General features: G+C 37.8%; 1 protein-coding gene across 1 annotated transcript; it reads left to right on the forward strand.

Annotated features, from left to right (window-relative positions):
• The first annotated feature begins 14,982 nt into the window (after positions 1 to 14,982).
• CACUL1 (CDK2 associated cullin domain 1) lies at positions 14,983 to 57,558 on the forward strand. The gene is made up of 9 exons (XM_062580573.1): positions 14,983 to 15,436; positions 22,290 to 22,416; positions 26,905 to 27,007; positions 35,172 to 35,267; positions 39,164 to 39,266; positions 47,701 to 47,790; positions 51,170 to 51,308; positions 52,285 to 52,328; positions 53,967 to 57,558. Exons 1-9 carry the CDS (start codon positions 15,118 to 15,120, stop codon positions 54,005 to 54,007), a joined length of 1,062 nt encoding a protein of 353 aa, XP_062436557.1. The 5' UTR covers positions 14,983 to 15,117; the 3' UTR covers positions 54,008 to 57,558.
• Positions 57,559 to 72,089: the final 14,531 nt, after the last annotated feature.

Raw genomic sequence — 72,089 nt, forward strand, 5'->3', positions numbered from 1 at the left:
GGCTAGGTGCTGGGGATATCCAAGTTCTGTTTCTCTCTTTCACTGACCCATGGTGTGACCTTGAATCTCTACTTCCCCAGTGCAATAACCTCTTTACTCACAAATTACTCCCACATTCATATCAACAAAGTACCAAGCACTCTATTTTCTCATGAAAAAATGGAGTGTGTGATCTTTTCTCCCCAACCCCATCATCAAAAGAAATGATGCATTGTGCCCAATTCCTGTTTCATTTCCCTCATGCACAGCACACATATCACTGTAGTCGCAGGTGTGCCGTTATGGACTACTGAAGAACTGCCTCCAATATGTCACCTGGGTGAGATGGTGAGACTATAATACGATGATCCCCCTGGTTATTTGTCAGACCCCATTTTTGAATTGGGTTGATGTTAAAGCCCGCTGCTGATGGTTATATGTGCCACACTGTGTAACTCAGCGTCCTTCTCCTCAACATTTACTGCTTGATGTCATGCATTTAGGGAAAAGGAATGATACAACAAGAATATATTTAACCTTAACTGTCATTAAATGATTGTTTTCACTGTTTCAACTGTCACTGGCCAGATAGATATGTGCTAATGACTTCTGCTTCTAAAGCACCTGTTGAAACTCTTGAAATTCATCTGTTATTCATGCAATCACATTGACATTTCTATGGCAGTAAAAACAGATCACCTAGTAGAATAGCATGCACTTTCTAGAAAGCTTACTCCTTTTCTCTGCCAGAACTGTGCTATGGGCCATGAACCCTAAAGCTTAAGGAGGAGTTTAAGTCTTTGCCTCTCCCTAGAGCAGGAAGGGCTGTCTTCTCCCAGGATCAATGTCAGCTAGGACAGCAAGTCCAATGGGCTGATGTTAGAGGATAAGAGTAGCTCCATAGAGTTACTTTAGTTTATAGAGAGAGTTTTTTTTTTTTTTTTTTTTTTTTTTTTTTTTTTTTATGTTTTCATAAAACAGTCATAGGACCTAAGAAGTAGATAGACCTAAATTTGCAGCAAATGTGAGGTAAAAAGTGCAAAACTGTTGAGCAATATTTTGTAACTTGGCCTTAAGGGTACTGAATCAGCAATGTCCCTTTGCTGTTTGAATTCTGAAGATGAACTGTCTTGTCTAGGGGACAGGCTAGACTTGAACTGGCAGCCCTGTTCTGCACCAAGAGGACAGGGTTTAGGTATGCTGAAGGACAGTAGCCCAGTTCCCATTTTCTCAAATACCTAATCTAAATTAGGTTTTAGATACTGTTTCTGTGAAGAGGTGACCTCAATGACATTGATAAAATCCTGTCTGTCTGCAAAGACCATAGAGTTGTGCTTCCCTGGACACAGCTATGATGGATGCAGGAGGGCAGGAGAAGCAACTTTTGCTTATAGCTCATAATCCCCTGTGGCTGACACATTCACCACAAGGTTTCTCAGGCTCACTGTCCTAAGATTCTGCCTCTGCGTCATTGCCTCCTCTTTCTTCCATTCACAAAAAACAGCAGTCAGCAAAACTCTTTTCTGCATCTCTTGCATGTTTTTATTCTACAAAAATGTACTTAAGGGGTTTATACCAAAAATGAGCTTGATTATTTTTACAAATGTTTTGAATGAATTATGCCAAACTTGCCACTTCGTGTTGTCCTCTGCTAAAACTGACAGTAATTGTGTTTTTAATGGGGCTGTCTGTCAAATGGAAACCCAGTGAAGACACCTCTCTCCTCATCTCTCCCATACTACAGAAGACTAACTTTCACTTTTGATTTAGGTGGATTTGAATAGGTGACCTATCTGAATGGGAAGGACTTTTCCCATTGCTTCAATTGCTCACTTCTATAGTGGTTTTGATCTTGTTTCCTTTGATGCACTTCTCCTGCTAATCTTCTTGTTAATGACATTGATTGAATATTTTGCTCAGCTTTCTTGCCTTTACTGAGAAGCACCTTGATACAAGTCAGCCACTGTTGTATTAGGGAGAAGATCAAAACACCTGATATAGCAGGGCAAGATAGTGGTTCAGAAGCAGAATCACTAAAAAATCACTCTCTTTCTTTTTTTTCTCTCTACTTAGAAAATCATACAAAATGTATCCTCAGTAGTCAAGAATGCAGAAAGGGGAGGAGATATTTATCACAGCAGCTTGAGTGCTGGAACAGGACTGCTTGAAAAGGATAGAGGATAAAATGCCATGAATCAATATTACTATGTGCCTTCCGCTACTGTTTATTTGAATCCATTTGTTTTGCTGACATATTTCCCATGTGGCTGGAAATGTTATTTCCTTTGATAGTATCAGCAATTGATGCGTTGCATTTGTTGTACAGCTAGGTGCATCCTCGGCAATGGCATATCACTGACTCTGTAAGTGTTTGGTGCTTAAAAAAAAAGGTGCATGTTCACTTTCATCTCCCAGCTGTGCACCCCTGTGTGCTACGCCCTGGGTTCTGCTGTTGGGTGATGCCTTTCCTGCAGAGAAGGACCTGGTAGATAATGAGTGGCTGTTGACCAAGGGTATACCATTACATTTGTTGCATGAGAACTCTGGGATTTCGCATGATACAAAGTCTCTTTTAATGAATGCCCTTGAGGTCTAGCAGGTCTATTGCTGATGCTGTATGCCAGGCAGCAGCAGAGAGGTGACAGCATCAGTGGAGAGCACTTCTAGAAGCTTTTAAAACTGTAAAGGACCATTGCATCATCACGTCACAGATAAGCCATAATGCATCATGCATGAACTGATTTATTGAGTGAGGATACTTGTAACACAGAATCTACCGCTTTCCTTACCAGCCACTACTCATAATTACATACTTTGACTGTTAAAATGTATCCCTTAAGCCTAATCTAGCTTTCCATTTAATTGCAGTGGTGTAACAAATAGTATACATGTACTCCAATACTGTTTAAATCTATACATTTGAAAAGCAAACAATGATAGAAGATGAAATATTTCATTAGGAACTGTTTTGGTCACAATTGTAATAATGGAGAATTTAATTAAAAATACGTTACATATATTACTGTATTGGTAATACTGGCACTACACTGTATTTTAACAGAATTGTAACTACTAAAGGAAAGACAGGTTTTGTTTTAGATGTGTTGCTGAAAAGTAAGAGGAGACAATTTCTGTTTATCTAATTCCCTTTCAGTATGTTCTAAGAAAATGCTATTTCTCCTAGAAACTCCCCAACTCGTGCAGTAATAATTTTAATGAATAGCATGTTGCTTTATGTAAAAATATATCTTGGTTTCTCTCATTATTATTGGTACATGGAGACAACAATTATAGATCTTTTTCAAGATTCAACAACAATAAAAAAAATCCAATAAATCACAGTATAGAACTACTTATGTTTTGGGAGGAGTAGAAAGGGGAAGAGAATGAAGTAGAAATAGAAAACATTTTCCTGTGTTTTGCTTGCTTTTAGTGACCTAGAAAAATGTGGAGGTTTTTTTTAGCCTCTCCATAGTTACCAGAATATCCATTTTCCTTGTTTTGTTTTGTTCTCAAACCCTGGCACCTGCAGGAGGTGATTTCTGTGCTCTTTGAGCATTGGATCAGTAAATGGAGAAGAGCACATTCTTTCTTTGTAAAAATGTGCAGTCTCCTATAGTTTTTCCTGTTCAGGAACTGCTCAAAAGAACATACCTTTTCAAACATAATTCTTGCTATTCAGGAGGTGTCGCTGAACAAAGCTAAAGCTGAACACTAACCTTTTAAAGAGAATTTTTATCTTTTCAACATGAAACTGGTTGGATTCTAGTTTGGACTGGCTACTGTTCCTACATTTTAAAGATGAAGAGGCAGATACTAAGATAAAGGGATTCAAGCTGCCGTGTGCCAGATGCCATTTCCTTGAATCTTACTGCACATATTCTTAGAGGAATGGTGAATGTGATGATTCAGAACAGTAAGGGTATAGAAAATGATAAGCAGCTTGTTATGGTTTGGTTCTGCTTCAGGAGAATTCTGCCACTGAAGTTGTTCTTTTAATCCTATCTGACATTCGCTTAGTAAACAGTGGAGGGAAGAGATTTGTTGCTAAATTACTTTCTTGTCTTTTGCCTGGTACGGTAGCTGCCTGGGCCTGGGTATATAGGTATGCTTCTAGAAAAGGTAATAAATAGCAAGAACATTGTGGTCCCTTCCACCACTGTTATTCTGATTACACTAGCCTAAATTTCATTTAGCTAATGTGAAAAGCCTGAGACTTTCTGGGAAAACTGCAGAGAAGGAAGAACTTGTGCATAACAGCCAGGGTACAGTGGTATTAGGTAATAAGCTTTTATAAAGGGAAGGGTGCTTTATCTTTGCAGAGTAGCAGGTACAAGTTATGGTGCAGTCATATCCTGGATTGCTTAGAACGGGGACCTGTCAAAATATGCTCTCTTTGGACCTCCCAAAGTATCCACCCAAGTTTTGTTCCTGTGCAAAGCAGAAAATCAGTGTTAATATGGAGAAGGGCAAGCACTTCTCATGTCTAGGCCTCAGCTTGGAGGAGCTAGAATGCAGAGGGGATCTGCACTCTGACGTAGGACCTGGGAAGGGCTCTTGAGACTCATACCACATACGGCTTGCTAGGTCAGTGACAATATAGGAAAGCTGGAAAAAGAATATAGATAGTTTTCACTACTTCTTTTTGGCAGAAATGTGGAAAGTTTGAGGTCAAAGGAACTGCCAATTTTGAAACTTAAAAATGATCAGTTAACTGGTCTCTGGTATCAACTCTCAAATATAAATTAGCAGTATTAGTTCCCTGCAATGTGTTGCAGTGTGATGAAGTTCTGTAAGCTTTTCAAAGCAGTTCACAAACACATCAAATTACAAGCACAAGAGTAGTCTTGTTTATGTAGCTTTTCTTAGCATTGTCTGAAGCATGTTTCCTTAAACCATATTTGACAGGTGAAAGTGATACAGAAAATACGGTTCTAGTGTGTATATTGAAAGCAGATGCAGTAAACAGAGTTCAGTGGCTCAGAAAGGGGCAGCTATTGCAAACTTGACATAGAGGATAAATTATGAGATGCTATTTCTGGCACCTGGCCAAAAAAAGGTGAATGATGGAAGACTGACTTGAAAACAATCACTTTAAATGATTTTTGAATTGAATGAGCTAGAGATGGACTGCATTTACACTGATGGATGAATCCAGAAGCTGACTTAGTTCCCCTAATTTTTGCATGGACTTCTCTTTACCTATTTTGCTCAAAGTAGAAAAATTTAAAGAACTTAGAGTCATTTCCTGTCTCTGAAGCTAACCTATTTGGCTGGTTGCTTGCTACCTTTTTAAAAGTAAATTGGTTCCTGCATATTTATTTGCTTCCAAATGCTTCCAATTCAACCAAATCCTCCATTGTGATTTAATTATTTATTTTTGCATAGAAGCTAACTTCTTTTAAAAAGCAGCACATAAAAGTTCACCTACAGCATAATAATTCTCATCATACCTCAACAGAGAACACTTAAAGAAAACCATGTGAGAGATAAGTAGATTCAGCTGATATATATATGCATTTTTTTGTTCTTGTATCATTTCCTATTCACTTTGTTGTCTTGTAGTATCTTCATTATCACAGTGACCCTGGGCCACATCCTCAGCTGGTATAAATCAAAGAAACTGTATCAATGGCTTAACCAATTTAAAAGCCTAGTCCCTCAGTTCTAGGCTTACGCATATGCAAAACTTGTGGAGTTTGCAATGTAAAACACTACATACGTTATGGTAGTTCTGCTGCCACTATAATTCTGCCAGCAAAAGTCACCCTGGAAAAGAATTATGACTTAGAAAGTGTTGATTAACAGAAATCACAAATTTTTGACCACATTAGTATGAAAGAATGTTTTCTTTGAATTCTGCTTTGACTTCAGGGGAGATCTCTACAAAGCTGAAAAGATAGGACTCTGACTTAGAAATAAAATCTGTCTTGGTGAACTATTTTTTGATTAGGGAAGCAGCATCTGCAAGAAAGAGTGACAAGAGCAGAGAAACCAGTTGTGCTGAGGCGTAATCTGTTACTGGCATTTATTACCACAGAACAACCGGGATGGGATTTGATATTTTTTGCAATAAGGTGTACCAGTGATTAGATAGAAATGCTTGGCAGAAATAAAGATGCAAATTTTAAATATTTTACATATTCAGCTCCCAGGATTGCTTTTGCATGTTTTCATCACTTCTCTGTTTGCATGCTATCAGGAAATTCTATATTTATTTTTTATTTCATTCTGATATGAACTCAGAATTGCTCTTCAATAATGTTCATCTATGCTTTTGCCGATTCATTGCTTCCTTTTATTATGTTATATGTACTATATGCCCATATATTCCTATAGTCCATGGTGAACTCGGGACAACTGTACTATTAATTAGAAAGCATCTTGAAGCATAATTTTGATGGAATGAGATTACAGATTAATTACTCCCTTACTGCTGCAATATAACAGCTGGTCATGCATCAAGACCCCATTGTGGTGGATGCTGTTAAACAGAAAGGCCATGTACATCCTTCAAAGCCTGAAATCTCACTATTAAACAAGAACTAATGAATGGATTACAGGCAGACAGGCAGGCAAAAAGAAATATGAGACATTTAGTCAGATGGTTTCAGCACACCAACAGCCTAACACTTAAGGGTTTTATTGACATAATGTCAAAGGAGAAATTTAAGGAGATATTGGATAATGAGGATCGCTTTGCAGATGCAATATGGGAAAAAAGCACAAAGGTGCCTGACTGAACATCTTAACAAGTGGGAGATAATAGCATTTAAAATGAATTGATTGGAAGAGGGAGTTGGCTTCTTGATACTTAATGAAAGACAATAACTAGATCATACAGAAACTTGCAAGTGAAGCTTTTCTTTGATGTAATAGAAAAAAAGATCCAGAAAGAAACTCAAGTGGGATCTGACACGGATTAAAACTTGGTTTGTTTGAGTGGGTAAGAGTGGTACCTGACTGCATTTGTTGAGGGTAAAGGAGGAAAAAATGTTGCCGTAATCAAGGAAAGAATCTGGTTAGGAGATTTACATCTTTGGATAGGTAAGAGAGGCTGTATGCCAAAATGTTACTTACATAGAATTTCCAAGAATGTTAGAATATGGGACATAGGTGCCTAAGCCAAGACAGCACCCAGGCAAGATAATGCTACTGCACTCAGGAAAAAAAGAGATAAGGGAAGTTAATGAATAGGGAGAGAAACTAAAAGCTCTCTTTCGGTCATGTTGAGGTTGAGCTTATATTTTTATATGATGAGATTGTATTACTGCCAGAAAGAAGGAGATAAGGAAAAAAGTAACCAATGGACTGCAAACAGAACCTGGATGGGGAAAAGAGAGATGAGATAAGAAATAATTGAAGTAGGAAGAAAATCAGAGGACTGAGCAAAGAAACCAGGTAGGACAAGATTTTAAGTACTGAATGGTGCCAAAGCCCTGAGCAAATTGAGGAGAATGTGGCTGATTGTGCAGTTTGTGAAGCACTGATTGTGAAGTTTGATTAAGAAAAGGTCACTTGCAGCCTGGTGAGAGCAGTTTCAGTTAATCATAAGGTCCAGAGTCTTTGTTGCTGACTAAGAACATTTAAAAATCTCTTTATCACTTCTTATTTCTGTGTTTTAAGTTTGGTTGTAAAACACTTTGCACTTGTATAATTCCTTTCACCCTAAAAGATTTTACAGATGGGATGTTAATTTGGCCAGCTGAGATTTTGGAACAGGTCAGGGTAGACGTCAACTTCTGGACCTGAACAATGTAGAATGGAAAGCAGGAAACAGCACAGATCCCACAGAATATGTGAGTGGAACTTTTTAATTACAAAACTGAGAACAGACCAAGAAATCACATGTGATAGGTATGATAAGAATAAAAAGACTATCATTAAAACCTTACCCAGCATGAGAACTTACTGAAAAAGAAAAAAGTTTTAAGGAATCAGTATTTCCTCTCTTTTTATGCTTAAAGATAAGGCTTTTCCAATTTTAAAACCTAAACAGGACAAATTCACGCATTGTCTTCCAGCAGGAGGAACACTAGACAAAATCAAGAATGAGGAAGTCGATATCCAGTATCTAATCCAAAACAAAGACTAGGCGTCAGTTCTTCTGTTGCATGCTGATGTTTTATGCCAGCTGGATATGTGATGCACAAATTATTTTTCAGTGTCCTATATGTGAAAGCAAATGAAAGGCGTGATGGGGAAAGCTTTCCTACTCTCCGATTAAACTGTCCTAGGAAGACCTGCTTTCCAAACAGCAAGAGAAGTGCTGCCTAACACTTAAAAGCATTGTGCAACACAAAAAACATTAGTAGGGCTCTATATGGTAAGGCAGCAAGACATCATAATGGTGGTCATACTTGTTCTCTTTGCATTTATATATGGTTTTTGCCTGTGTAATTACTTTTTGCCCTCCACCCCCAATCTCCCCTTCCATATTTTCCTTTGAGAAATTCTGTTGTGCCTGTCACATAATTTGTATTCTAAAACTTACAGTGATCACTACTGGTTAGGATGTATCTCATATACATAGCTATTATTCAAGCAAATACACAAGCTAAAATTTTTCATTTTCCTGCATTATTGCTCAGAAAATGTCATTTCTCTGTGTTCCAGCCCTACAGATGACTGCCTTCACCTCTAGGTGAATGACAGTTGGCCTTACAGGGTGATCAGTCCATCACTGTTCATGCTACTTTTTTATTCTGTTCATTCTGAAAAAACAAACCAGACAGTTTAGTTACGGTGATGATTCTCACTAATTGGCACAATGCTGCTGTTTCATATATCTGGAGAAAGTCTATGGAGGATTGAAAGTTTTCACGGGCAAAATAATATATTGAGTCTTCACAAAAAAAAACCTCCCAAACATTTCCTAAATTTTATGCTTAAATGTATTGGTAATGTCCCTTTTAAATAAATTACTACTGAGAAAATCCTATTGTCATTGGTTAACATCAAAATTCTTTCCATACTTTTCTTTTGGGAGACTTAAATTATTGTGCTTTTATATCTACAGGGTATAAAAAAGGTATCAAAGATAAAAGCCCAACCAAATTATAGCAAAAAAGCTTTGGTAGATTCTTAGAAAATGTTATATACTCTATTGTTTAGATTTATTTTAATGCTACTAAAGTTTTCACGGACTCATGCATAGTCTCTGAATTCATTTTGAGAAAGAAACAACAAATATAATCATAGAACAAACAAAATCTGTTCTGAGAGGTCTAGAGTTTCTTTTTTGCTTTTAGTCAGGAAGCACTTGTTTGATAAATGGTGTGCTTTTAGAGAGCTTACAATGGACTGCACATACAAGTGGAGGCATAGGAGTGGCAGAAGATTAGCAAGAGATAGTGGAGCAAGTTAAATAACCACAATGAAACAGCAGAAAATTTACATACTGTTTTGCTTCTTCCGTTTGCATTAATAAAACTGGAGTCATCGGGTTTATTGCCAAATGATACACTATAAGCATGTGTCACTGTATGAACTTATGTGGCTAATGACCTGCACAGCCCTAGCCAGCTCTGTGATACTCATGGGGGACACCCCATGAAAAACAGTGTCAGTGAAATGGTGAAATATCTTCAGTAGCCTTTTACCACATAAAATTCACCAGGTCTCTCATGAAGAACTTCAATCCATTAGGGGATCCAAAATGATATATATACTTTGGTCTCTACAGAAACAAACTCGTGCTAATTCAGCTCCCCCCGAACACAGGTGGTGGATGTTACACAGGGAAATGGAGCCAGCTCATTCTGATGGGGCAGGCCAGAGCCTACACCAGCTTCTAACAGGCAGCTAGCCTTTGAGGGAGGAAATCTTAATGAAAAACCCACAGCACACTGACTTGGAAGCCATAGATTTCAATACGACCTACATACAAGTTGCATAATGTTACCTTTGCAAATTGTATTTCATGACATCCCTTTCAGCTGTGAGACATAAAGGCCCCCTGCTGGAAATGGCAGATAGAAAGAGAGACAGATTTGTTTGGTGCTTAGCTAGTCCAGCCTTACTGTCGGAACATTTTAATTCAGAAATGTCATGAAATAGCTAGACAAGTTTAAATTTCCAGCATGTTATTACCTGGAGGCAGGCAGCTGGTTTTGTAAAGTGCTAAACACACTTATTTTCAGAGAATCCGTTCTATTGCTTGCAGTGGCCCTAGGCCACTAGTCCGGGCATACTAGATCTGACTAAAGGTCCAAGAAACAACAAAAATGAGGTTACTGATGAATAATAGACAAAGCATTTTGCTATTTAAGTGTGAGTTCCTTTTGATATTGGCTTATGGGACAGAATAGTCAGGTCACATTCATAGTTAGAAGGGCTTTAACCTGTATCATACACCACAAAAATGCTTTTAGTGTAATTATGCTGAAAGAGTTGTGCTTTTTACTGGTGCTGTAAAACTAAATCTGTATGAGCAAAATATGTGTGCTGTAAAATTACAGCATACATTTGTCATCCATCCTTCTGTCATCATGGCTCTGGATAAGCCATTGCTTTATATGTTAACTGAGATAAAGTTTACAGTGCATATTAAACGTAGGCCCCCAACCCAGGGATGTGACTGGGTAGTCGTTCTTGTTCTGCTTGTTCTTATGGGCAAGTAACTGGTATCAGCCGAGCTGTGGGAGGTAACAGCATCACTCTTCTGTTGATCCCACTCTGGAGAAGAAGCAATAACCCACTTACGTTGCAGTTAGACTTGAGGGAGAACTTGACTCAAGGTTTTGGGGATGTGACTGTGGGACTTCAACAGTATATGTCAGAGTTAGAGCTCAAAGCCATGAGTGGGCTTAATGAGCAATGTAAAAATGTGTTACTTTCACACACATTTTTATTTACCTTACCCAAACTGGCATACTCAATACTGGCCCCAAATCATTAGTATTTAGGTGACACAGGCCTGACTGTATTACTCAAGGACTTAAAATTAAGTTTTATGTAGCGGCAGAGGGATTGCCCTTTCATTTCACCATTTGGGGCACTGAGATCATGCCAGTTTCCCAGGACAGTGTGGTCAAGCCCTGTCTGAGTCTGTATCTCTCTCTCTTTTTTTTTTTTTTTTTTCCCTCCAGTTCTGTACCCACGTGCGCAGAGACAAGACTGTGCCATTGGCTCTGGGTGCCAGATGGTTAGCTTCCAACCTCTTCCCAGATGCTGGGATGCCTCTTGCAGTGGCACGGCTTCTTCTCCCAGGAATAGATAAGGGAAGGACAGAGTGGTGGCATGAGAAAAGACAAATCTGAACCAGAGTAAAACCATGGCTATCTTTTAATGGAGTTGGGCAACTTTTTGCCTTGGTGCCCTGCTCCGTGAGGAGCAGCAAGGCTGGAGAAGATGCTCTGCTACTGAACCAATGCAGATGAGGGGCAGCTGTGATTTTTCCACCAACCATCAAGGTACTTCCCTAAACAAATGCGTGGTCTTGGAGCCACCCTTGACTTGAAAATAAAACTGAAGTGTTTCTGGTAGATATGAAAGTTGCAAAATAGCTAGATTCAGCTAGAAGGAGATGGCAATTACTAGGTACAATTCACCTGGCCCAAAGACTAAATTATCCTCATATCCAGGAACTGAGTGATACAGACCTTGAAATAATTCTGTCAAGTAATTCATGAAGTAGAGAGAGTAACATGCAGAAACAAGCCAGCAAGAGGTAACAGGACATTTGCCCCACAGCTTAGGCAAGAACTAAACCTCTAGTCTTGAGCTTAAATGGAGCTCCTGGGTAAAGGGGCAGAAGATTTGTGGGAGCCCCAGGTGAAGCCAGTGAGGGTAATTAAGGTCTATTAGTACATTCAGGGTGCTAACACCATAGATAAATAATTCAAGGAAGAGGATCACTAGTGGGAAAAAATAGGAAATTTTCAGATGTTACTCTACTGTAGTCATTATGCTCTGTGTGTGTATTTTGCTGCTGTCAGTGTTCGGGCGGAGAAAAGGGAGCTGGTGTGAAAGCATATTTATACTACAAACAGCTTCATACAAACCCAGGTTATGGTTTCTATTTAAGGCTGGAGAGGAGGAATAGTCTTATTTGCCAAATGCAAAAAAAGTCCTTATGTTCAGATGGAACTTCCTGTGATTCAGTTTGCATGCTTCCCTTCTCTATCAAAGGTGCTATGCTGGCATGAGCACACCCCCAGTGTACTAGTGGTGGGCAGCTGAGATTTTCTTGCATTCAAAACATATCATTCTTTTGCTTTCCTTCTGCCTGTGCAAGATGGCAAGGATCATCTCTTCAGGCAGTTAATTCCGCCTTGTTCTGTGCTTCCTTCTTCTGAACTCTCAGAAAGTAGTATCACTGATGTCAAATAGCCTTTAGTTCTGAAGGGCATATTTCATAAGCTGTTTTTTGCCTGTTCAGTAACAGACTGAAAGATTGCAACAGAACAAGACAGATGATGTTTGCAGACTGTTGCACTTAGTCAAGAAATATAAAGGGTTGTCCATCCATAGCTAACCTTGCAGTACTGAACCATCACACTTGCATGAAAACAATCAGCTAGACCAAAGTGCTAGTTCCTGTTGGAAGGGGTATGTCACAGATTACCAGTCTGCAGAAGAACTATTGGTTCTTTGAGCTTAAGTAGTCACCTCTCAGGGACTGTAAGGGCTCAAAAATAACAAGCACTAGAACCTCCTTTTCTACCTGCTCTCCATCAGGATTCTGCAAGAGGAGGTCTTATTTGCCATTGCAAGAGCAATGTTCCATTCTTCCCCCAATAAAGTGCCATTTAAGGCTCTGCTTAGCGGTCATACTTTTTTCTTGTCAGAATTATTTTCTTTCTTCACTGCTGTTTAGAACCAGGGCTATAAATCTGGGAAGTGTTTTATATGTGTTAGGGTTTGACTGAAATCCCATTTAAATCAATGAAAACTTACCTATTGACTTCAGTAGACAGGACACTTAGGAAATAAGGCAAAATGGTCACTTTAAAATGAGGAGGACTGTATCCATATCATGTTTATTATCAATAGCAAGAAATAAACCAGTACATGTATCTTTTTTAAAGATACGCTTCATGTCTCATTTACTTGCTTCCCAAATGCACCCAGTTCTGAGATGTAGGGCAGCTGTTATAGGGTACCTATTAATGCTGCTTTACACAAATATGAGGGTGAAGTAAACACCTATGTCTGACTGATTTCATATAAAACTGAAATTACACAAAAGATAATGATGCAGCAGAAGTAAGTACCATAGCCTGCTTCTGAGAGCCTATAAAGGAAAAAGCTCCTTTGAGCCTTATTTCTAGAAATTTAAGTGTAGAAAATACTTAACAATTCACTTTCCATGGGTGCCTGTTAGGCAACCTTGATCATTCTTAATCAAGCTTGAAGAAAAAAAAATGGATCACTGACTGAAATTGTATCACTGATTGAACTGGGATCCTGACCTGTTCTTTTCTCTTATTATGAAAACTTACTACAAGTCTGCTTTCTGCCCAGAAAACAACAAAGACAAACTCCTCAGGTCACCACATCCGAGACTAAATATGTTTCTGGAACAGGTCCGTCCCTGTAGTTTATGGAATCGTTATGCTTTCCTTCTTTTATTCTAACTGTAGAAATCCATGAACTATTTTGATTATTTACAAACACACAGTCAATAGGGAACCACCAGCAATTAAAAGATCTCAGTTTTTAAGGGTAAAGATAAGGCCTCAGCTCCTGCTAACTGGCCATGGATTTGCTTGCAATTAAAAGCAAAACAAAGAAAAAATCCTAGGGACAGATCTAACCCCCTTACGCATGTTGTACTTTATACCATCATCAGAAGTCAGCGAGGGTATTTCTGGATAAAGCCGTGTGTAATGGCCACAGGTGACTCCTCCTGTGTGGGAGGAGGCTGCCAACAGCTGTGGGCCAGTAGGAGCCGGTTCCAGCCAGCTCAAACCAGTGTGCGCAAGAGTGGGGGCGAAAAAAATCCCTCCCTTCCCCGGGGGGATTTTCACGGACTGAATGAAACTCCCAGTGAAAAAAGGAAAAAAGCAGGAGTGTAAAGACTCTGAACTCATTATCTGAAGTCTAATGACTCACTGGCATTTAATAAGATGGAAAATGGAAAGTACTAAATTTTGGGTTGACCAAACCGCTAGTGACTCACAATTTGTTGCTGTTGTTTTTTTTTTCATATATGAGAAAAATATTGTTAGTTCAAATATACAATAAAAATGCAATAGGGACAAATTATTGTCATCATTTGGCTTTATCTAAGCAATTCAAGATGGACCTGTTTCAAAGAACAGCAAAATTCTATTCTTACAAATTCTATTTGTCATTTGACATATTTGGCATATTCTGTTCTTACAAAATAGGGCAGTTTTGTCACATATTAAAATAGAAACCAGTGCTTCTATTTGCAGCATCCTATACACGTTCCTTACTTGTCTTAAGAAATTCTGCAAAGAAGGCAGATTATTATTTGTGCAGGCTTTTCCTCAATAATAGCACAGAAAACCACTGTAAAATAGTAAGATTTTGCAAGTGTGTTAAAGATAGCAAGTTAGTAAGAGCTGGAAAGATGATATTGTATCTACAGTAACATTAAAATAACTAAAAATAAGGGGAATTTTTTAGTTGGAAGTGTCTTTTGACTGTTCTATCCAAACACTATCTGTAAAAGCAATTTCCCACTAGAGGGAGATGTATGCAAAAGACCTTTATATGAAGACCAGATAAGCACTTCCAGAATAATTAAGTTCATCAGGTCATGCATTAGTGACCTGCTAGTCAAGTGCTAGTACAAGTGAGAAATGGTAAGAGAAATTCTGAAATTCCTTTTTCTCTCCTGTTCTCCATCTCTAATCTGAGATTCTGCATTCTGCGGCTGCCACCCCCCCCCGGCCGTGGCCGCTCCGTCCCGCTGAACTACACCCCCCAGAACGCCTCGCGGCCGGGCTCCTCACTTTCCCGCCTCCCTCTCCCGCCTGCCGTAAAGTGTCGTGGCGCGGGCGCGGCGCTTTACGCCGGGAGCCTGCGCTCGCTGCCGTGCCGCGGCCCTGCCGGAGCCGTGCCCCGCCGGGCGGTGTGCGGGCGGCCATGGGCGGCAGGCGGTGATTCCTGCCCTGCCCTGCCCTCCGCGCCGGCACGCAGCGGGGGCTGCCCTGCGCGGGCGGCATGGAGGAGGAGAGCATGGAGGAAGAGGGCGGCGGCGGCTGTGAGGCCATGATGGACGACCAGAACCACAACAACTGGGGGGCCGGCGGCTACGGGCGGCACCTGCTGGGCCCCGCCGCGCCGCCGCTCGGCGACAGCCTCCTGCGCGGCGGCGCCGGCGGGCTGGGCCCCGCCGGGCCCCCGGCCGCGCCGCAGCTCCCCGTGACGCCCGAGGCCAACGGCGTGCTGAGAAGCTGCGACCCCGGGGGTGCCGCGGGGAAGGGGGGTGCCGGCGCCATCGCCGCCGCCATCAACATCAACGCCTCGACCTCCAAGTTCCGTGAGTGACCGACCGCCTGCCGGGCCGCCCCTGCCCTCCGCGGGCGCCGCCCGCCCCCGCCGTGCCTGCGGAGCCGTGCCGGCCCCGCCCGGCCCGGCAGGGCTTGGCTTGCGCGGAGGCTTCTCTCCCGGGGCGGCTCTGCGGCACTGTCACCCTCGCCCGGCTTAGCTAGGGGTCCGCTGCTGCTCCCTCCCTTCTGCCCTGCTTCCCTGCGGCTGCCCTTTGTGTTCTGCTATGCTTGTAGCTGGTCTCAGGCCTGTCCTGGGACAGGCCTGTGAGGAACAGAGCATTCAGTGGTCTGAAAGTCTTCTTGAGTTAAAATCAAATGTGCTAGCACATATTGCTTCCTTGGGAGGAGAAAATATAATCTCTCTTGCATGCTTCTTAGCCTCTACTGCTGCTTTTCTGTCTTGGCAAGGAGACTTACTAGGTCTGAATGTTGGGCATTAGAACTGGAAGAGCGAGTGTATTCTGGGTTTTCAGAGCTATGGAGATTCTGTGTCTTTTTCCTGAACCTTACTTAGGGTTTTCCTAAACACTTTTTGTTTTGGACTTAAGAACTAATTCTAGGCTTTGATTGACACTAGTAGAGAAAAATGCCCTGAAAGGTGGCAGTGAAGGTTGGTCCTGATTCTTGAAACTGTGGAATGGTGATATATGCAGAGTGTCTACTCTCCTGGATGGGATATACATGTCTGTGAAAGCTTGATTAGAATAAAAGGCATATTTACCCAAAAAAATGGTTCTGAAATGTTCTGAAATCTTTTGGATGTAGCTTTTTACAGTAAAGGCAAACAAAGAACGTTCTATGTTTTTGCTGAGCAAAGATCTAAGGAAGATCTTTCTGCTGTTCATTTCAGTTCTGTTTTTATTTCCAAAACTTGCTTCTGGGTGAAATACATCATTATCTCTAATGGCTGTCAAAAAATTTGAATTTGGCTAATTAAAAATATGTGTGGAAATGTAACTGCCATGCTGAAGTTCTGATGGGAAACACACTTTTCCTTTTTTTTCCTTTTTTTTTTCTTTTTTTTTTTTCCCCCTTGTGCCAGCTCACCTGTACAGCTTTTCAGCAGCTTGGCTTCTGAGTGGATCAGAAACTAGAAGTTCAGGCTTCTAGATTCCTGGTTCTTTGGTAGCCTAGGTTCTGGCTGTAGGCAGGTTGCCAAGGCCAGCTGCTTTGAAGTTAACTTTCCCAGACACCTTGAGCTTTCTGGCTGTTTGCCTGCCTGGCTGTCAGGGCTCCAGGTACCTAGGGGTGGCTTGTAAACTTTTGAGAAGATTGAAATGAAAATAAGCTGTTGAATTCCCAGTCCAGAAGTTTAGAGAGTTCAGAGTTTTTGTTTTCATTTCAGAATGAAAAGAGCTTTTAAACTTTGGGAGTTCCCCAAAATGGGAAGGTTGCTTTCCAGCTAGCTTTACAGTATAAGTCTGAGTGGGAGAAGAAAGAGCTGTGCACGATTTTGCTTATTGTGTGGTTTTTGAGTTCTTGTTTTCAATTCTTAAGCCTCAGGATCCCAACACAACATCTGCTGCTAAGTGTGTGTGTGTATATATATTTTTTTATATATATATATTTGTACACACCCACATGTATATATTTATTATAAAGAAATTTAGAATTCATATAAAACATGAAATTCTCTGAGATATTGCATTCATTAGAACTTTTCTGTTCCTTTTGCCTGATGTACCTTTGAAGTTATGTGTATATGAGAAAAACAATTCCAGTATTTGTGAAGCCGCGCAGACTGAAAATGAGTAGTAGCTGAGTTTGGATCCCGTGAATTCTAATCCTGATCCTGACAGAGGCTGCATCAATCTCCTCAGTTTAATTTTCATATATGGAAATTGGGAGAGTGGTGATTTCACACTTGGTTCACGTTGAGGATCCTCTGAAGAGGTAAATATACAGCAAAAGGGGAGAAAGAATGTACTAGTTTGCCTTCTGTCTACTGTATCTTAACAGTGGCAAACGATGTATTTAGAAGTTGCTTGTCAGTGGTAGGAAAGTTGCATATTGTGTATAATTGATGCTGATGACAAATACGGCTGAAAATAGAGCTGAAAGTTGTTTAGTTGCAAAGGGTACTTGAAGAAAGAAAAAAAACTCCTCTTTCACTGAAGTGTAAGTTGTCTTAGGTAAGATTTAGTATCAGGAATAAAAAAAGTTGAATGTTTGAATGCTCTTGACTGTGTAGACCTGAACTGCTCAGCATCCATTACTTAGATTTTCTGGGGGATCAGAAAGCTTTTCATTCAGCAAAGAAGGTCTCATTTCTTGCTTGTGTCATGCAGAGGCTTAGTCTTGGTCATGTTTCTCCTACAGGTGACTTTCAAAAATGTGGGTCACTTATCATTTCCTACAGTCCCATGGTAAATTAGAACTCCAGTGACCTTAGACAGATCTCTCCCTTCTAATTCTTTCCTCCAAAACAAAAAATTATGGCCGTGTTCTACTATGTAATTACTTGTGGTATAATGGTTTTGTTCCTGTTTTTAGTTGCAGACTGATGCAGTCAGCCCTTTTTTGGGCCCTTTTTTGGTCTAATTCAGCTTACAGAGTAATGGAGGAAGAAGATTAGATGGAAACCCTTTAAAATCTTTCTAAGAGGCCAAATACAGTTCTTTCTTGAAATTTTGGTAAGACTGGTAACTAAAATCAGATAAAATAATGCATAGTTCATTTAGTGTTTTTTATTCTATTTTTATTCTCATTAAAAATAACCTAAGAGAATTTTCCATGTTATATTAAACCTATAACTAAATGTTAGTTTATAGGTGATTAGTTTCAATTGCAGTCACAGATCTATAAATATAATGTTATGTAAAATATTTTTAAAGGCTGTTAAGGGAGAAGAGATGAGTAAGAGCTTTTAATGTTTTAAAGGAAACATCATCTATGCTATTTGGTGAAGCATATCCTAGTTGGGAAAATGTAGAGTTTTCCATTTTGTTTTTTGTATTCCTTTTAAGCAAGATTGATATAAATGTGTTTAGTCCAAGGTTCCAGTTAGGGTGGGCACACGTGACTGTTGAATGTTGGTGTATCCATTAATTTTTGACAACTCAGTGAAATAATATAGTTTAACATAGTGTATATGCTTTGTTGCATAGACAAATTGTCTATGAATAAAAAGGGATTAAACTTTATTTTAATAACCATTCTTAGTAGAGACTGAGTAGGCACATAAGAGAAAGTCATTACAGAACACATTCATAAACTTGCTAACATACACTAGAATGTGTTGGGCGTATAAATTCTTACTCTCCTAATGTGTACGACTAGTGAGAAAAAGAAAACAGCAGATCCGTAATGATAGTTGTAATCTGTAGATTTTTACTGTAAAACTCAGAAGCTTCTACTTGAAAAATTCTGAGACTTCACAAAATACTTTGGCATTGTAGTGAACATTGCTGCTTAAGCAGTAAAGTGTCATGTATCTCACTTTCTGAAATGAATTATTCGAAGCTTCTTAGAATTGTTGCCTCACCTTTTTATTGTTTGAATAAATGACGGATAACTATCAGACTAACTCTGCTTCGTTGCCAGTATTTTTACCCGGTCACTTTTTTCCCCACTCCCTTTTTTTAGCCATATAATAAATAAAAGGATGGACAGGTTTTATATGTGAATATAGTAAACTATTTGAATAGCTTTTCAGATTAAGTTGCTTTCTGTAACTAACAGAAGCAACACTACCATTAGTATTTTTTGTCATTCTTCTGATTAAAGTTAATATCAAAGAATTTTGTAGCCTAGAACAAGATATATTTCAATTATAGGTGTTGAAATATCTTGGTTATAAGATGAAGCTCATAGGTATTCCTTTTCACTTAAATAGTTTTAGGGCTGCAACAGTTTTTCTTTGAAACTTTCCTATGTAAAGGAAAGCAGCAGTTGCTTCTCTGACTTTACTTGTGATACCTTAATTTTATAATTTGTCAGAGAATATTGGCTTTTTCTTTTCTGTTTGATAAGACTGATTTCTCTCCTGCATCCCCATCTCCTTGCTGTAGTTGGATAAAAACATGCATTCTAGCATGCTTTGTTATTAAATATCTGTATTGCTTACTAGAAATTTGTAAATCAAAAGAAAATAAAATTCGTTTTTCAGAACTGCCCCCATTTCCAATTTGCAAGAAACAAGCTGTTGGACAAATACTCTTTTAAATCTTGAATACCTAATATAAGACTAAACACTTAGGAAAGACATTCTAAAAAGATAGGTAAAAAAGCTTAAAAATATTTCTAAAGGGATGATCTGTTTTTCTTTTTTCTTCTTCTTTATTTTTTTTTTTTAATTTATGTATAATTCCTTTTCTTCCCAGTCTTGATGTGGTTCTTGCAGAGTTCAGAATTAGAGGAAACTTTGTTAAATCATCCTTTACTTTGTGTATATGGAAGCACTGCTAGTGAAGAAAGGATATTACTGATGCGTAATTCAGAATAATTTGTTTTTTAGATTAGAGGAATAAAAATAGTAGTGTCTGATATGCAGTCCTTGGACTCTTTGATATATAAACATTATAGTTGGCTCATATTCAGAGCTCAGCTATGGAAATCAAATGGAATGAGTAATACTTAAAAGAGTTTTTTGAACAAAACAGAAACTTTTACAGAATGTTAGTTTTGAACTCATCTGTTTCCCATGCTGTCTGTGAAAGCACTTTATCCTTTACCTTTGCAATAATTCTAGTGGGCAGGCCTTCCTATCTGCTGATACTTTCTTTTCTCTATATCATAAAAAAACCCTGACTCTTCAGCAGCCCGTTTAAAAGTTTATTTTGCAGGGTTCAGTTTGTACCTGACTCATTTTCTTTCAAATGAGTAGAACTTAGTTAATATGCTAAACCAAATGTGGGTGTAATTATATGGTAAAATCTGAACCCCAAATTTGGACTAATATTTATGCTGACTTGATCTTAGTATTTTCTGTGAAGCAGAGCACTTCCATGGAGACCTATGTTTTTCTGGTGGCTAAGCAAAATACAAGTGCTTCAGTTTTGCTGTTGGGTGTAAACATGAATCTCCAAAGCTGCTGTGTGGAAGCTGTTGCTGCAGAGAATACCTGTGCAGAGCCTGGGCTTTGTAAGGGAAGAGAATTCAGGTCATTATGAGAGGAATGAGGAGGTAAATTTACTGTCAAGTAGCTGCTGTGCTGCTCTTGATAACATGGATGCTTTTACATCACGGAGCTGACGTGCAGCTTATGTCTTAGTAATTGTTTGTGTAGTTGGAGCTTTTAATGAACTTTGACATTTATGAACTTGACAGCAAATGGTAGTGTGCTTTCAGATTGCAGACTTGTGTTGGGAAAGCATCCTATACTACCTGGTAATGGTGACCTTCACTGTATTGGTTTCTATATGAGATACTAAGCAAGAGCGAGTAGTATGAAGGGGGACTGGAAATACTGCATGAAATTCTTCACTTAGCAGATTTCTGTCTAAATTGCCCCTCAAAAGACACACAATGGGAATCTTTGTAATACTTTTGTATACCTTAAGTATAGCATTCAAATATTTTTCTTGTCTCATACATCTCTTTAGACCACATTCTTTTTATACCCCTCTTTTGTTGTGATGCTGTTAACTGTCTGTCTTTATTTTCCTGAAACACTTTTTCTGAATACCAGCAAGACAAAGTGACAGACCAAACTGTCTTCAAGCCTTAGTGAAATTGAGTTCAGAAATCTTAGTCCTCAAAAACAGTAGTGAATGTACATTTGGATATGCATTTAAAATGCATCCTTATTCAAGGTATTCCTTTTCAGTGTAGTGTTTAAATTGCACTGTTTGGGGTGAGAACTATCTTCTTTCTCTGTTCCATGCAGTGCTGTCCCATGTGTGGAGTTCAAATAAAGAAATGACTTTAGATTCTCTGCACTGGTCAGGTTTGGTACTAAATATGCTCTGTACTGCTGGTTAGTAAGGGCTTTGAGTGAATGCTCACAGTCTGTGGTGATGTGACAAGCCAGCAAGTTAGTCCTGCAAGTCTGTCACTGGAGGAAAAGGTGCTCTTTTATCTTTTCTAACGTGACTGCTATTGGAATTCAGCCATAAGTACATACTTCAGAAATCTTGCATGAAAAAAAGAGAACTCAAAACTCTTCCATGTCTCTGAAGGCATCCAAAGTGGCATGGAGGAAGGAGTGCAGTTGGGTGGATTGGGAGTAAAATCAGGGAGTGATGAGGAACACAAAAGTAAATGTCTCTCATTCTTCACTGGGTTGATTCCTATCTAGTAGAGGCAGTACAACTGTGCCTGATGGGGCGGAATTGAAATACCAAAAAAAAGCTGTCCAGGTGCCTAACTATGATTGAAGGTGAAGGGAGTTGCATAAACTTTGAAGCCAAAGAAACTGCTGGCACTGTGGGAGACTTGTAAAATTGATACATTAGCTGGAAAGGAGTATTCTAAAAACAACCAATCCTGGCTGAATCTTGTTCTGCTGTATGCAAGAAGAACCTCAGTGTTAATTGTGGATTCTGGTTTCCTACACAATTGTGTAATTTATTAATCAAGTCTTTGAGCTGCTTTTTTTTAAATTTATTTTTGTCATATCAGAATTCCTAGGAGTTCATTTTTTTCCTTATTATATGGGGCCTTAATAGGTATCTGGGCACTAATTTGGCAGATTTTTTTTTTTTTTTTTTTTTTTTTTTTTTGTAAATATAAAGGTACAATTTCAATTATGGGCTTTATTTTTAGATGAGAGTATCCTAGCAGAAGTGAACTCTTCCCATTCTTTGGCCAACTTACCAGTATGATCTGAAACTGCTGATTGTTCCCTTGCTTCTGCCCTTCTAGTTTAAGTTGCTAAACATAGTTTTTGTCTTTTCCTTGCAGTAATGAATGTTATAACAATTGAAGATTATAAGAGCACATATTGGCCAAAGCTGGACAGTGCCATAGATCAGCTTTTAACTCAGAGTCCTGGTGACTACATCCCTATCTCCTATGAACAAATATACAGGTAAGGAAATCTTTACACGCTACATGACTGTTGTTAAATTTTTGTTCTATTTTACAGGCTGTGCATATATCATGTTTTGTGTGTATGGATGGGAACAGTATAGGATGCTTAGACTGGTTAAAGATATCCTCTGAATATCTTTAAATTTTGTGTTAGCAGGAATAAACACTACATAAGACATACATAAATGTTGAAAACATTAATGTTAAAAACAAGCTCCACCACAGTTGTTCAGTATAATATATAAAAAGATAAATTAAAATCTCAACATCGTTAACTATAGAGGAGTAAGAGAATGACATGTTGTTTGTTTCAAAGGTAATGTTTCAAAAAGGCGGCTTTGTCATGCTTAATAGCAATTAATTTGATGCAACAGAAGTGCAGAAACATATCAAAGTTACTGAGGTCCCTCTGTCTAAACTCTGTGATTTGAGTATTTGATTTCAGACTAGATTTAGTCCAGTTTTCCCTTTGACCAACCAGCCTGCTGCACTCCTGGTTAGAGACAGTCTGATCAGTTGTTCGTCCAGACCCTTGTGTTTTCATTCCAATCTGGGCAACATTTGATTTGCACCTACCATGGAGCTTTTGTTTTGTACTTTGTTCCAGAAGGAGCCTGGGTCATACGTTGAAATTATCCTACAGACTAAGCCAGTCCACAGGAATTGTGTTAGTAGGGAGATTTGCTTCAAAGCTACACTACTACTCCACACCAGATTGCTAAATTAAGTGCAATTTTTAGAGACCTGAGAGTTTCTTAGTGGATTGGATAAAAAGGAAAAAAATTTTTTGGTTGGTGTTCAGTGTAGATGAACAGAGTGATCCAGGGTGTAGGTTAATAGGAAAATTGGTGAGAAACTATTGTGTTTTATTAGCTAAGATGCCAGTAAAACCACTGGCCCTTGCTAGCATTACAAGTAGCAGTGCTCTCTTCTCTGCCATCATGTTGCACTCCAAAAAATTACACAGGCATCTTGGTCACTTGTTATTCTTTTTTTGAGGCTTTAAGCCTCTCGGCCCTACTGCCAGAGAGCACAGTCTCGTGCTCACGTGCTTTGCTTTGTCTCTTCAGTTTGAAGCTTTAGAGTAGATACAGATACAATAATGGCTTCCATTTTAACTCCAGTTGGGCTTCCCCTTTAACTCCACTTGGTCACTTCAATAAACTCCATTCTTCTCATATGTTTTTTGGAACTGTTTGGATAGCAGCATCTGTGTGAATAATTGAGGTGGTCAGTTTGAGTTGAGAGAAACGTTCAAACTTCAATGTAAATAATCAAAATAATCTCCCCAGCTCAATCTTCTCTGTGCATACAGCAATCAATAAGAATAAATAATAAATAGCATAAGCTGACCTGTACTGATTGTGATCTCTTCTGAACAGTTCATGTGTAAAGTCAATGCTGTAATATCTGGAGAGAATCTATACCTAGTTATGGTTTCCAGATAATTGGATTTTCTTTGTCATCTTTTTACTTTTCGAAAGTTTTTGTGATTACAGGTTTTAAGTTTCTCCCAGATAATATATATACACATTGGGACGATACTTAGTGGTGTTGTCTAGAGTTTAGCATTGCTGATAAAGCTAGCATTCAGTTTCTGAAGTTTTCCTCAATACTGCATTTATGAACGTGATTACTCTGACACAGCCTCTTCTGAAAACTGTTTTTTTTTCCCCCTGCTTTTTAGAAAGTGTCTCTTTGCTTAACTTAAAATCTAGACAAAATAGAGTGAGGACAGAAGAAAAACTTTTTTATTGAATTCTAGTGGTGACATTTGCTTGGAATGTTACAGAAAGTCTGTTGCAAACTTAAGGTTTGGATTCTTCACTGTTTATATTTCTTATAGTGAGGCTGAGATGAAAATATGGTGGTCTTTTTGATCACTTTTGTGCTCACTAAAGGAGTCAAGGTTTCTATAATGCAAAGTGGAAATACCATTTTGGATAGCAGAACTGCTGTATTTCATCTGATCAGTGGTATCTGTAGGTGTCTAGTACACAGCACTGAAAGAAGTGTGTATATAGATATTTACATGGATCAGTTAATGTGCAAGTTACCACAGTGTGATTAGTTACTGTTTTCATGTTTGAGCCCGCAGCAGGCCTGTATATAGTCACTTTTTATTAAAAGGCTTAAATATTGGCAGAAATTTGTAAAGGAAACGTATGAGGTGAGGAAAATGTGAAAAAGTTGTACTTCTGGCAACTTTTATAACTACTTCTCAAGTATAATGCAATTATATCAATATTCTTTAAGATAACTTGAGAATCTCAGATCTACATTCTTCTCACTCTACTAATTGGTTATGTTCTCATATCCTACTTGGGCTTTATTTTCTTAAGGTTTTGGATTATGTTGAAGGACTAACAAGCTAGTGACTTATTTTGGGTGGTAGGAGGGCAAGGATGATTCAGTTGATCTACCCACAATCAGGAACTGAAAACAGGATCTGAAAATGGGGAAGTAACCTCTAAGTAGAAGTGTTCAAACAAAACAAACACGTTATGCATGTACATACAAAGACTGGTGTTTGATGACAGAATGTATTGCAAGTGTAGGTACAGTAATAGTGTGTAACATTAAGCAGGCATGTACTTTAAAATTGGGTCTAATTATAGGAATGAAATGAAATTGTCCACTTGTGGAAGTGGCGGTATACTGGTGAGTTACTGAGTAAACAAAACCATACAGAGGTTTGCTGTTGTTACCTGGCTGACTGGTTCGTAAGAGATCACAAAAATCAGTTTGGCCTTTTTCACCTGTGTGTTTTGTTCTGATCCAAATTAGATTGCTATTTTTGCTGTTACTGCATCATATAAAAATGCCTTTTATATTTGCTTATTCCAAAATACGTTCTACTATTGGTAGACTCTATGCCAAAGACAACAGACTTCTGTTACCAAGAGATTAATAACATCTAGCTACAGATAATAACTTTGAAGATTATAATAGGATAAGAGTTTTTTTTTTTTTTTTTTTTTTAAGAAACAATATGATTTGCCAGGTGAAACTTGCTATAGGGATGAACAGAGTATTTTTGTTGCTTTTGAAGTTTCCAGAGGCAACATATGTAGAATTCTAAAGTATAAAGGACTTAAATCTTTTGGTGGTAACTTCCTTGTGGAACCTTCTTCAGGAAGACTCTGAGTGTGGCAATTGCTGAGTGAGCGAGCTGTCTTGGCCCCTGAAAGCTTGGTGTTAGTGCCTAATATCTCATTGCATTACAGAATTACAGTATTCCTTAGTTTACATTTTTTTAATCTCATCTTTGCAGTTGTTTTTCTTTGTACTACCTCCTCAGAAGAGAGTTGTAATGTTGTAGTTCAAGTCACTGCACCAGAGAGGCATAAAGAATGTTGCTGTGCCATGGCTTTTGCCTTTAAGTGCTACTGAAAGCAGACAGAATTCAAGTATGGGATCTGAACCTTACTGAAAATAGTGTTTTATGGATATGTGCTAAAGGAGCAGTCACTGGTCTAAATTGCTTGCTGTTCGAGTAGTGCATGTAGAAGGGTAGAGAGAGGAGAGCAGAAATAGTGGCATGGAGGATGAGAGTCAGCTTATCCAAGATACCGAGTAAAGTCTCCCTTGTGCCTATGGATTTTTGTAGCTAGTTTTCAAAGTGTTGACCTAAAGAATGAAATCTTAAAAGAAAATTAAAATCTACTTGATACAAATAACATTAGTGTCAGTCCTGAAGATTGACTAACTTAATGTAATTCCTTACTGAAAGTAATATCCACATTTGTTTTATAACTGTTTCTGAATGTATTGTATATAGTACATAGACTTATTGCAGACAAGCTGTTATAGCATGCCAATTAAGAATAATAAAATATTTTTAAAAAGCAGAAATAACACTGAAGATCAGAGTTAATACAGCCAAGCCATGGAATGTATAGTTTGTTGCTCTTTCACTGCATCTTCATATGTGATGAAGATATAGGGGTTTTTCAGAATATAAGTAACAATGGATGGAGTTACTTGCTTGGATCTACTTTTATAACTTTTGCTATTTCGTTTAAACACCAGCATTATTTTGATGCAACTTTTATAACTATTTCTCAGTGTTGCCCATCTTTTAGGAAGAATTTTGCCCTAGAATATACATAATTCTTATGTAACCTTATTGTACTGGAGATTTTATTCACATAGTTTTTTTTTGGGGGGGGGGGGGGATGCAGAAACAAAAGCCAGAGTTGGAGACATACTATTGAGAATTATCCCAGTTTTAACAGTGTGCTTCTGAAAGAGAGTTCACTTTAAATTTAAGTGAAGTCAGGGAATGGGATGCTGCAGCTTCTGGTGTGACTGGGAAGTCTACTGGAATTCATTGCAAGTTTAGGTTGTATTTGAAACGTCAGCAATCATTCCATTAAACCTATTATCCTCTAAATTGTGACTTGAACAAAATATTTTAAAGTCTGTTACTCTTCATTGCAAACTGTTGTAAGTTCATTGTTTGTTCCTATATTTGTTTCTGCAGTTGTGTGTATAAGTGTGTATGCCAGCAGCATTCGGAACAGATGTATAGTGACCTAATAAAAAAGATAACTAACCACTTAGAGAGAGTCTCAAAGGAGCTGCAGGTAAGAAGCTGCACAATCTAATTCTGTATTTTCTGGGATCTGTGGTTATATCAGAGCAGCATGTAGATGGACCATGGAGGGAATTGCAATTAAGACTAATTTACACTAGTTTACTGAACTGTGGACTACTTGATTCAGTACTAACTGGCTGTGAAATTGAACACCAACTTTTAGGTCAAATTACGTGCATCTGATTAGCCTTAGAAAAATGAAGCACCATGGCTAAAATTAAATATAATAAAGAATCAAAGTTTGGATACTAAAAAATCTAGAGTGTAATCTAGGCTGTAAGTATTTCAGTCAAACAGGATCTGAGCACATGATATCAAAGCTGATATTGAGTTAATCTGTATAAACTGCTTATGGTCCTTGTGCATCAGAAGCAGTGCTAAAGTGAATATCCAGAGAAAATACTTGAAGTGAATTAGATATGAGTTATGAAATATGTATAATGAATTACTGCATATGAAAATTTTATGCTACAGATTATTCTGCATTTTTTGTACCTATCTCTAGATGTCAGTGGTTTACAGCGGTCCTGATACAGTTTGTGTATGCCTGTCCTTCTCTGCATGTCTTACTTGTGCATCCATGTTTGTTTTTTGTGTGTTCCTTGTCTGAAATTCCTTTTCAAATCTCCAAATTATTGTTGCTGTAGCAACAACGCTATTATATTTCCTTACGGCTTTTGTTACTTCCAAAACTGATACTAGAGTTCTGTGCTGAATAGCAATGAGTCAGGCAGATTTTTAAATACTCAGGAAACCTAAATCGTAGCAGCCCCTTCACAGTGCTTCTAATAATTGATAACTAATTTCTTATGCCATGTCAGATACTGATGGCTAAACATGTATGCCCATATAATACAGCATTTTTATCATTCTGATGATATTCTCACTTGTTTCACCCTCTCCCTCTTCTTAGTTTCCTTAAAAGAAAAGAGTCCCTAAATTTAAGGGATGTTGTCTTTGGGACAGTCTTTGATTATGAAATATTTAACTCATGTTGAGCTGGATTCTTTGTTTCTTTTCTGCTTTACAGTCTTTATTCCTTAGATAATGATAGCCTCAGCTGTTCCGTAAAGTTGGTCAGCGTGGATGGACATAATATTTAGAATAAAGTCTTCCCTGGTCCTGTTGAACCGGTGTAGCCTGTAAATTTTTTTCTCTGATTGTGATAACTAGGAATCGTTGCTGCTGTACAGGTTTGGCCAGTTCCTCTGATATATCCATGATAGCATACTGCTTTGTTTTGACTCTGAGAATACCAGAATTCTGTGGCTGTCCTCAGTGCTTTCTTTTTAAATTTCAAAACAGATTGATGCAGCTGGTTTTAAAGTTTGCCCTAGCCCTTAGATGCACTAAAATGCGTCTGCTTAAAAACAAAGTTGCCTTGCTGAACCTAAGTTGTTGAAAGAATAATTGAGATAACTCTTTAATGCAATCTTTGTTCTGCAAGTTTCCTTTTGTAGGTTAGACACACCTTATGACGGGTGAAAAGATGATTGTAATATAACATGATATAATCTTTGATTTAATTGTATGATGTGATTTTTACTGAAGCAAATATGACTTTTTTTCAAATGCTAAATCTCTTTTGAGCATCTTGAAGTACTAGGATGCCTTAGAAAATCGTCTTGCAAAGAAACTATATACTTTAGTTTATGAAACTGGCTATTAAGGAATTACTTTCCTAGAACATACGTTATTATCCTGATATGTTTTTAATCTTAATATGTTGACTCACTTTCTTGGTTCTTATATGGTGATAGATTTTTACCCAATTACTTTGTAGATGTTAGTCACTTCTGTTGTTGAATTCCTGAAAGTTTTTAGTTCGTACAGCCAAACAATAAAGCATTATTTGTGAATGCTTTTAATTCATAATGTGATATCTTGCTTTCTATGACAGTCATCCCAACTGCCAGCAATATTAAATGTAATTGCTGAGCTCTGCTTAATTGGTAACATGTGACTTGATGCAAGATACTTCCTTTTTTTTTTTTTTTTTTTTTGCCCATGTAGGAAGACAAATGTAGCCCAGCACAGGCAGGAATATTGGTTTGGGGTGAGAAAGTGGGTGATGGGGAAAAATAAAATGACTGGCAAGTGCAGTGTCTTATTTTGGACAAATTGAGCGGTTGCTTTGCATAAAAGTGCAACAATTCTTTGGCAGGTGGATTGTGGAATATCTGCGTGTAAGCAGCGTGCCAGAGCAAGTTGTTTCCCAGGAGAAACTCCTCTACTGCACAAGCTATAAAATTGTCAGATCCCAAAATGTAAGAGCAGGAGCATCTCAGGGAACTAGTCAGACTTATCCTGGCTTGTTTCCAGCCTTGCTAGAGCCCCTCCTCTTGCTGCGCTGCGTTCCCTGCAGAGCCCCCTGAGTGGTTTTCGTCGTGCCGTGCCGCACTCGGGGTTCCGCGGCCGCGGCGCTGGGAGCGGGCGCGTTGCGCGCCCTCCGCGCTCTAGGTGGCAGCAGAGGGCAGCGGCGCGGCTCGGCTCGGCGCGGCGCGGCTCGGCTCTGCCGTTCTGGCAGCGGCGTTGTGAAAATGGGCGGAGTGCTGGATACGCCTGGGCGTTAGACGTTGGGGGAAGAGCGGTGAACATTCCCTACAGAGAAGGAGAAATAAATTTAGGTGATATTAATTGCTTGTCATGAGACCATTAGCTCTTTTCAGACAGAGATTACTCCTGTGTCTCAAGACATTTAAATGTCAAAATGCACTGACATGTTGAGCTAGTGCCAGATAATAGTAGCCTTTTTGTGCAATTGCAGATGAATATTTTAATTTTAGAATAAACTTCTTTAGGAAGTGACTGGGAGCAGAAAAGCAGTTGTTCTGTCATTTTGCATACTTTTTATTTAGAGCAGAAGAGAAAAGATTGCATTCATTAACTGTAGGCAATTCCTATATTCAGTGAAGTTAATATGTGAGAGTTAGTCTTTCTTTAAGTAAAAAATATGAATCTGCTTGAATGATGTTTAGTTCAAACTAAACAGAAGCAGTAGAAGTAAAACACCTGAATTCTGTATGTCTAGAAGTATAACAATACCTCCTTAGCCATTTTTTACTTGGAAGGATGAGTATTGTAGTCTGGTAAAAACCATTCTTCTCTCCTAGCCTTGAGGACTGTCAAATCTCTAGCAATAGAGTGCTTTGTATCATATCACTCAGTTGATCGTATTTTTTTCCCCAGAAATTTCTGGCAGCATAGCTGTTGTGGGTAACCTGTTCCTTCCTTACCTCTTCTGTTCTTTTTCTTTTCCATTCTGTGTTTCATGTTTACCTTCCACTTATTCCCTCTGAGTCTATGAGGTTCCACCATCCAATTGTGAGGGAACTGTAATTTCCTTCCCCATCTTGTCTTAAAATATTAATTTGATAGCCTTATTGTATTTATCAGATTAGTAATTGTCAGAGGCCTGGCTTCCGAGCCTTGGATTGCTCTTTGTGCTCATTAATCTTTTAGAAATGGTTGTATAACCTTCACTATTTCTTCTGATTACAGAAGGGGTAAAGTATAAACCTTAGAAGACGCTTGTGATGTTTACCCTGTTATGAGTGTTGCATATAGTCTAAGTGGTGTAAAAGTGTGACCAAATAGTGCTTTGAGTGAGTGATGAAACTGAACTCTTCCTGATTGTACAGTGTTCTGTATCAGGTTGCCCTGTCACATTGATTCTTGATGGTCATTCCTTTAGGTAATTCTGCTGTAAATCTTTTTGTAGATATATTTTGCTTTCCTTCTAAGGTACAATGTTTACCTTTATATAGTGGTGTATATTGTAATTGAAGAGTTATACCAGACTGTATGACAGAATGTTTGACAGGATCATCTATGCTTCTGTTTGTTGTGTAATCTCAGTTAATCAGATTTCTAATGAATTTAAGATCAGACTTTATTAATGTAGCTATGTAAGGCCAGATTATATACACCATTCACGTGAAGAAGCCTATCCTTACTCTATTGTGTGTCAGCTTGCTAGCCAAATGAGAAATAAAAAGCCTTCTTCAGGAACTGATGTCTCATCTCTTGTAGCACAGAAATAATACTGAAATTAACTTTAAATTTGAAATTAGTTCCTCTCTGAAGTACTTCAGAGATGTGTTAGTTTCTCAAACACTTACTTACAAGCCAAAGAAAGTTGTCCTTGTTTCTCGTGAGCCACTTCTGAGTTGTTTTGAGCTAGCAGCCTGTGTTCTGGTGTTCCTTCATATTGTGAATCAAAACATGATATTCAAACAATATTTTTGAACTCTCAAACTGAAAAATCAACACCTTTTTCATATATAGTTCAGTTTGCTGCTCAGAAGTTAATTGGAATGACTAGTTACTGGATTTCAAATCAGAGAAAGTGATTTAGTATATTGGATCTCCAGTTATTTCTTCTGTTTGAAGGTGTCTATATCTTCCATGTCATCCTCTCTCAAATGTGTTTTTTTGGTATTTCTCATGTCTCAGTGCTGTGAGATGTCCAGTGTGGTATGTGAGAAGGGTAAATGATGTCCTTAACATTAACTTTTAACAGCAGCCATAGGAAGTCATACTAGGAAAGAAGTCTTCTCAACAACAAGCCGAAGATGATAAATGCAATCCATCACAATTTGAGAAATCTGACCAAACTTTCACAGTTTCTGTGAGCAGATGCGTTATAGAGTTGCTGCTAGAAAACTGTTCTTAGCACTATGAATGACAGGTGAGAGCAATTGTAGGGGAGGACTTAAGCTGTCGCCCATAATAGAGTATCTTGAACAAACCTAGCTGTCAGTTTGATTCAGTATGGAGGGTGAAGGATCCTTTTCCTTCCTGGAAAACCTTAGGCTAGCGGTATGTTCTTCTTTCTGTGTTTGAACAGCTACTTTAATACAGACCCTGAGGTAAGAAGAGTGTTTTTTACAGATGTGGCTTTTAAGAAGCAAATGTGATACCTTTTTTCCTCTTAGTTAAAACAGCTGAATGAATGTGTTGTCTTTTCTGGATGAAGACCAAGAGTGAAAATTTTCAACCTAAGCTTGTTTACTTTTTTCTTTTCTTTTCTTTTCTTTTTTTTTTTTTAATGATGGTTATAACTGAATATATAGAGATTTTACCTGCGAGTTCTACTTTAACGATGGTCATTAAATAGGAAAATTTTAGCAACATCTATGTAGTCATGACAGCATGTTTTTAGTAGATTTGATATTAAGCACTGCTTTTTAGTTTATAAAATGTAAGTAGTATATATAAAGTTAGCCCCACTCTAGTGATTGTCTTTATTAATATGAATACAGACATGTGGAGAAAGAAAATTAATTTCAGTCTAGCAGTTTTGAACAGCCATGCAGTAGCAGATTGAACAGAAGACAATGAGAGCAATGAGGTAGCTATGTTTTCTCCACACAGATTACAGTAATTCATATATAAACTTTGAAAATACTGTACTTGAATTCTCTTTGGCTTGTCTGTTTTATTAGCTTACAGGTCAAGCAAGAAACGAGGAGGGCTTGATTTGTCAAGTTTTTATTTGGAAACAAGTGGAAATGCCTGTTCAGTGCTTTCTTGTTAAGGTCTTGACTGTCAAGCAGTGAGGCTTGCTGTGAAAGATTATTAGGAGAATAAAATGTTAAAAAAAAAAAAACCCATAACATATCTATTAAGCAGTTAACACTATAATTTTGCATTCTAGAGGTTAAGACCAAGGCTAAGTATTTACCTCATACTAGTAAATGCTTTCCCTGAAACAGCTTGGTCTTACGTGTTTTGGTCTTGACCTAGAACAATTGTTTTCTGCTCGGTTATAAGGTGGCGGTAGTCAACAACTTATAGGTGGTCCTTGATAAAGTGTAAATTTACAGTAGTTAGTAAACAAAGAAGTCTTGATATTGTTATTGGAAGGCAGTGTGGTGTACAGTTCTTGTTTCCTCTTAAAATTATTCTGTTAAACTCAGTATGACATGGACTTTGATGTGAAGGAAGAGTGTATTTTCATCTTCAGTGGGGAAAAAGAAATAAAATCTTAAAGGCTCCTGTAAACAGCAGTGGCAAGCCAGGCTTACTCTGTTAGATAGAATTTGTGAATGTGGCTAAATCATATACTTTTCAGATAGCTCTTGTCTCCTCTAATGGAGAGTGTAACTTCTCAGTGTAGGAAGATCAGCCTCTTGTGTCAGACTGCTGTCACCTTTAGTTTGACACATTCTTTGAAGCAGAATTTTCCTTTTTTCTTTAATCTTAAGAAACTATATAACAAGTCTTGACAAGCTGGTACAACCATACTTTAAAGTTGAAGTTTAAAAAGAAAGTGGAGCAAGAGTGAGAAGAGGCAGGAATACATGCTGCTTAGAAATGCAGATTTCTTGGAATGTTATTTGCAGCAAATAATAGATATATTTTATATATGAAAGGGAGCCATTGGAATTGGTAGTTGCTTTTATACATTAATGGCATTTTGAACTATACTTTGGCCACCCTTGAGAACTGCATCTGCAAGAAGATTAAAAGCTTATGATCAAGATAAGCAATAGCCGCATATAACCTTGGGCAACAGCATATGAAATAATCTTCTTTATTCCTTTGCCAGTTTTGCTTTCTTTTCTGAAATGTCTATTTGTATCATTAGGTATATACTATGAAAATTAATCTTACCCACATATTAATTAAGATCATTAAGGAGGGAAGTAAAAGAAGCTAATGTAAAGGAAAAAAAATAAATTCACAATGCTTCATAGAGCAAAATGTCTGTGTAAATTTGAATTGTCCTCTGGTGCCCTGATAAATGTCCATATAAAGAATTAAGAACCTCCTTAGTGATGAGGTAGTTGAGATGTAGTTGGTCTAGAGTATTTTCAACACCAAATACTGTATGTTTTGGCTTGAGGAAAAATCTTTCAGCATGTTTTCTTGCTAGGTACTAGTTGCTGCTGATTTTTTTTTCACACTCTTGCTTAGCACTGTCAGAGAGGAAAAAGTGCAAGGGAAGACAAACTTTGATTCCTACAAGCAAGCTATGCTTTGCCCTGGGGTGTGAGGTGGTGACGGTAGGTGTACCAACAGTAGAAAGTAGGGCAGCTCATGTGGCCCTCTTTTCCATCCATCCGCCCTCTTCCTCTCCCCCCTCCTCCCACCAAATTAAAAAGAAAAAAAGGTAGGGGGAAGGGAGAAGGAGGTGAGACAGAGGCAGAGCACTGTATGCAGGTAGGTTGAGACAGAGATGCAGATACTGTAGGAATACTGTTTTCTGCAGCTCTGCTCCCTACTCTGGGTGTGCGTCGGCATTCCTGAATGTTCTGTCTGCTTCCTTCCAAGTAAATGTCTGTGAAAAAAGCAGTGGTTAGTGCTTCCCATTTTCCTGGTTACCTTGTCCATTTAACTGAGATCGCTGAAAATAGTTCTTTTCTAGCTGCCTTATTTCCTTCTTTGGGAAGGATGGTATTTCATACAGAACATAGCAGTGCTGTCACTGTGGTCTTTGCAAAGCCAATCGTAAAGCAGACTCATTTAGTGTTTGAAATGCAAAGTTTTACTTGGGGCTGTAGGATAAGGCTATCCATTGGAGGACTGTAGTTGACTTAGTGGGCCTGATTTGAATGCCAAATGCAGAGCATTATTTGGAGGCGTTGCTTTGTAGTCCCTCCAGCTCAACATCTCTGAATGTTTGTCTTGCCTTATGTGACCCAGCAAACACCTAGAAATACTTTCTGTGAAGGACAGTGCTTTCTGGGGCTGGAGGATGTGCTGTATGCCAGCTCAGATGCTAAGCAGCAGCTTAATATCACCCTGCTGGCTTAGAAAAGGGTTGAGTGCACACCCCACAGCACTTGTTCAAATTTGGTTGTGGATTCTAGACTTGACATAGAACTTTTCAAAAATGTGTGATATTTAAATGTTTTGATTTGCTTATGCTAAATGCTAACTTATTATAGGCATACCATTTAATATTGGATATGCCATTTGCTAGGCACTGACACACAGTTAGTGGCAAAACCCAGTTGCTATTAAAAACCATTTTTGTTGGAGGGAGTTATAGTAGAAACTCTGGAATAATGTGTGGCTTGCTTTGTGTGGACTTAATCGATCAAATACTTTCTAGTTTTTGGAGTTCTGCTGTGAAAGCATAGCCCATGGTGTTCCAGATCTTTCTCTTGTTCAAATTAAAACCTGCTTTTTACGGTTTCTTGCAGGCCAGCCCTCCAGATCTCTATATTGAAAGATTTAACATAGCTCTTGGACAGTATATGGGAGCATTGCAGAGCATTGTGCCTCTTTTCATATATATGGTAAGTTTTAGAAAATTCTTTCAAGTATGTCCATACACAAGATGTTAACTGAAAGTGAAGAGTAAAATGTGGCTATAATTATTTTTCATGTAGAATTTTATTAATGCCTGATTTTGCTACCTGCATAACAGTTATGATCACATCTTATGGGTAAAGGAAGGTAAACTAGTGCTTTTAAATTGAGTAATTTACAATTGGTTTTCTCTGATACTTCCTTCTCAGGAGGGGGAAAAGTTTTTTCTTTTGATTGGAAAAAGGTCTTCCCAGGTAATTAGATCATTATTTATATTTTTTGAACAGAGATGGCTTATTGGCTTGTTATATGGCTTGATAGTTTTGCTACGTTACAAAGACGACGATTTCTTCCTCCAAACTGCACTGATTCAGACAAGACTGATAATGTTTTCTGTCTTACAGACAGAAAAGTAGTCTGTATTGTTTATTGTCTATGTCACTTGGTCAGGCAATCTAGAGCATTGACTGGATGAAGCAAATTTGTTTTCTTAGCTCTGTCAGGCATACTTGCAGAAGTTCAGAAACCATTAGCTATAGTTGTTTGTCCTGCAGATTTTGGAATATATGAAGTCTTCTATATCTCTGAGGTTTATTATTTACATAGTTTTTGTCAAAGTGCCAAGATTTTTATTGCCTTTTTATTGTAATGAATAACATAAGTTTGGGTTATGACCTTCTCAGAAATAGTATTTGCATTGGCATCATTCAGAAATAAGGAGTAAAGGAAATATTTGTTCATAAACTAAAAAGAATAAAAAAGTTATTTAATCAAAATCTGTTTAAATCTTATTAAATTTTTGAAGTGATTGTTGTTGATAGGTTCCAAAAACTTGGAAAGCAGTATCTTTAAAAAGCTAATCTGTGTTTTAGTAGATGTACATGAAACCAAGTAATTTGGTATGGTCTTTCAGTACGGGGTAACCATGTAGATTTGTTACCTTGAAAGAAAAATTTGGCTTTCTTCCTGAACTGGGTGCCCTCTAATCTACTCTTTATCTAGTTAATATAGAATGGAATCCATTTGCTACAGACTTTTCCCCTGTTTCCTCCTTTGAAATGCTGGGAAAAAGTAGGAAAGTAGGAAGAATCTTTTTTTTTTTTTTTTTATTTTTTTTAATTTTTTTTTTCTTGCATTCAGGCATTTTTTTAGATGCCAGTTGTTTCACCACCTGTATGTGCTCAACTTGTTTACTGCAGGCAGATGTTTAAGTGACCTCATACTTCTCTGCATTTGTAAATGGATACTAAATTATAAGCTGTTCAGATGTATATTTTTATAGAAGGCTCACATCTATCAGGTTCTTGGTCAAAATCCATCCTCAGCAGTTAAGACTGCAGTATTTGTAACATCCAAGAGAATGTTCATGATAATGATGAAAACCTTTGTTTTTGGCTAGACAAGGTGTAACTGCTGAATAGATTTCAATATTTCATTCCTCTTAATGGCCTTAACACAATCATGTCTTCAGTGTTGGTCAGATTGTTGTACAATGAGCTGACTTCTAGAAGAAAGGCTTAAACCATACCTGAGTTTCTCGGGTATTGATACCTGCTTATCTTTCTACCTGTCTAGTAAGCCTTTAAGTGACTTTGATGCATTTTTCCAAGTAATACTGATATGGCTTAGGTAGTGACATCTTATATGAAAAGTCTGCCAACTTTTCTCCTAACAAGAATGAGAAGGCTACAGTTCTTGTGCTGTCTCCTTTCAGCGCTGTTGACTGGAAGCAAAGGATTTATTTTAGGTAGGGTTTCATAGTTAAATCTTCAAGTATAACTTCTTCCTGTGTACGAGTACTACTGTGTTGTAACTCTCCTCCTTAAAATTGTTTTTGTTGCTTGTTTAGTTATAAAACTCAAGGTATATGCTTTTTCAAGTCTTGCAGAAGAGTCGCTGCTTATGCATGTTGCGAGATGCATGCAAGAAGGATATGATGCTTGGAAAGGAATGGAGTTAGTTATTTCTTTAGTTGGGTGCATCTCATCTGTCAGCTTAGAAGGTGCATTAATTTAACACTGTCAAATTCTGGATCAAATCAGTAGACTGTTGCCTTGTGATACTGTGGTCATTCCTGTATGTTGCACCAATGCCTATGTGATAGTACTAACTCAAAGCTCAAGATAGAAATGGTTTAGGAAACTAAGTATGGTGAAAGACTAAATTATGGTGTGTTGCTTAGCACTTGAAAGAATTTTTCCAGTGCATCTTCTACGAAGTGCTGTTACACAGAGTAATATAATTACAGAACAGTTGGGGTTGGAAGGGGTATCTGGAGATCATCTGGTCCAAACCCCCTGCTCAAGTAGGGTCAGCTAGAGCAGACTTCCCAGGGCCATGTCCTGTCAGGTTTTGAATATCTTGGAAGGGTGGAGGCCCGTATCTTTAGGCAACCTGTTCTAATGTACAACCACTTTTTTTTAATGAATTTCTGTTGCAAAGATAATTAACCCTTGACAAGAAAATATTAAAAATGAAGTTAGTCTTTTTCTCACAATGTAAGTAGCTCTGTCTGTAGAGTCTTTCCTTCAATATCTTTACAAAGAACAGGCCCAGATGAGGGGGAAACAACTGAGCCCTTTATTAAAGGCTATATAGTAGGGTAGCTAAAATGAGAACTGGCAATGGGAAGTTGCTAAATTTTTTAAAAATCTTATTTTTGTTCATTGCTGCAAAGGAAACCTAAGCTTTGATGGGGTATGATTCAACCCTAAGAATGCCTTTGTTTTAACAGGTTTGGTTTTTATTAAAAATAAAATAACAGCAGTTGATGCTGAATACTTTCTTTGAATATGTACATGATTTCTGAATGGCAAGTTTATTATAATAGGTTTGTAGTTTTGGTAATGGCTAAGAGTATGCGTTTGAGGAAAAAAAATAAAGATTGTTCTAATAGCTTTTTGAGGGTGTATTCTATTTGTTTAAATTCCTCAATGCTTCAGAAGAAGACTCAATTTAAATTATGAGAAGCTTTTTTCCCTTAAACTCCTCTTTACAACCAATAAATCTGTTCCAGATAATCAAAAATAATGTACCAGCACACTTAAGTTGATCTGTTACTATGTCTAGTTAACTTTTTATTATATATCTTGTCCAAATGAAGTCAATATGTCTGTTTGTACATCAGTATTGTAAAGATAGCAGACAGCTATTTATTTCAGTATCTAAAACCCACCTATGAATGAAATGTAGACAGGAAATCTTGCTATTTATTGCAGACTTGGAATTGAGGAATAACATGAAATATAATATTATGTTTAAAACTCCTCAAGGAATCAACCAATAGAATTTCCTCTGAGGAGTGAAGAAAAGAATTTATTATTAATGCCAAATGGGTCGAGGTAATAAAATTCTAAAAATTTTAGCATAGTTCAATTTTGTATAACTTTGTATATATCACTGATTTCTGCAATTGTTTTAATTTATTTTGACTCTTGATCCTCTGAGGTTGTCAATGAAGCACAAAAGCAGCTAGCTCTACTGATGATTTATTATTGCAATATACCTGTTTTAATGACTTAATCATTTTTAGACACTAGTAAAATGTTTATTTTGTTATAAACATGATGTCCTATTTTGGTATTATAGTGTTCATGAAGTTCTAAAATGAAGTGTATTCCCATAGGCCTTCTAGGCATATTTCTTTTTGTTAACTCAAAGTATGTAAGTAGTTTCATTAGTATGAACAGTAGCATGTGCATTCATAATTCTAAATACGTTTTTATTGCATAGAACAATTCTGAACAACAAAAATGCAGTTACGAAGTAGAGCGCTTTACATGTCAAATAATTTGTTTTAAAATTTTGAACTGCTTTTACTCAGGGGAAAGCGTTTACCTAATTTATGAAAACCAAATGTAAAAGCTTCTGTCTGTCTTTCCAGAATAAATTTTACATAGAAACCAAGCTTAACAGAGACTTAAAAGATGACCTTATAAAGCTGTTTACGGACCATGTTGCAGAAAAGCACATTTACAACCTAATGCGTAAGTAAACTTACTGACTTTTTCTTAAATTGAGAGTCTGGAAAGCTGCCATTTTTTCAGGTATTGTAGAAATCCACAGCAAATAGGGAGAAAATGACAAATGGCTAGTAGACTTAAAAATACATTCCTTTACAAGGCATATTGAGGAAGGCTGGCTTTTTTCTGTTTTGTTTTTAGTTACTGGTAAAAAAATGTTTTGAAGTTGAGCCTTTGTTACAACATATGCATTTTCTTTTATTCTGTGTGAAAGAGTATGGCACACTTCAGCTGTGTTTTTTAGCATGATTTTCTATGAAGTCATGGTTGCCCCTGTATGTTGGAGAAGCAGTGTATAAGAATATGGCATGGTCAGAGAATGATGATACAGGATATTGTCATGCTGTACTATAGAATTCCCAACTAGTTAGTGAATTGCCTAATATTGACAGCCCTTTCTCTGTAAAGCTGAAGGAGTAATGCAAATAAAATATGCTTAGTGATAAGCTTCCCTTTAAGTGTTCGTGTAGTTAACTCCGTGTGGTGAACCTCTGTGCTTGCCTGCAGCCCTGCTGACATCAGTGTGTGTTCGGGTAGGCATAGGGATCTTGGTATTGGCAGAGTTATTCTTAGAGAGGACAAATAGCAAAGGCTGAGGTAATCAGTCTTGGAGTTTAAATTGGAGAATGTTTGCACTAGTGACGGGCAGTTTACTAACACCTTGGCAATACTGCAATGGTAGGTGCTTTATGCAGTATGATAGTTCTTCAGAACTGTATGGAATTCATTATCTAGCCTTACACCCTACATTGTGGTATGCTGGCCCTGCTGAGTCTCTGTTTTCATCCAGCTTCCCCGCATCTCTTTTCTGAAGCAGTTGCTATCTGTATGCAATACAGAGACCAAGTTAAGGTGTATTTCTCTTCTCTTTCTATTTAGGTGGTAATGCTCTGTTTTCTTCAGTGAAAGGCTAGAGGAAGGTGGCTTTGTGGTTTTGGGGTCACTGTGAACCTGGGCATCCTGGGAGAGAAATGAGTGAACAAGATTTATGTCCTGGGGTTAGGGAATCTTGTGCTCTGGAAGAATGGGAAATGATGATTTCTAGTAACAACTTGTTTCTGTCATCTGGAAAACCTCCTAACAGCTTTTAGCCTTGTAGCAGATCAAGTCACCAAGAAAAGAGCAGGAGAACAAGAAATGGCAACCTGTGGAGCTGATGCTTTACTTTATGCTAGAGAGATTTAAGAATGTCATGAAATGTGGTAATGTATGCCTATCACAAGACCTCAATTTAATTGTATGTGCATGTTCTAGGCAGTGAAAAAGTGTATATTAATGAGAAAACAAAAGTCCTATATAGTCAGATTCTTAGGATATTAGTATCTTCAGAACTGTCTTGCTATATAATTCATTTTCTGTGACTTGTTATTATGATAATCAAATAGGAATTATAAAGTTGTAATGAAAGGAAAAGTACTGTGATGTGAGGGAAAAAAATTCTGGTATCTCCTACTTTTCCCTACCTGTGTGGTGGTTGCAGAAATCAAAAGAAAAATACATTGAACTAATAAAGCTGCTGCCTGCTTTGTTGCTATATATGGTGAGCACTGTTAACCTTTTGGATTTCATTTCAGTCTTACTTTCACTTCTTAAAACTAAGTTGTTTAGCATATGTTTTACTCTAAAGACTTTTATGAACTGTTAACTGTGATTTAATTTTGTTAGATCTTAGATAATGGTGCCTTTAAAATAAGTAGAAGTATGTCTAAATAAATGTCTAAACTTGCTAATTAGGAAATTCGGTTATTTACTGGAAAATAATTGAAGATGCATGGCGTGTGGTGTAGTACTGCAGAAGTCCTGGGAAAGCTGTAGTATTGTATTGTCTTCTGTCTTTCTCACGTATTCTTTTAGCTTACTGAATAGATGTGGATTTATTAATTTCATTTTCAGAAGTGTAAGGGCTATAGGAAAACAGTATATATATCTGGGTGTGTTTATACCTTTACTTATGGGTATACTCTTCCATTATGTGAGATACTATTTTCTGATACTTGAATGTAGATTTGGTTCAGCAGAAAGGTGTATTGTGGGGAAAAAGATTAAGGCTTTGAGTAGATGTGCTTAGGAAATTAGTCATTGAATTTTTAGTTTATGTACAAAAATGGAGTTCTTGGATGTCTCTTAGAGATGTAGCTGCCACTTCAGCATGAAGAAACGTGCTCTCCACTCCACATATTAGAAAAAAAAATCAGTTTAATCAGTTTGAGAACTAGAGTTAGAGGGAAAGAATAACATCTATTTTTGCTCTGGAAACTTGTTAGTATGTTTTTTCATGCACCGAGACTTCTGTTTATAGAATCTTATCATTCTGTCAAAGCCTGGAAGCTGGCATTTCTTTTTGAAGTTGTATTCAGGAAGGACTATAATTACATTTCAAATTCACTTGATTTAAGAAGATGTTCCTACTCCATTTAAAACAACCAGTCAAAAGATGACTAGCAGATAGGGAAAGTGAAGCACTGATTTCTTAGTGTTCGATCTTGCTCAAACTTCTACTGGTTAAAAAGGCCCCAATCCTTGTGCTGGTTAGTTGAAGGTAGGAAGATGCAAAATGAGCTCTGGATACCAAGTTTTTTTTGTGGGAGAATTTGTCTGAACAAAACGACAAAAAAAAAGGACAGTATCTGTGAACAAGGCTGAGAATTCTTTATTCGCAGTATTGTGTAAGTGAACTTGACTTGGGCAAACTTGTCCAACTTTTTGGACAGAGGAAATTAAAAAAAAAAGTATGTTAATATCTAGAGTGCTTCTGAGCTGTTAAATACTATTGAAAATTATACGGTACGCAGATGTACAAACACAGTCATGTTTATGTGAAATACATGCTTGCACGTATTTGTCAAGTTGATGCTCATCAAAAGAAAGTAGACCCATATGAAATAATATGAAGTAGACCCCATATGAACATAACCTAATTATTTTCCTTGTAAAGCCTAAAGCTGGCGCTTGCTGGTAAGGAGGTTTAGGAGAACTTACTCTGTGTAAAACTACTTAACTAAATATAACAAGCAAAGATGCAGCATCTTACTTAGAAGAGCTTCCGAAATACGAAAAGATGCAGATAATACCTACTTGCCATTGAGGAAGTGGTGGTGGAGAATGCTGTCCTTGTTCCTGCATGAGACTACTGCAAAAAGTAAAATTTGAAAAATACAGCTTTTCTGTCCTTGTGCAGTCACTGTCTTTTCTAGTAGGATAGACCTGGGTTTTCTGACATATAATCTCAGTGCCATGGAAACATCCTGCTTGTGTGGTTTTTTTTGTGTTTAGAAGAATGTTAAATTTTATGAACTTTAAGTGTCTTTAGTGATGAAAATAAATTAACAGGTCCTGAAACTCATAATTCTTGGTGTTTGCAGTAGATAAAAATCAGTGGTAGAGAGTGGTTTATGAGTAACAACTGTTTTTATCTTTTTGGAGATCAACAGCTTTGTGCCCAAAGCAAATTTACTTTTAAACCTTAATAAACAAGTGAATAACAGTGTACTGTTGCTGCTGCTTGTGGATGGATCAATTGGTTTTCAGTTACAAGAGTTAGCAATTACGTCTGTTCTCTTCCTAGAAGCTAGAGAAAGGAAGTTGAGCATTAGGCTGTAGCCCTGCTCTGGGAGGTTTTTGCAACATCTTGGTATTGAGAAGCAACAATAACTTAAACTGGTCACAAAGGTGAGGAGGGATTTAGAGACGGAATCTGAAGAAAATAATTTTTCTTATTCTTTGTTAAGAGCAGTAGTATTCTCTCCCTGTTGTGGGTGGTGGGGGACTAGGTTATATCAAACTGCTTACTTATGGCACTTCCAACTACATGGTAGTGTTAGCGCATCATTTTGATACTTCAGTTATTTCTACCTGTGTGTGCTTGTGTGCACTTATTAGCGTTTTTTCTTCCCTTTCATGTTAGTGTTTTGCATTCAGAAGTGGCTTCTGTTCTTGTAAAAATATAAACCTGTGCTAAGGAACTAAGCTTTGTTTAAACTGTGCAGTTACTATAATTCTATTGTTATTATTGTGCATTTGTGTATATCTCCATTCTTACCATTGTGTAAGGACTCAAATTCTGTGGAAATGTAAAAATGATTATTCTGCAAATTCCCATGAGTTCAGAGGAATAGTACAAATATTGGAGTTAAGTACTAAAGAGTTCATACATTGGGATTAAGTTTTCTCTAATGAATTTATTTTATTTTGTAGCTTTGTTACACATATCAGTTCTACTTCTGTTTAGCTCTTTTTGGTTTTATTCTGCTTCACTCTGCCCTATCTCTGCAAATACTGCAGATGGAGTTGTCTGGAAGTAGGTAGAAGGAGTCCTCATAGCTTCTCTGTTGCAGTCTTTAATTATTCTAGAGAGACTTGAGTGAAATTGCTAATTAATGCCTTTAGTTGTGAAAGTTTTTGGAGTTGCTTTTATTGTGAATATGTTTTACACTTTTTTAAAGTGTTGAATAATTATGTTTTTGAGCATATCTGCCTTAACCCATACTGGTATATGATTTGTTAAAATATTTTATTCTGAAGTTCTACTTGATCACCACAAGAGAAGAAAAATCTTGTGAGCCTACATGCAGAAGTTTCACTGTTTGCCCAGAAAAAAATACATTTTTGCCAAGCAAAATAACTCTGCTTTGAAAGGAATTTTAAAGGATAGGAAAAGAACCTTAGAATAGTGAACTCTTAGTTCTGGCAAGTAAATCTTGGGTTATGAACCAATGAACTTGTATTGTCTGTTGTCTAGAGCATATTGTCTACTCCTCTTGTAATTACTGGAGTTCTTTATCTTGCCTCAAGTACCCCACTGTAATTATGAAGTAGCTTAAACCTTCATTAAGGAATAATCTACTACAGTATTACTATGGAGTAATAGAATACACTTGGTTACTGCAGAGTACCTGAAGTGCTGCAGGTTCATATCTGAGTGACTCCAGTATGGTTCATCCACCTGTTCCTCCAGTATCCTGAGGCAATTACGGGTATTGTCTTACTTCAGTTTAACAATATTTTAAATCATCTTACAGCTTTCTGCATTCAAAGCATTTCATCATGGGAACCCACATTTCTATTCTTTGATTCTGCCATGGGTTATTTTCAAAGCTATTTGCGGTTAATTAAATCTCTTGCATATTGGTTACTTGTGAAGTAAAATTGCATTTTGCAAACTAAACATTGTGGAGGTGGTCAGATAGTATCATGTCTATTATTACCACTGTTGTTCACCTGAGATTTTATTTTGTTCTGCCTTGCCCTGGCCTATTGGTGTAAGTGCTGCAGGCAGAGCTGTTTAGAAATAGGTAGAAGGAGTCTACGTAGCTTCTGTTGTAGACTCGCATTAAAAAAGTAAGAGCCTAAACTTTATGAATTGCAGGTATTTTGTAAATATAAGATTGTAAAACTAACTTCTGTGTCTGTAACAGCTGCGCCAGCTCTTATTCTTTCTCGGCTTTCAGATGATGCTCTGTTTAAAAAGTAATATTGGATTGAAAGTTTGGGTAGGAATTCGTTAGGTTTCATTGCAAAATTGAGGATGACTTTGTGAATGAGTTACATCCATTTTATATTTACATCTTTGTCTATAAAACTGAGTTGAGATTTCCAAATACAGAGAGATTTGGAGTCCTGTTCATTTCTATGGGAATCCTTCTGAAAATACATCTCCTACAGCGACATTATTCGTCCTTTAGATATTGATATCTAGCTTTTGGAAAAAATATAGGCTGGATTACAATTTGTATTGTAGGGTTTAATGAATTAAATATTATTTTTTTATCTGGTTGAGAAACAACAGGAAATACATGCCATTACTTTGTTATATTATTGTTGAGTATAGTACTGTTGTGTTTGTATGCATGACTGTAAATCAGGAGTGGGCGATTTACACTTGCATTATAGCATGTGGTGTAAGGTGCTTGCCAAGACCAGAGAAGTGTTGACCTGTCACACTGCAACAGACTGATGAAGAAGATAACTTCTGTACTAAGAGGATTGATCTCCAGGTGAATTCTTTCACTGATCTTGTTCATGAAATTAGTTTCTACCTGGGGTATGGTCAACAATCTAGAATAAAAAAAATTACTGATCATTTGACTTATCACAAATACATCTATTCACAGGTGATCTAATAGGATCATAGTGAAATTGAGTTTCATAGGTGAAAATTAGCTTCAGAAGAAAACTAGAGAGAAATACTGCATGTTTGTACTAGTGAATTATCCTTGATTATTATATTAAACTATTACTTACGCAAATAATTCTGCCATCCAGCAGCACTTTGAACATATTAAGGGACTGCTTGTGGGGTGTGTGTACAGGTTGCAGTGCTGGCTTTCACCAGTTGAAAGAAAAGAGGAACATGTTGCACACCTGGCATGTCTGTAATACATGAGACGTATCTGAGAGGAATGAGGTTGGGAGACAATCTAGAGGACTCTAAGCCTCTTAGAAACTCTTCTGTGATCCATATATACCATAAAATACAACTTTCATTTGTCTCTGCCACCTACTTTTCTGTATTATTTTTCAAAAAGTGAATTGTAGGGTGACAGTATAAGTAAAGGCATGGTCAAGGTATGTGCATCTTGTTTCAGATTTCAGCTGAAATGGATGGAATGCATCTGCCCTGAAGTTTCTCATTTACTCGAAGGATATAAATAGTTACATGTGTAACTGTAGCTGTGGGGTAGCTTGCTTTAAAGCTTGAATTTGTCCCCCAAGCAGTTCTGAGTGGCTTTTTTCTCCCACAGTATGTACTGTCCATGTACAAGTATATCAAATAGCTTCTGAAATATTTTTAAATTGCTTTTACTGGCTATAACCTGGACATTACTGGAGAGTGCAGTTCTCAGTTTACCAGTAATAACTGAGGTAGCTATGTTAATCCAACTGTTTCTTAGAATTTTTTAAAATTTTAATGTTCAAGTGACTTAACTCCAGGTTTTGTGGTCTATATTACTGCTTAGACTTACTCTGTTTTAAGTTGTTATGTGTATATAGAATGAGCGTAATAGAACATGTTAGAGTATGATAGAAAATATGAATAACAAATTTACAATTCTTTGGCCATTTTAGAGATCTTTTGGTGAGACTTGTATTGAAGTTGCTATAGTTTAATTAAAAACATGATAATTTATGGATTATGTATTATATCTATATATCTACCTTGTAAAGCCTTCTCTCTTCAGTTTTACAAATTGGACCTTTCTTAGCTGTTTTAAGAACAGTGTTTAGGGAAGAGGCTGTAAATGAGTCATTACAAATCAAATCATAGGCTCTTAGCATTTCAGGGCTTCAACTGTGGAAGGACCCTTTTAAGATGAAGTTATCTGTAAACTAAATTATCTATAACAGTTATATTTAGCTGCTTTAACTTGGATTGAGAGATTAGAGAAGAATTGTTTTCTTGGTCAGTCTCCCTATTTTGTGAGCTGCTTTACCCAGTTTCAGGGTAATATGCAAGAGTTGTCCTTTTTATGGTAAGTGCCATAGTGGCAGATGCCAAAGATAGAACTGGAGAAGCTCTGGAGTTGGGGAAGGAAAAAAAAAGTATCCATACTGCAAGCAGAAGAGATATGCCTTTTAGATAGAATGGTAACAGTCATTTCTCCTTTATATAGTAGGTTATATAATGCACGAATCCTTTGTAGAAAACTAAAAACTGAGAAGCAGCAGCTGGAGTAACTTTACTCATTTCTTTGTTTTTTTATGATACCTGAGCCTTTAGCCTGGCTTAAATTTAATTTGAGGTTTGTGCATATATATGAATTATAAAATAGACAAATACAATCTGCTGCTACTAACAGGTTTTTCCACAAGACACAGATGCATTATTGATATGTTTACTACAGATGATACCAAGAATGAATTAGAAATGTTCTTTCTTGTTTGAAGAACAAACAACTTTTTCTTATTTGATTTCATATTCATTTTCATACTTACTTGTACTTCATTCATAGATCTTCAGTCCAGCCTCCGTTTTATGAAAAAGATATTAAATACCATCATGCAAGGATTTGTGCCTGTTGGTGCTTACCACAGCAGTGTTCATAGTGAGAGACTACTTCTAAAAATAAATTGTTTACTTCAGTTCTGTGTTGAATACTTAAAAAGCTTTTGCTTGTTTGTTTTTATATCCTTAAAGGTCCAGATACCTAACTGAAAAAGGATGAAAATAACTTATTTCACATTTTTATTATGCATAATTTGAATAGGATACTCTTACATAAGGTCATCTTTTATTACTCCTGAATGAAGCTGTCAGTCAGTTACCTGGCTGTTTCCTTTGTGAGAACATCAGATAACAGAAAAAGTAGAACTAATGAGTTTCTTTTACTCAAAACTATATGTATAGGAACCTTTCTTTTTGACTAAGATGATGGCTAATTATGTCTCAATTTTATTTCAGCTTTACTTTTGGAAGCTCAGTCAACACCGTTTCAAATAACTCCTTCAACCATGGCAAATATTGTGAAAGGCCTGTATACACTAAGACCAGGTAAAAAAGAAAAATCTTTAGGAGTAGCTCATACTATGGTTCTAAAATGTTTCCCTAAATATGTAGTCACCATGTTATGTGTATTTAAAAAAAGAAAAAAAAAAGATGCTGTCCATCATAATGTTTAGCTGTACTGTGTAATGGCCCTGACTGCTTACTGCCCATCTCTGTGACTTGTACAAGGTGGAATGATGTCCACATGGATATAATTCATCTTACTAAAAACAAAACAAACAAACCCCCAAAGCCAAACGAACACCCCCCCCCCCCCCCAAAAAAAAAAAAACCCACCTCAACTCTGAAGGTGACAGGGAAGCATAATTCTTGTGCTTTATACACATAAGGAAAGAAGGCTATTTAATGAGTCAGTCGTGGCAGAAATTTAGAAGTGGAACTAATGAAATGCTGAGAGTTCTATTGCAAATAGTCCTTCAGAAGGCCTGATCTTGACATGAAATAAATGGCTTTGTTCTGTGAAACCATTATTTCGTTGATACTGTTTCATGGAAGAGCTTAGTTCCTGAGTACATCATAGGCAACTTGTCCAACAATAATTGCATTGACAGGAAGCCCATCATGTAGATTTTAATCAATTTTGTACTGAAAACTTTGTTTTGAGGTTTGGAGACTTGAGTAGAACTCTAGACTGTATTAGAAAAGAATTTAGCAGTGCAGGAAGTGTTTAAAATACCCACAGATAAACGGTGCCTGAAGTTTGCTATGGACTTGATTTTTGTGCTTAAATGGCAGTTCACATTTTTTTTTAAGCAAAGTGCAAAATAACATATGAACCACTTTTCTGCAATTGAAGGTGACTGGATTTCATATTTCTAACGCAGCACTCTTATATGTTGTAAGTCATGCCTGAGGAATATGGAAGGCTTCCAAAATACTACTTGTTTCTTTTTCCATTTGTCTTCTGAATTTGAAGGTTTAATTTTGGAAAGTCTTTCTTTATAACTTTGGGAATTAGTAATATAGACTAAAAAAATGTATTAATTCAAGTTCTGGGCTTTTGGTGCAAATGCTCAAATATTGTCCAGCAAGATTTCCAGAAAAATCAGGAGTTAGTGTTGCCTACTCTGAACATGTCTTCTTTTTAAGTGCTTCAGCCAGATATCCATCAGGATTGGAGTTCATATTTTGCTAGACAAATTTTATCTTCTGTGTAGTGTTTTTGAATGTTGCATGCAAAATAAGCATTCAGATAAGTTTAAGAGCAAGTTTGATTTATGTGCAGGTGATGATTAGGGTTTGTATGGTCAATTTTAGAACAAACTTCTGAAGAATAGCTGTCTTCTATGAATAAAGCAGACTATTAAAGCGGAGTATAGCAGTTCAATGTATTACATGCACTGTGGTCAGACAGCTTTTATTTTTTTAATTTTAAATGAACAATCTTTCAGCAAAGCTAATGATTGTTGTTTGAAGGAGAGAAAAAAGAAAGAAAATAAAGAACTTTAACATCATTCAAACAAAAGGAGCACAGGAAACACTTCTGTTATTAAAAAAAAAAAAAAAAAAAAAAAAAAAAAAGGTGTTCTTTGGTGCTGGTCCTTGAGAAGTAATTCTGAAACAATTACAGCAAGAGTTTGTCTAAGGTAGTGGTTCTCAAACTTTTGGAGTGCCTCTTCCTTACTCCTCTCTCTTTTACCCACGTTATGTATACTGTGCTGCATTTCTTGTTCAGTGGGACATGTTCCTTTTTATGTATCATGGAAATAGAGGACTAAATGGAGAACCATGGAAATAAAGCAGAAAATCTGGTCACTGAGAGGTGTCTGGGGGATTGGACCAGCATTGGGAAGCCTTTTCTTAGACAACATAGCAGAAGAAGCTATGCTGATGCTTGTGGTAGCCATAGGCTTTCTCTTCTGTTGTCTGCATTGCATTCTCAGAGCATTCCTAAGCATGGCTGCAGTCTCCATGCCTCTCCCTGACTAATCCTATCTTCCGAGAAATTCTGTTATTCTCTCCAGTGACACCCTACTAATACTTCCTTCAAGGGTACTTCAGAAGCATGAGTCTAGGAGACTATGGAGCAATCTCAGAGGTGGGAAGATACTGAGTAACTTTCCACAGTAAGTTTCCACACAGTCTACGATGGTGTCACACTGAAACACAGAAACCTAAGCTTCAAGAACAACATTTGTCTAAAAATACTTATACAGAACAATGAGGTGGGAAGAGTAACAGGACTAACTGGAGAGGAGCAAAAAGGGTAATGGCAATGGAGAGTTTTGCAACTCTTTTAAAAATGTTCTCCCTGTCGGCTGAGCTTGGGGAGCCCAGAGCAGCTCTCTTCAGCAGGCTCATAGAAATGTGCAATCGATCTCTTTAGAAACTATCCTCTCATTTTTCTTTCCCTTTAGGAATACAGCTATTAGAGGATTTCTTTATTAGAATGTTTGGCTGCAGTTTAAAACTTTTCTTTATTGATAAAGAACTTGTGAAATACTAACCTGACTCATAAGCTCTCACAGGCTAAGGAGTAAATTCTCCAGGACTGTCTGATCTTTTTAATACTGGAGTGTGGACTCCAGTTACGATATGTCTCAGCAGAATACTCTCCAGGAATTCAATGTTTACTAATCCTAATGTTTACTTGTCAAAGTAGAGGTTATTGGAGCTTGGTTTACCTCAACCAGTAACCATACCCTGGAACTGGATAAAAACTTGCTGTGTGCCTTAGTGGATATACTTAAAAGCATCCCTTTTTTCCATGTGAAGAGGAGGTTCTGACTCAGCATCCCTGAGGAAACTGTTTCAGATGATCTGATTGTTAAGGTATATTGGCTTAGTGGTTGTGTGTATCCTTGGGATTGTTTAGCTTCGTAATGTCATAATTGAGGTTATCTGCATGGGTTTATTGTGAGGCACAACAAGAAACGACTTTCACCTTAACGACAAGGAGGGCAATAAAAAAAAATCTAAATCTAGATGTAGACATCTGATTTTAACAGTCTGAATTCTACTTTTAAGACTTGGATTCTGAGGTCTAAGTGTCTAGTGAAATATTGAGAATGGTGTCCAGATTCTTTACACTTTAACCTTGTTTATGTTCGTATAAAAGGTGTGGATAGTTACTGTTATGAACTAATAGCATTTCATATGTGCTGTGGGAAATGACTACAAAAGTGAAAGACTTCAAAGAATGCGTCCTACAATTACATAGCTTTAATACCAATGGTGATGCATACTTTTGATGGGAAAGCTCTTAAATAAACATACCTGTGATTTTTGCCTGATATATATAATTCAGGATCCTAAAAGTTATTTTAAATTAGATCAAAAGTGCTAATTCTTTTCAGAATATAAATTTTTTACAAAAAAACCCTCTTCCACGTTTTATTTTTTGTCGTTTTCGCTCTTCTTACAGAATGGGTACAGATGGCACCAGCTTTATTTTCAAAATTCATCCCAAACATTCTACCCCCTGCTGTGGAATCTGAGCTTCAGGAATATGCTGCTCAAGACCAGAAACTTCAAAGAGAGCTTATGCAGAATGGATTTACTAGGTAATAATTATTAGCCTTCAACAGCAGTTGTTCTGGACAGTGTTGAAACTGTAAAAATGTATGCACCTAGAAATATTGAGAAATGTTTTGAGTTAATCGACACAATCATTCTTTCAGCCTTGTACCTAGGCCGTTTATTTTCTATAAAATGATAGTTTGATAATTTTTTTATGATGTTTCTGAAAATGTCAGTTGATTGCTTCTCCCTGTCCCCAGAACTAATTAAAACAGTGCAATTGACTGTTGTAAATTTATTATTTATTTTTAGTATTTATTGTAAAAGGACATTCCTTTTCTGAGTGGGTCTTGATTTGGGGGGAAAAAAAAGAGCAAACAATAGAAGGGATAGCAGAAAATGTTCTTTAGCTATACTGTTTGCACAGAACTGTGCCTATTGCTGTCTGGTCTTTTACTGATCTGTCTAGGCAGAAGCACAGCACTTTTGCCACAACACTGTACTATGTTTATAGTAGCCTGATAAACCAAGATCAGGCTGGGGAAGCTACCGTGCTGTTTCTGCTATACTTATTTCTGCATGAAAAAAAAACTTCCGTCTTTGCTGTCAACAATGGAATAGAGAGAATTGGGTCCCATAGTTTGAACACGTGCCTGATATGGGTATGGTAAATCTTAAACCTGCTACTGGATTCCATGCTCTAGTTTCACTTAAAGGTAATCTCTTTCTTTTTACAAAATCTGGTAAATAAGTGAGCTTCAAAATTGTACTACTGATCCAAATGAAAATGCTTTTGTAGACTCACCATTTGTAAAGTAGGAAAGAGAGGAAACTGCTTTTGTTCATTGACTTTCTGTAGAGAGAACTTTCTTTGGATAGATTTGTATGTAAAGTAAGGCATTGAAAACAAAGCCATAAAAACGTGGGCTGAGAAGAGCAGTGCTTTTGTCCTGAGAAGTAAGTTTGAGACAGTTTGAAACTGAGTAGACATATAATATCTATCTTTCTGCTGTTCTGTAGGGGTGACCAATCACGCAAGAGAGCTGGAGAAGAGTTAACTTACAGTACGTATGAATCTTGTACTCTAGTATTTTATTAGCTCTGGTTATAGTTTGTGCCAGAAAGCAAGAAGAGATGGACTATTTTTGTGCATGTGTTTCTCTAGCTGGTATTCCTCTTGAACTGTCCTACTTATATTTTATTGCAAATCTAATTTCCTTTCATAGAATGATTGACCTCACAGGCAGCTTAGAAGCAGTAGTCTTGGCTTTATTTCTTAATGAGGATTTTATTTCTTTTAGTAAGGATTTTGACAGTCTTGCCTGACAATTGCATAAGTGTGCCAAGGAAACATAGGCTCAGCTGTAACTAGATAGTTGCAGAACTGTCTAGTAGAGTATTCTCAGAGCAGTAAGCAGAGCTTCTTCTGTTAAATTGAGGGATGTCAGATGGTCACTGTCAGATGTGGCTCTGCAGGGGTACAATAATCAGAATTTATGAACAAATTTGGAAAAGAATAATGTGGGTGCACACTGAATATGAATTCTGCCCCTGCCTTTTAGTGTGCTGTGGCCTGTTGCAGATTGGGCATACAAGTAATGATGGGCCTTTGGGTTTTGGAGGAGAGAAGCAGGTGTCAAATGCAGCTAGCTGTCTGCTGATGTAACCACTAGCATTCTGAGTAATAGTACGCACTTCAGGTGCAGAGCCTGGCTGACTCTGCAAGGCTTCTGCAGCCGCCTTTTAAGGTAGAAAGATACCCTAGCTACTGAGGTTTTGATGCTGTGATGCTTGTGCTTCATTTAAGCACACAGCTGAAGTCTTAAGGAAAGGGCATGATTGCCCAAAGTCTTTACCTAGTCTGTATACACATATAGGCAATGAAATGATGAGCCAGTCCACCTCTGGTCTAAATTACTCTTTGCTTATTTTTGTACATAGAGTAGAAAGTTTAGAGAGGTTGTACTTACCACTTGGAATGGTCAACTATGTCTTTAATATAAAAAATAACCTGAGTTGAGATACTAAAAGCCACAATTTGATTACAAATGTTCAAGAGTCTTGCAGCAGGGAAATTCTCTTCCAATTGTAGATAAAATTTGTTGCTGCAGGTTTAACTGTGAGGCTCTTCACTTTGTTATTTTCTTAATTCCTCTGATAAAATTTGGAGATGGGTGCGGAATGAGGAGAGTGATATTTTCATTCCCAATTGGCTGCTCTATTCCAGAGATCCCTAACTGGTGTGCATTCACAACCAGTCCATCAAGAATCGGTGACTATTTTCTACGCTGAGTAAACAGTTTACACAGGAGAAAATCTAGTCCCATATATTCTAGGTCAGGATTTAGAAATAAGGTCCTGATAGCTTTTCATTAAGTAGCCATGGGAGTTGAATAATGGTGTCTGTTCTGGTGCTATTGTTGATTTCAGTTCACTTTATTGCATTCTTTCTGCCTATTTTTCTATGGTGCTTTAAGCATGATCACTTTATATCCTTCTCTAAAATGTCATACGGCATTGAGCTCTTACTACAATTTGAAATAAATGAATGACTGTTTAATTGATACATCAGCTTCAGTTTACATTGTTAATGTTTTGCAGGTAATGTTGTTTTTAGGATTGTTGAGGGGGGTGGGGGACAAAGGACATGGAGTGCAAGTTTAATGTGAGAGAATTTCTTCAACTTTTTTATATAATTTCAGATGGCTCATCAGCTTGTGCAAGCTCCAGGGGGTACAGATAGTGAATATACTGGATCAGCTTCTAATCCTAGCCAGAACAGACACTGGAGGAGCACAGGTGGTATCCGGAGCCTCCTTTGGCAACTGCTGATACTCGAGCTCTGATACGAACTATGCCTCGAAGAAGAGTTTTGGACTTTCTTCTTTATATAATAAAATGTCAGTTGCTGCTACAATTGGGATGACTTTGAAAGACGTGATTCCTTGGTCTAGTCTCTCAATAAGTTCTTGTTCTGCAATTTTATGAGGAACACACCTTGAGAAACAATCCTTTCAAAGTGGAAATGGGCAGCCGAAATCAGCAGCTTCCAAAAGTATTAGAATGGAAGAATCTTTTTTGCACTCTTTTCTTAATATTAAGAACATTCTTAAAACTAGTTAACACATCAGTGTATTAGTTTTTAAACTTTAAGGTATTTTCTGGAGCTTTTACTTAATAATAATAAAGTTTCATTATTTTGCAGTATTTGTTCATTAGTACAAAAATGCTATCACCTTTTAAGAGTTGGTCCCATATAAATATATTTTCTGTCAGGGAGTTTTAAATTTTTTTAGCCTGTTTTTTTGTAACTTCCTCTGTTTTAAAATCTGTTTTCCTGTATGTTTGTACTCTGTGCCTTCAGCTTGTGCACTTTGCAACTTTATAGACCATATTTTGTTATTGCAAAATATGTTCCTGAGGGAAAACTTCTGATGTGAACAAACATGCTGCAAAGTCACGCTTTTCTCTTACATCAGTAGGAAATGAATTTAGGAAGCAAAGATGAAAAGTTGAATTTACGACTGTTGCTAACAGTGACTTGGTGGTTTGTCGCTTTTTATTTTTCATATATATTGATGTTTAATACTGGGACCAACTCTTGTAGAATCCCCCTCATTAACTTTTCATTGGCTTCCATAATTGCAATAGATTAAGATGTGAATTCTAGATGGAATGAAATGCTAAGATGTGTTTTATACCGTGTTGTATAAAAAAAAACTGTCATAGCTAAATTTTTTAGGATGGATTGTGGGTAAGATTTTCCAGTCTAGTAGGTCTACAAAGTATCTCCATCAGCCCAAAGCAGACTTGCACCTCATTGTCGGAGGATGATGGTACCTGTCCGAGATCACTTTGTGGCTCCTGTGCCATTTCTCTTGTTTAGGGGATGTGATGGGAAGGTGATAGTAGATGCAGTCAGGGTATCACCACATTGAATTGCAAGAGACGCACAACAGAAAGAACAAGTTATAAATGTGGCGTAATGCATCCATATGTACCCGTCACCCTCCCTGCTTTCCAGTCTTGCATGAACTCAGCTGGGATGCAGTTGAGGAGACTGAGATCGGTAGATCTGGCCCTATGGTCTGAATCTCAATCATTATGACATAGGTTTTAATCTGTAGTATGGCTGATGCAGCTCATTTATGAGGGGAGAAATGTACTTGAAAGAGCAGCTTGACTACAGATTTTTTATTAACTGGTGACTATGGATTTATTTTTTTTATCAGCTTTATTTACAAAGAGAAATGAGCTTTCTGAAGTGAAGCAGAAGTTTATTCAGTTTTGTCTCACATAACTCTTATGCCTGCATTAAACACACACACACTCTCTCTCTCTCTCTCTCTCTCTCTCTCTCTCTCACTCACTCTTTATGCTTGTATGAGTTCATTACAAAATGCAGGAAAAAGACAAAAAAAATAGATGCGGCAGGGACAAAACTTCTTTCTACTTTGTAGCTTGACTTTGTGTAAATGAATTTAATTCTATCAGTTTCACATCAATCACTTAGGCAATGCCTTCAGTTTGGAGGCTGGGAGGAAAAAGAAAGGGGGAGGGGGATGAGAATGAAAAGGATACTGTTGTGATCAACAGAGTCCAGTCTGATTACCTATATATTTCTTTGCATATTTGCAAAGCCTATTTAATTTTGGCAGTTTTTTTCTTTTTAAATTAAAAATTAATACTTCAGTGGGTTTTTTCTTTGTAGAACAATGGCAGCAATCTGATCTCATACCTATTAGTAGAAAACAGAACCACTCTTAGTAGGAATTTTCAAATATTCTTAGTGTTTGTTCCAACTTTGTTCCAAGCTACTTCAGTAGAAGCAGAATTAGGCTAAAACTGTGGGGCTTTAAATCCAGCTCAACTCAAAGGAAAAGTTAATGCTAACAGGGAATAAATACTGATTTGCCATCTTCTATTTTTTTTTAGTCATTTTTGGCTTTAAACAAAAATGAAACCTCTGACAGTGTCCCTAGCTTTTTAATTTAATCTGTGTGCTGAGATGACAATATTCTTGAGTTAAGAATAGATGCAGTAACCTAATTTTGTTAAAGTTTGTTTACGACTTCATTACAATTCTAGTTCACATAATAGAGTATACAATCTTTGTCAGCTTTATCAAGTGATCACAATTCTTTCTATTTTTAAAATGATTTTACTAGTTTGAGTTTGTAAATAATGTGTAGGTCTTTTGTCACATGTTTGAGGCAAGGGTTTTAACATTCACTTTACACTGCATTATATTTGGACACAAACTTCTAGAACAATAATGCCATCAAAGGTAAAGCATTCCTGTTAGTGTGGTTCACTTACCCACTATGAATAGTGCTTGAATGCTTTTCAGTCATATGTAGCATTTTCACTTGGCCATGAAACACAAGACATCTGTTTGTAAAGCGCTGTATTATGTTGTAAACTTGGCATCAAACATTCTGTATTTTTTGGCATTATTAACATAATGCTGAAAGACTGTTTATCTGTCTAAGATTTTATCATTGTGACTGAGCATGAAACAGTACAGCATAATATACTAAATTATTTTCTCTATAAACTTGCATTTTACTTACAGTAAAACTAACTTGGCCAATTTAAACATTGGTGCTGTAAAGCCATGACTACAAACAGCATGATCCTAATTACACTATTTGATTTACCCCAATGACCTGTGGTAAATTTATTGCATCTGTAGCTTACTCTGTTAAGATTAAGCAGTAAAGTTGGTTATACAATGGGTGTCCTCTTTATGTTGCATTGATTCTATAGCCAAACTTGCTACATTAAAATATTTTTGGATGAATTTTATTTCTTGCTTTTGAAAATATAAATACTCAACAGTATAAATACATTTCAACTTGTACTGCTGACTACCTTGTTTCTGGGAAATTGTCACTGTGTGGCCAAGGTGATCTTTGATGCAGGAAGATGATGGACATTCTATGTAGATAAGCACTCAACTCCTGCACAGTTGGATCTCCTTGCTGCCTTTATGCAGTTTTTGAGGAAGTGTTTAAATGAATACTTTTCTTGAAAGTTTTTTGACTCCTGTTGTTTGATAGAAATGTGATCAGCAAGATTCATCCCTTTAGCAGAATCACTTTGAATAGAGTGCAGTGCTTAGTATTTATACCCATTTTAATTTTCCTAGACATGATTATTTCCCTTGTGCAGGTAAATAAAACCACAGAAGCAATATTTTGAGTGATTAAAAAATGTTTCTCATGTATGCTATGACAAACCCAGTGAAAGAACTGTTCTGTAGAACTATAGAATAAAAAAACCTCCTGCTTGGATTTGACTCTTGTCCTCAAAGCAGATCCAGCTGAGAGAAAACATGTTTTGGTGCCTTCACAGGCACTCATCTAGAGGGCACCTGCTTCAGCCTACAGTGAGCAAGTTAAAACACTTTGGGGATTATAGTTCTAGCCAGTTATCTTCCCTTTCCTGTGTACCAGAACTGCCTTGAATGTTTGATTTCTGCATGATCTGCCCTCGATTCCACACAGTTCAGCTTTAGACAAACAAGTGTTATGAGATGTTGCTTGGTCTGAAGGAGCATGTGAGTGCCTGTTGGCTTTTAAGGGGAGCAGCAAGTATCATCCTTTTTGGAGAAGCATTGTGACACTGAGATTCCCTCCCCCCCCCCCACCTCTGAACTGAAGAACAGAATCTATTGTCCATCATAGTACAAATTCAAATTTTGAACTCATTAAGATGGAAGAGTGGATGCATTGGAATACAGCAGAGTACAGAGATAGCAAAATGGAACACAACTGTAGGTCAAGTTTCAGCCTACTTTGCTGAGTAACTGCTATATTTTATCAGGACAAACTTGAAGATGCTGTAAGGAGAACTGTAATGAGGAAGCAATGTGGGAAGTGTGAAGCCAATCTACCCAATCAGATGTAGCAAGTTGTGTGGAAACTAGACATCTGTTCTTGCTTCTCCCTACTATGCCCCCAGATACTGGTATGAAGACCCCTAACTGCAGCAGGGAAGGGCTGCCCAGCAAACTGTAACCACCATCTCTTATGTCTTGATTCCACTTTGTCAGTAGGGTACTGTGTAGAAAGTAGAAAAGCAGTTGTGAGTGAGGGGTGCTCATTCCTCTCTCTTTAGGTAAGCATAGGCATGTACTTAAGAGAGTGCTGTAGGTCTTAGTTACTGTTAAAGTGGTGTCTAAGAGAACAGTGTTTAAAAGCCCTAATGAGGTAAAGTTACTTGCAGGCTTCAGATTTTTTGGTTCTATTTATTCTCTGTATACTATTCATAAAAAGACAAGGAGGAGCGATTCCCAGCTCTGCTGGTAGGCATATCTCTGTATTCTGGTAACATTGGTTGGGATTTTTGTGCCTGAGAGTTTCCTATTAGTTCTGTCTCTCACTTCCTGAGAGCTCCTCCTCCAAGCAAAGCTTTTAAGAGTTCTGATGGCACAAAACTCTACTGTTTGCCTGAAAGCATACTAGCCTTCTCTGTTCTATGATACATGAATGTATCTTTGGTGGAGAGGATCACTTGACTGGATTGACAGGATCCTACCTTAGAAACTCAGTTGTCTGAATTATTGTGGCTCCCAGGCCTTCCCTAATGGAAATAGCATTAAAAACAAACTGAGAATCAGGTCCACTGTTACAGGCTTAATGTTTCTCTCTGCTAGGTTCTTCTCTGCCTAGCCTCCTCTCGTTAGCTGTTTCCTGCTCTAAATCTTGTCTAATCTTAACAACTTGGTGCTCAAGCGCATGGAAAAGAGAGAAAATCAATGAAGGCACTCATGTCTATAAAACATCAGTGCCATGAAAAAAAAGCAACAAATATGCTGTGTGAGGTCAGACAACAGGTAAATGTGCCTCAGTAGTGTGAGGTGCACCCTTCTCTGTGCCATTCCTGTGGCTGAGTGCAACAGTGGGGAGGGTGCAATCCTGCGGCACAGTTGCTTTGCTAGACTGCTGTGTGCAAATCACATCAGTGCTGTAGCACGTACTCATGTCCTAGCCTGTAGATCTCAGGAAAGAGTCTGATTTCAGTCTGTACCTATTTGTGCCTTTTGTGAGAGGAAGAGAACTCTGAGTAATATTTCATCTTTTGTCTCTACATAAAGTAGAGAAGATAATCTGGGAATAGAATTAGGAATTTTTCTCTCTGGACCTTTCTCTTGAAATATTCTTTGACTGGTAGAGGAGAAGGATCTTTTCTCCTTCTAGGAAGCGGTTTATGAGTCATCTGTCTCAGATTTTGACTGCTGATCTCTAAGGCAGCCTGATGCAAGAGGATCAACCATATTGAGGGTACTATGATTCGAGCACTGCAAGATTATAATTCTGGATTTATTCTAGGATAAATAATAATCTTTTGGTAGGCTTGCAAACTTCAGATAAAAAGTAACAATCACAGAAGACTTGTAGCAGGGGTGGGCTTCTTCTGGTAGGTGTCATTCTCCTAACAATTACAGTACAGATGACTTTTGTCCTATAGGACAGTACTTTTTATGCTATAAATAGTTGTGATATTGGTTTAACAACTTATTTTCTATATCAGTGAAGTCTGTTAACAGAATAAGTTAATAGAATCTAAATTTCATCTTTATCATCACTTAAGTACACTAGATTTGAGAGGGGAGCGCAGTAATGTGCGAGAGGAAGTCTTGACTTCTATCAGAATGTGCAGAAGATGTAACGGATTGCTGAAACAGACTACCTGATCATGGCCTCAGAAGCTCTCTGACAAAGTGCTTTGTACTTTACCAGAGGGGGTGGAAGGATTAAATTCATTTGTCTCAGCTTGAATGACTGGTTTAAGAGGACTCCAAAATTTCATATAAGTATCCAGATATCCTGTCTGGCTTTCTCTCCATCTGTCCCTGGGATGTTCCAGATTGACTTGGTTAGTGTTTCTGTTTCTGAGCTTCTACTAACTGATTTAGTTAACAGAACAGAGAAGCTGATTCCTCTACTGATGACATCAAAATGAATTTAATAATAGTGCTAATCGTCTCTTTAGTGTTGTTTTTCAACTAATCGTTCCTTAAAACAAACTGTTGTCATTTCTGAGGTGACCTAGGTTATCACTAGTTTCTGTTGCCAGATAGCAGGTAATTTGTTTGTTAGCATTGTGCTCCATTTGCCTTCTATCAGCAAGGGAGACAGTTTTGTACAAAGAAAATTCAGAAATGAAAGTCTCAGTAGATGTTACCCTATGCATGAGGTGCTTTGTCAGGATAAGAGTTATCTGTTTAAGGTACAACAAGATAAGTATGGGTAGGAATTTACTACCAAAGAGGTAATAGAGGTAGGTGGTGCATATGATTAGGTTTGTGATGCTATCCCACAGACACATTTAGCGACTGTAAATTAGTCTGTGAGCATATAATTAAAATGTGTATATACACAGTTAGCTTCCATGGAATAGCTGATGTACTGCAAATTCGCATCTTCACAGTAACTTGTTCCTGTACCAGATATGGCTAAGCAATGACATATACCTCACATTGTAGTGGGTCAAGGCATAAGATGTTAAGAGTACTTTTTCATTAAGATGTCTGACATTAAATTCTTTATGTAGTCAATGTGAAGCAAAAGACTTCTCCAGCAGGTACCACACGGTACTTACTTGAAGATTTAAAGATTTTTTTTTTGGGGGGGGGAGGTCTCTGTATTCTGGCATGTTGCTAGTCAGGGACTGCTGGTGCTTGAAACCTTTTCACTGAAAGAGCTGGAAGCAGAACTTGCCAGACAGAGCTTGTTTTACCTCTGCAAGAAGGTAGAAAGAAAACAGGCCTGTTTGTTGCTCTTAGAGGAGTGTTGTGTTTTTCTCCAATGCATAGGTGTCTACCATTTCCCAGTTGCTTGTATAATACAAATTATTCAAGGCACGTGATCTTAACTGCTGCAAGCTTGAAGTTCGCTTTAAATTACACATGTAAAGTGTGTGCTCTGTGTAGTAATCACATGGGTGTTTTACTGTTATATCTTGGTAATAGCCACGATTGTCTTAGCTACTGCTGTGTTTTCATAATGGGCATATTAAGTCTGTTAGAATCAGTGCTAGGCAGAATTCACCCAAGCTATTGAACTTTAGTATTCCTTTAAAATACAGAGGTGCATCATACCTGATGATGGTCTTATCAATAAGCTCATTATCCTATTTCTTCCCTTAATTACAGCTTCTGAGAACATATTCTAGTGATTAATGCTTTCCAGTTACTGCTTCCATCTTCTATTTCAGAGAATGTCATAGTTGCTGAGTACAGATAAGCAAGAGACAGAAACCCATGAGGTAAAGGGAATTCTTCATGCATACCTCTGCTTCATGCTTCTCTCCAGAGATGTGCAATACTGGGCACAAAATCATTGACATAAATCTTTCACCTGATTCATGTTATGGCATAATAATCTGTTTTGTTCTTTATTTCTTTTCTAATAATTCCTAGCATTGATTTTGACTTTTCTTAATTGTCATGGCATTCTGAGCTAACATTTTCACAGAGCTAGCTATTATAATCTCAATGTGTCATTTGTGGGTAATAATGACTCAGAGATCCTCCTTGCATAAGTAAAATTAGCATTGTGTTTTCCCAGTGCATCTTTTTATCAATGTAGACTTAATCTGGAGCTCTTACTCTGCTACTTAAAGTAATAGAATTCTTTGCAGTCAATTCTCATCTGTACTTCTCTTGATGATTTAGTATGTGAACTTTATATTTCACTGTTCACCTCCTTTTCAGCTTTTTATGAATATGGCAATTAAAATGATCCACATCACAGAGCTTTTTGGGGATTCCATTTGTGTCCTCTCCTTGTGAGAACTGTCAGTTAATCCTCCTCTTTATAGCATTCAAATGGCATATTTTTCACATAGACAACCTTCCCCATTATCTCTCAGTAGCTTCTTTTCTTTAAAAGCTTTTAGTGAGGGAGCTCACTAAATGCCTTGTGGAAGTATTAATAGACTGTAGCAAAAGATCTCACTTGCCGCATACTGTGGGTGAATTGCCCTACTGTAACTTGATTACACCTGTTGTCATAGGAAGTCATGAAACCATGCTATAAACTACTGAAACAAGCCCTCATCATTCATATTTTATAGCGTACTATTTTAGCATGTAAGTATAACTAGGCAGACTCAAGTGTTGAACTCTGGTATCACAAGTAATAAAAGTCCAAGTGGGGCTTTGTGATACCACACTCCAATCCTGCTGATGAATTGGGAATTATCCAGATTTGTTTAGGTAAAAGGGAACACCTTTTTTGGCATGAAAATACCTCGTTCATTTTGTTTAGCAAAGAGATTCTGCAGTGGAAATTGCACTTTATATACTGCAAATTCAAGTCAAGCTAACTGATCATCAGCCACTTCATGATTTGCCAGTATTAAGACAAGAAAGAAAGGAAGTTTATAATTTGCTCAAGTCCTCTTGTCTGTTTGCCAACACAGCTACTTATCTTCTAAGACCCTACTTGTATTTGAAGATCCAGACTGAACAAAGGAGACTGAGCAGAGTAGTTCAGCAGCAATACGGGGGATACAGCTGAGATTTAACATCTGCAGTCATTGCTACAGAATGGTTCTTTCTTTTGAAATAGAATGAAAATGTTGGCTTTCAGTTTCTGAAGCTTGTGTGAGATGAACGTGACTTCTCTGAGATTCTCAGTAAAGCTAAGGAAGGACTGGGCGGGCTGCGGTACCCAAGACCAGGACAGATGTACTGCATACCACATTTATTGCAGTAAAGTTTTTAATTAAAGATGTAATTATAGTGTACCTATAGCCCCTGGCTAACCTTGTGCTTTGGAAAAGAATACAGCAGAAAGCTGAATTACTTTGGGCAAGCTACAAAAGCAGTTTTCTGCCAGAATAGCAGGGTCTATTCAAGGATTTCTGGCTGGCAGAGCTCTTGGCTAACAGAACTCTTCCACATGCTCCTAAGTGTTATAGCTAGATGCTGAATAGAGGAGGATTCTCCAACATCTGTGTAGGTACTGCTACTGATTGTGAAAGAACAGCTAGCCCTCAGACCTATGCTGGAGGCATGTGTTCGTCTGTGGAGGATGTTATTATTTATACCACCAAATGGTGCTTGTATTTCAATTTAGAAATTTCCAGGGTAGAACAAACCTCCATTCTTAAACAGATTTAGATACTTTGCAGCAAGTCATTGGTTATATTTGAGTCATCTCAAGAGCTTTACTGATTTTTGAGTTAAAGCATCCTGCAAAATAATGTGTACAAAGCTAGTACTGGAACTTTGCATCCTTAGCATGGATTTTTCTAAGCTTACCTCAGTCTGATGAATTCCTCTTGTGTTGAATACAGACAAATGCTTTGGCTATGATTAAAGTAGTCTCTTTATTTTTTCCATGATGTACATGTGCATAGGAAAATAACCCACAGCTGGCTGCTTTTAACTGAGCCATTGTGCCATGCTTTCTATATAGCTCAAAGTAAAGCTAATAAACTGCACCAAAAGCCAATGAGTGATATTCTTACAAAAGAAATAATTCTTCTCTTTGCTAGATAAACTTCAGGGAAAAAAAAGTGCAGTCCTAGATACTAATCTTTTAAAATTTTCTGAAGAACTTTCAGGTCTTGTTAAATATGATAACTCATGAGCAGAAAGGAGGGAGCCCTTACTGCTTCGGAAGATCTTGTCTCTGATCGCATGCTGAGAATGCGTGTGCTCTGTGTAAGCCTTTATTATTAGGCACAATTTCATCATGTTAGAGCTCCTCCAGTGTATTACCTGAAATGTCTGAAATTTTTAACTGAAGTTTTCCAAGATAATGTCAAATGTTAAGCCTCTATTTTAGCTCTCTCAAGTCTTCTGATTTGCAGAGGTACTGCACACCTTCAAATCCCACTGACTCCTCTGCTAGCTTTAGGGCATAGACCTCCATTAGCCTGTCCATTGGCACTCCTTGTGGATAATATGCTTCCGAGTGGGCTACTCTGATTGTGCATCTTGATAAGCAAATGCTGTATTTAGAAAGCTGAACGGAAGGCGTGGGACAGGACAGGACTACTCATTTAAGGAAGGAAGATGACTGCAAGTAAGTGGTCTCTTTTCCCCTTTCTCAAGCAAAAATGATGTGACTTAGTCTTAGTAACACTGTCTTAGCCACTGATGACTGCGCTTTTTGGATTTTCCAGATGCATTCTAAGGAGGCTTTACACTGTGTTAAAGCTAACTGCAGTCTTCCCCTTCTGAGCTGCTCTGCTTGACTGCAGCTCAAGCATAAGCTATTTATCATAAGCAATTCTCTCCCTATAGCTGCATGAAGCTGCATTAGTCAAAGCAACTTTCTGTCTTCCTGAATAGATGATGCACTGGCAATCATTTAGGAATGCTGCAATTTAGTTCTCCCTAATAGTGGTATTGTAGAAAAGATGAAAATATTGGCAACTTCATGTTCCAAAAAAAAAGATTAAAATCTTACATACTTCCAGTGTCAACATAATGGCTTTCTTAGACACAGAGGAATGATTTTAAATACGTTTTCTACCAGCAATCTTAGTCTATTATTTTCTAGGTGTTATTGTGCTGTCAGTCAAGTACTCCTGACTTGTGAGTTCCTACAATGTATGAATTTCTTCATCTGTCACCCTTCTATATTTTACTTCCATATGTATGAAGAGATGTCATTTTCAGGTGTTTTCTCTGTTTCTATTCTCAAGCTATGCAAACCTGTCACTTCTTCTGGCTTTCTCTCTGAGTCAGAAATTTCAGAAAGGCTTGTTCTTACTTTGTGGCAATCTCCTGGAAGTGGAGGAAATGAGAAACATGTAACTTTCAGTAATCTGTCTTTGGTTGTAGCAATAGCAAAAGTAAATAAAATAATGTTAGTAGAAGAAAAGGGAGAAATAACAAAAGATAATGGATAGATGTATCTTCCTCTATTTCAAAGTTACTCCAGGCTTACTGGATTTATGTCAGTATAACTGTGTAATGCTTAGTGAAATGTATTACTTTAAAAGGGAAACTAGAGCTGGACAACTTCTGAATGTGGACAGGTCTTCAATAAGAAGAGTTGCTGACAAGCATTTGGCAGCAGATGTGTATGAAGCCACATAATACTAAGTTTCAATCTAGGACTGTAGCTTCTGTAATAAGGGAGAATGAACCACTTCTCCCATCCAAGCTGCTATTTGCTGTTTTCATTACTAGTGTTTGAAGCCTTTCAGCCACATGGGTTACACCGTTGTCTGTTCCATGTGACAAAGTTGGAAGTAAACCTGCAGAAATTGCACGTTACTTATGCAGGCCTTGAAAGCAATTTAATTAAATGAGCGTCGTGCCCTTGTACGTGTGCTTCTGAGAGTTAAGGTGTGCTTTGGTGGACTGTTGCTCTGCAAATGCTGAGTTCAACTCGATCCGTATTGCAGTTATTTGGGATGACCTCCTCCTCTAGCCTCACGGGGTAGAGCACGTCATTTCAGTGTGAGTGTTAGGGGCATTCAGACCACTGATCCTCGCCGTTGTTGCTGATCTCTTGGCAGTGTCAGGATCAATTTTCCGTATCAGACTTCAATCACAGAATCACAGAGTGGTTGAGGTTAGAAGGGGCCTCTGGAGATCATCTGGTCCAAAGCCCTTGTTCAAGCAGGGTCACCTAGAGCATGTTAGACAGGATTGCAACCAGGCAAGTTTTGAATATCTCCAGAGGAGACTCCACAACCTCTCTGGGCAACCTGTTCCAGTGCTCCGTCACTCCCACAGGGACGAAATTCCTCCTCATATTCAGGTTGAACTTCTTGTGGTTCAGTTTGTGGGAGAGGTTGTAGATATTTAGATCTAAACACACTGTCACACTGGAAAGCTATCTCGTCTTGAAAACAAGCAGCTAATGGATTCCTGTGTGCCAGCCTCTGTGTGTGTTGCTCAGTGGCAGTCAGGGAGAGAGGCTGACTTACAGTAGCTATGCATATAGGCAAAGAGTTTGACAGATGTAAAATACTGTTGTTCTACTTAGGAGACTTCTAATGAGGATTCCACTGGAACTAGGTTGCCTTTGTCTCAAGGTATAAAACAGGCGGTGGTGAAGTTAGAGCTGAGGAACCTGGCAAAGGATGCAACCCTTCACAGACACCAAAGTTTGATTTTTCCATAGCTACCTCACAAAGCGGCCTTTTTCAGAGTAGAAGCTTGCCCAAAAGAAATGGGACTGCTCACAGCTCTTGAAGAATGACAGTACTAGAAAGATTAAAGAAATCATTTGGCAGCGCAAGCAGTCAGTCTGCTGTATCTGCCAAACACAAAATGTCTTTGATTGTGAGGTGCCCTTTGGCCCATTCCGCTCTTCCTGACAGCAAACATTGTGCTGCTGAGGAACAAATGGGAAAAACGCACAATTGATTTGGGCTGAAGAGGCAAACATTATCAAATCTTGTCAGGCCTCTAAGTGCTTGGATAGATAGATTTCCTTATCAGGCAACAGAGCTGCCTGCCTTGGGGAAAATACAGTGCAACCTGCAAGTTTGAGTGGCAACATAATATAGCACCAAATGTCGTTAAAGGACATCTGATCTAATGTAGGCATGTACCATGCAAGCTGAACTTGTGCAGCCGATGGCTAGGGAGAGCAAGGCCTCCTAGGACACTTACGTAAGAGAGTCTGTTGTCTATTGTTAACAAAAATCGCAGTCATATGCCGTCTGGGAAACATTGCTGCTCTCTTTCTAGTGAGCACAAACAGCAGGCAAACCTCCTATGCATGTTAAATATGTGGTGCACCTTCTGAGAGGAGGGGGGAGGATGGAGGAAGGAAAGAAATGTCAGTCTTGTCTCTGATGCTGTTTTTTTTTTAGCAGGAAGACAGAAGGGAGATTGTGGTCACCGAGTCTGGTGCTGTTTCTTTCTTTTTGTCAAGTTTCTGTTCCTTGTGAATACATCCTTACAGACTGAACCAGCTTTGAGGAGGAAAAGAAAACAATGCTGCTTTTTATTGTAAGCTTAACAGCAAGTTTGGGAGTTTTAGTAAGACATCTGAACCCTTAACATGGACTATGCAACCCACACAACTGTGGTGTGCTATCTGCAGAAATTAAGTTAGTGAGACAGGAGGGCAAGAAGAGTCTTTATACATGTGGGAAGTTGCAGGATTAGTATCTCTGACTCAGTTTATCCTTAACACCTTAAGAATCCAACTGCCCTTTGCAAAACTCCAGATGCCATGGATACCTTTGTACAGCTCTGGTCCTGGAGCAGTGCTTAGCTGTGCTGTTCTTAACTATCCTTTAGGTAATTTTACATGAGTTCTTGTTACTATGGTGTTTCTGTGCTTTTCAGTGTTTCAGGTAGTTTTGTTCATAGCAGCTCCCTGAACCAGGGAGATGAAAACATCTCCTGGTTAGAAACAGACAGTCTTGATTTCCTGGGATCATGAAGGACTGTTACTGAGAAGTGAAAATTTGAACTCGCATCTCCAGAGCATAAGGCTTGTGCCTTGAAGTACTTTCTTTTCCGTAGGCTTCCCGCTGTGTATGCTGTTAGGCACTCCCTCCATCTGCCGAATTACTCAGATTTGTATCTCAAAATTATTTTCTTAGATACCCTGTCACCTGTCTGTCCCCATCCCCATAGCTTCAAGTACAGCTATCAGGTACAGCAGGTACATAAAACAGACAAAGTCATAAATTAGATGGGCAGAAGGTTCTGGCTCTCCAAAAGGACCTTAAACTTGCTCTGCAAGTTACAGCTTCAGCAGTGCAGGAGGGGATCCCCTTTGATCTCTGCCTGCTCTCTGTGGGCTGTGTACAAGTGGGATGGCTGGAAGTTTTCAGGGTAGTCTGATGGGCAGTTAACTAATAGAAATTGTTAGCAGTCCAAATGACTATATATAGATTGAAAGGTGGTTGTTGCTCTCTATACCGAGGAATACCTGCCTTTGTCGGAAAAATGCCAAAGACTTTAATAAATAACTTTATGGTTTTGGCATAAGATGTAGAGAGATTTTTTGTTCCACTTAAAAGATCTTTTCTGTTGCTTAAAATCAGATTTTACTTGATATAATTCACTGAACTCCATAAAATGCAATTATTCACTAACATCAAAACTAATGTTAATATTAGAGTACTGCAATTTTATGAACAATTAAAAAAGTGTTCAGCACTTACATTTACAACAAAATTATAACTTTGAAAAAAAAACTAGCTCTGCTTTTCCTCACACAGCTTACTGATATGACAATCCCTTGCACGATGATTCCACAAATCCTTCTAGAATAAGGCCTTTAGTTTGCAGTGGTTAGTTACCTATTGTGAAGTCAGCTGGACTACTGAAAGAGTTAGGGAAGTATGTTAATCAGGTGTTGTGGGATAGGGTCCTGATCACTTATCAGCTGTTATGCATTAATGTTGGCATGTATTGTTTTTCCTGGGTGAAATGCCAGACCTTTTCATGGATCTGAGAGATGAATTCACAAAGATTGTAAACCATAATGTTTTTCATTGCTACCCACAGTTTTCTTTGGAAGTTGGATTTTTGGGGCCATCCTTGCTGTCGCGATACTGATTTATGTTTTGCAATCTTTCAGCTTCTTCTTTCTCTACTGCACCTTCATGTTATCTTGGCTGTTTTGCCTCTCCCTGGGAAGAGCCTGGGGAGGTAAGAATTCCATAAGCCATACTATTGAATTTGTGCAGACTATGGAAATTTCACTGTGAATTTTTGGAGAGAAATTACAGTCCGGTAGGATCCTTCCCGGAGGAGGGAAGATGCCAGTGATTTCACTTCTTGCTGCACCTCAGTTATATCCGGTTACTTAAATATCTATTTCAACTTCTAAAAAAACAACTAGGTATGGAAATGCAGCTGAAATCAATGGAGCTTGATGTCTGGGTACCTTCTAGTCCTCTTCTGTCGAGTATTCTAGATGCTTTTCCAAATATTGAAGTACTTAAAATTTAAAATATGACTTTTAGTCACGATAAACCTCCATTCCTTGCCTATGGAAAACACATAGTTGCTTTTCCATGACTCATTAGGGGAGTGTTTCACAAAGCAGAGTATCTTCAGTCTAAATTCAGTCTGACTAGCTTTGTTTCTCCAAAAATGGTGCACGGAGGTTAAATCCAGGCTCTTCTTACCTCATTAAATAATTCACAAATTGAGGAACACTTTATCTGATTTTGACATCCTGTCTGCTTTCCTTTCCATCCTATGGTCTGATTTAGACAGTATGTTTTCTGATGCACAGCAAGGTTTGGGTGCAGATTTCTCCTTCTAAATAATACTGCAACTTATACAATTGTTACTGGTGCTGCTAAATCTCTAAAAATGGTGCTTTTGGTAGTGAGGAACACATTTCCTTCAAAAGAACGGTTGCGTATCATGGCTGGCTGTGTTTAATACTGCAAGTTCGTTTACTGGGATTGCCATTCTCAGATCATATTTGCTGTGTTCTGCTTCACAGAGGGAATGCGGAACTGATAACTGCTGGCAGATGAACACGTACTGTGCTGACTCTGATGTTCCTGTCAGTGCTCCTGTGCTGGCTCTGTTCATTTGGCAGCTGCCTGGAAGTTTCATACCAATGCAATGAAAACCCATCACCTGACAACAGGAGGAGATATTAAAACATATCAGATGCTTCTTCATTGTTCTGTGCAAAATAGTAGATTAAGAGGATCAGGCCTAATTTACATTTGTACAGCTCCATTGAAAGTATTTGCAACCTGTGGAAAAGGAAACGAGATGTTCCTGGTCGGTTTATGGGCCAGGCAAATGCTGCAAACAAGAGGTTGTTCTATAGCTGGAGAAAGGCACTACATACTAATCTTTTCCTTTCTCACCTAGTGAGAAACACATAGCAGGTCCTTGTGGTAATCTCCAACAGCTAGTGGAGTTTTCATGCTAATTTTCACTTAATCCCTGATAGCTTTGCAAGCCCTCTCATACTGCATGCCTTATCTGAGCACACTTTGACTGTGGCTAAGAATTAGGTGAGGTGGTAGTCTCCATAGCTCTGATGTGAGTGGAGAAGCTGCTGAGGTTTTGCTATGGAATACATCCCTCTCTTTCCTCTCCAGTGAAAGAGAGAAAATCTCAGCTGTGCTCTCGCTGTTGCTCAGAGGCGGTCTGGGAGAATACAGCTACAGAAATGACAACACTAATTCATGTGCCCCTACTTGCCCCAATACACTCTTTTTTTTTTCTGAAACTGCCTAGAGAAGAAGGCATTAATGTTCCAAGGAAGACACAGTAATGAGAGAAGCAAATCATAAATGCCTGAACCACTAAGGTTTCTTGGACAACAGATGGTTGTATGATTTGCCCAAGATAAAGCACAAGACGACGAATAACCCAACTTGTTAAAGTTTCCTGGTGTCCTGCATGCAAGACTTGAGGATCTTGCTATTTACAGAAAACTGTTGTTCTAGGAGTCACCAAATTTGTCTGGTAAAACAGGTGCTCGGCAGCTCACAGGGATAGTTTGATGGTAGAAATCCCTTTATAAGACCAAAATCATCTGTTTGCTGCAATAAACTCTAATGAAACTAGCTCTCTGAAGGCTGACTGAGGAGCCTTCCACAAAGACTTGCTCTGTGAATCCTATCATTGCTGGATTTCAGTAGCCTGTGGTGTAAAATCAATAACAGCCAGTTAGACTTAGTGTTGCTGCTCTTTGTTCTTGTTTTGTTTTAACTCATTGTGTGAAGTTCACTTTTACTCTCTTTTAATGGTCTTGGGCCATCCTTAGGGATCTGTCTGTATGTATTATAAATAAAAGTGATGCTTTTTACTCACTGCCAATTCTGTAAGTCTACAGCTGATGCTCTAAGTGATGATACTGATGCTTTTGTGACTCCACGGTGAGCTGGTTCAGGGAAACAGACCAGCAGAGGAATAACTCAGCAAGAAAGAAAAGTGAGTGTTTTTCTGCTGGTTGCCCTCCCTGAACCTGCCACCTGCAGAATCAGGTAGGTACTAGTACCTGTGCAGGGAAAGAGCAGTAATGCTGCTGCAGACAGGCCCTCAGGAGAACCGATACTAAAGTCAGCTTAATAAAATAAGACTCTTTAATGGCTGCAAAATCACCACCTCAGGCTCATGAGGCGTTTCTCCACTTTTGATGGTCAAGAACATTATTACTATTCTTAACAGTTGCATAACAGTTATTAAATGAGATCTGTTATGATCCATACAGTGTGTAATTATTGGCTGCTTCTTCAAGGCTGCTTCTTAGAAGGCAAATACAACCTGTACCAGTGTAAAATGATTCACAACACTAACAGCACAGTTTGCTCTCTGTGGTAGGTCAACCTTTGTATTTTTGACTGAAGAGTAGTCTATATAAAGATTTGTTCTACAGCCATCTGTTCACTTTAAGAATTTTGTGGTTGATTCTTTATATCACTGTTCAGCTGAAAAGTTTCAATTCCTTTCTGTACAAGATTTTTCAAATATATGTTTCCCCCTGTAATCACAGAAACTTCAGAATTGTCTAATAGGATGCCCAGAAGTCAAGCTCACAAGAGTATATTATTTCATATTGGTGATTTGTTTTTGCTAAAACTGCTTACATATTTATTTTTTAAGGGAGTCAGCTATTTTGCTAATGAACGTTTTACCAACTCTCTGCTCACATTGCTACCTTGTGGTGAGATAAAAATGTAGAATGACTTGCTGCAGAGTCCTAGCCTCAGTAAACTTAATGTTCTTGATTGAAAGAAGATAAACAATAGAGCCTAGAGGACTCACCTTCTTGATCCACCTTCTGCATCCAGAAATACCTAGCTGATAGGCACTTAGAGCATTCTCCAGCACAGATCTGAGATGGCATTTGTACTCCAGTTTTGTCTGTGGAAGAATCTGGCTTTTCCACTAAATT

This window comes from Rhea pennata, chromosome 7 (assembly GCF_028389875.1).
Source record: "Rhea pennata isolate bPtePen1 chromosome 7, bPtePen1.pri, whole genome shotgun sequence".
In the NCBI taxonomy this organism is placed as follows: Eukaryota; Metazoa; Chordata; class Aves; order Rheiformes; family Rheidae; genus Rhea; species Rhea pennata.

What these genes read in the sequence shown, in the direction of transcription:
- CACUL1 (XM_062580573.1), top strand. Translation starts at nt 15,118, where the DNA reads ATGGAGGAGGAGAGCATGGAGGAAGAGGGCGGCGGCGGCTGTGAGGCC. An exon ending in CGCCTCGACCTCCAAGTTCC is followed by an intron (nt 15,437 to 22,289) that starts GTGAGTGACCGA and finishes TTTTCCTTGCAG; the next exon opens with TAATGAATGTTATAACAATT. An exon ending in TCCTATGAACAAATATACAG is followed by an intron (nt 22,417 to 26,904) that starts GTAAGGAAATCT and finishes TTGTTTCTGCAG; the next exon opens with TTGTGTGTATAAGTGTGTAT.